The sequence below is a fragment of the Vicia villosa genome, linkage group LG7 (assembly GCF_029867415.1).
Source record: "Vicia villosa cultivar HV-30 ecotype Madison, WI linkage group LG7, Vvil1.0, whole genome shotgun sequence".
Taxonomy (NCBI): Eukaryota; Viridiplantae; Streptophyta; class Magnoliopsida; order Fabales; family Fabaceae; genus Vicia; species Vicia villosa.
The window spans coordinates 127,173,576-127,245,664 of record NC_081186.1 but is presented as its reverse complement, the minus strand read 5'-3'; the positions used below and the strand labels follow the sequence as shown (position 1 = coordinate 127,245,664).

Here is a 72,089-nt window from a genome sequence, read left to right as displayed (position 1 = left end):
TTCACAAAATCTACCAAACCCTAACATATGAAGTTGAAAAAAATGAATACATATCATGCTACTACACATTGCATACATATATATTCAAGATAATGAAGATTCTCTCCCTTACCTAAGATCAAAAGTCCCTCTTCTTCGAGAATCTCCCAATCCCTCTTCTTTCTCTACTTTCTCCTCTAGTCTCCTTTCTTCTTTCTTACTCGAATGATAGTGTCTTATGAAATAACCTAATTCCTTACTATCTCACTAAGTTAAATGGGTTTAGTCTAGTTCACACTCCCTTGTTATTTCTATTTTCAAATAATAGGTCCAATAGCTAATATAACTCATTATACTACTAATAGTATAATTAAATCAAACTAGCACAAAACATCAAATTAAATAATCATCACGCCAAATAATAATTAAATAATTATACTAATAATAAAATAACTATTAAATAAAATCAATAGAAAAATCGGGATGTTACACCTCTCCCTATAACTCTTACAAACCTTCATACATAACAATTATATCCAGAAGACTAGTCACCCTCCCATTAGGTTAATACCAAGTAAATTGCCTACCAATGAAGGGTAAATCAAAGATCTCCATTTGATAAAAATATAGAGAAGGCAACATGTTCCACATAATCGGCGAGCCTTTGGGACCCTTTTCTGTCCAATATCTCATCCGTAAAGAACACATAATCGGAATATCTCATCACACACCAGACACCGCCTTGTAGATTAACTTGGCATTTAGAGAGAACTCTCCAAAGAGCCATCTTATCGACAAAAAAATTGTAATAAACATTGACAACAAAACAAATTGAATTAAGAACTCCCCAACAAAAGCAATCACCCAGGAAACTGACACCAAAATAGGAAACCACCAAAGAACCTAAAGAAATACATCACATGGATAGAAAGCCTTCCTTATTAGCGTCATCCGATGTAAAAATCCGATCACATGACAAATTTCTCCAAAGATAATAAACTTAGAAAGTAGAAACCTATTTACCCAGAAAACTGGTAAACAAGCGCTAGTTTCCTTTTTAAAGGTTACTTTGCGGAGTCAACTAGAATACTCCAGGACTGATTGCTTTATTTTGTTATATTATGTGTATCTGATTTGTATTAAATGTAAATAGTGACTTTAACGTAAAAGTAAGCACTGAAATTAAAGGCTTTAAAGTAAATCAAAGCAATAAAAAGGCAGTAAATGTGCACTGAAAGATAAAATGTAATGTAAAATGATTGCATTTAATTAAACTGGTACGCATACGTACATTCCAAAGTTGCACTCGTTACTCATTGCGCAGAGATTTGAGTTTACTTGTGTTTATGTAGAAAATGCGGACTTCTAACTATTCCTATAAAACTTGCTTAAATAGAGAATAAAAATAACTACTACTAACGGTCGACTGATTATCAGTCAACACGTGTCTTCGACATGCAAGATCTTCAATTGTGAGACTTCCACGCGTCTTGTGAGAACTGCCAGAAAAACCGCCTCGAATTGCTCCTTAACTTCTACTGCCTCTCGACTTCCACTTCAGTTTCTGCAGCCAAATATCCTTAAGTCTTCGTATCCTTTTGGTCTGGTCGAACGCTAAAACCTCAGACGATCTTCCTAGTCGAACAGCTTCGACTACTAAACGTTATTTGGTCGAATCGCTTTGACCCACCTGGTAATGTAGATATTAACGTGAGGCCCAATTACCAATTTAGGGCCTTTTTTACCAAATTGAGGCCCAATTGCCAATTTTGGGCCTTAGTTGCCCATTTGTTTAGTAAGTCGAAATCCTAGGGTAACAAATTGCCCCTCCAAGCGACTTCTTTCGACTGACTTTAGGAAAGAGAAAGATGTCGTTTCAGTTCTTTCTTGGGTTTCGACTTTTGTTAATTCCCATTACGCCATGATTACGTTTCATTTTCCCAGGCACTAATTATTACCTAAACGCTAGGTAATGGGCTATTAACTGCTCCCAGCTTGCTTGTGTCAGTTTCCAAGATATTTAATACGATTTTTGGTCTTCTAACTTCCTTCCCCCACGTTTGTCTTGCTGAAGTAACTACACATTCTCTATATATAGCCTCATTCCTTCCATTTCTTTTTTACATCTCCTTACGTACAACACCTTAAACTCTTGCATCTTTTCAATCTTTTCAAACCATGGCGCAAACTTTAACAAATGCCAACATAAGATCCTGCATTAAGAAAGAATTTAAGCTTTCTGCAAAAGAGTTTGATTCGAATCATATCAATGCTCGTGCCCTCTATGCTAGCCAGGGGCTTGCATTTTATCCTCAAATTCTAGATGGAAACATCTATCCCTGCATGCTGATTGAGTTCTGGAGATTTGCATCTTTGCGCATAGATCCAGAAGGGAGGACTACTATAACCTCCACCATTCGAGGGGCTCATGTCATCATCACTCCCTCAACAATCTCTGATTTGTTGAAATGCAGCAATACCGGTGCAACGTTTGTTGACAACATCTTCGACATGAACACTTCGAATATGTTAAGGGATCTCATGGACAATGACCCCTTTTGTGCCAGAGTTATCAAAATTTGGCACCAACTTTTGGTAGGCAACTTTCGTCCGCGCAACCATAATAAAAATAACATCATGGTGGAAGACTTGGAGTTCATTTCTTGTGCTCTTCAGGGAAAGAAAAATAACTTTCCTCTTTTAATTTTTAAACAGCTCGTGGAAACTGTCTCTCTGACAGCCTCTCGTCAAGGACTGGTGACTTGTCTTCCTTATGGAAGATTCTTGTCTTACCTATTTCTCAAGCAAGGTGTAGTGAGGAAAATGCGCAAGGCCGGGCGTGTAGAGATGTTCGAAGCCGAAAGCCTACCCCTATTATCCTTGGAGGACATCGACCGAAGAGTTCACTAATATTGGAAATTTTAGTGGCTTTAGGGTTTACCATTTTTTTTTGTAATGACTGCGCCTTCTATGAAGGAACTTTTTGTAATGACTGGCCAAGTTTTCTAGCCATTTTAATATAATTCCTTAGTTTCATTCTCTTATGTGAATTTCTTGAAGTATAGGTTTATATTTTTTCAAATACTTACCGTTTACCCTCAAGATTCGACCATCTGAATTTAGTTCTTCGATTTCATACGCATTGTTTGAAAATACTTGCAAAATCTTAAACGGTCCTTCCCAACTTGGGGACCATTTACCCAGTAACTTATTCCTTTGATCCATAGGTAGAATCACCTTCCATACATAGTCACCTACCATGAATGTCTTCTCCTTGACTTTCTTGTTGTAGGCCTTCGCCACTTTTTCCTTTTGTCTTATTAATCTATCCAACGCTATTAGCCTCTCTTCGTCTAATTCGACTAACTCATCTAACATCATATTCCAGTATTCGTCAGACGACAGACTGTTTTGTGGTTGAATTCTTGTTGACTGTAGGTGAATTTCTGCAGGCAACACAGCATCATGCCCAAATGTCAAACGAAATGGAGTAGTTTTTACTGCTTCCTTTGGTGATGTTCGACAAGCCCAAAGGATTTGGTCGAGCGTTTGATGCCAATTTCTTGGCTTTTTTCCCACATGCTTCTTTATTAAATTTATGATAACTTTATTAGCAGCTTCGACCTGACCATTTTCCTGGGCATAATATGGAGTAGATGTTAGCAATTTAAACCCTGTTTCTGCTGCAAAAGCTTGCATTTTTTGACCAACAAAAATTGATCCTTGATCAGTAGTAATAGTTTCTGGGATCCCATATCTGTAGATAATGTGTTTTTGTATGAAACTAATCACTGCTTCTTGATCAGCATTAACTAGTGAGATTGCCTCTATCCATTTAGTAAAATAATCTATTCCTACTAAGATGAATCTTTGTTGCTTAAAAGACACAGGTTTGATTTCTCCTATCAAATCCAAAGCCCATCCTCTAAAAGGCCAAGGTTTAATGATCGCATGCAATTCACTGGCTGGAACATGTTGAATACCTGAAAATTTCTGGCACTCTTGGCATCCTCTTGCATATTCAATACAGTCTTTTAGCATTGTCGGCCAATATAAACCTTGTCTAAACAACAACCATTTCATCTTATGACCTGATTGATGAGCTCCACAAACACCACTATGAACCTCTGACACAGCCAAATATGCTTCAGCTTCACTTAAGCATTTCAACAACACACCCTCAGCTGTTTTCTTGTATAAATCATTTCCTAATATCACATAGTTTAGAGCTCTGTATTTAATCTTTCGATCAGTTCTTCCGACTGGATTATTTAGGTAATTGACCAATGGGTTTCTCCAATCAGCATCAGTCATATTGTTGATGGCAAAAATTTCCAAGGCATACAAATTTTTAATTTCAACATCATCATCTACCCCCTCGAATTTTGACGTCGACAATTGACCCAATTTATTTAATACTTCATGAGTTTCTTTGTTCTTGATCTCGACCATATCTTCCAACTTGTCTTTAGAAACTCTGTACCCAGAAGCAATTTGCGCCAATTCATTGGCAATGTAATTGTTGGATCTTGGTACATGCAAGATCTCAACATGTTCGAAATTTTCTAATAAGCGTATCACGATTGCATAATACATTATTAGATTTTCTTTAATGCACTTATACTCTTTCTTGATTTGTCGAATCACTAGTTCAGAATCACCTCGAATCTCAACCCGGGTTGCCCCCAAATCTATTAGGGCTTTCAAACCAGTAATCAAGGCTTCATATTCGACTTCATTATTAGAGCATACTTCTTTCATTTTGTAATGGAACTTAGTTGAAGTCCCTTAGGGGAAATAATTAGGACTCCAATGCCTGACCCATTTTTGTGACTAGAACCATCAAAAAACAATTTCCAGTTAGTTTGCTCGACTTGATTTACAGACGAGTCAACTAACCCATGGTCGACTATAAAATCAGCCACAACTTGTCCTTTCATAGCCTTTAAAGGAACATATGTTAAGGAGAATTCAGTTAGCGCTAATGCCCACTTACCAATTCGACTATGCAAAATTGGCTTAGACAACATATGTTTAATGATATCAAAATCAGAGGACACATACACATCAACAGGCTTTATATATTGCTTAAGTTTGTTACATGAAAAATATAAGCATAAGCATAATTTTTCAATATCATTATACCTAGTCTCAGCATCTATTAAGGTTCGACTTAGATAATATATAGCTCTTTCGACGCCATTATCATCTTCTTGGGCCAACATACTCCCAATTGTCGAGCCTGATGCAGCTATGTATAATTTCATACTCTTTGTCCTATTGGGGGGTAGTAAAATAGGAGGCTTAGTTAAATACGCTTTTATTTGGTCGAATGCCTGTTGATGCTCTATTTCCCATTTGAACTGATCTTGATTCTTGAGCTTTACAAGTGGTGAAAAGATCTTCGTCTTGCCACTTAGATTTGAGATAAATCTCCTCAAGAAATTAATCTTCCCCAACAATGACTGGAGTTGTTTCTTTGTTTCTGGCGCTTTTAGCTCCAAGATCGCTTTCGTCTTATTTTGATTTATTTCAATGCCTTTCTTGTGAACCACGAAACCCAGGAAATCCCCTGCATGTACACCAAAAGCACATTTTAAAGGATTCATTTTGAGTCCATATTTCCTCATTCGTTCAAAAGATTGTCGAAGATGGTCTAAGTGACCATTTTCGGAGTTAGATTTTATTACAATATCATCAATATAAACCTGCATAAATTTGTCAATAAAATCATGAAACATGGAATTCATGGCTCGTTGGTACGTAGCGCCAGCATTTTTTAAACCAAAAGGCATTACTACCCATTCATAAGTTCCCAAAGCACCTGGGCATCGAAACGCCGTCTTCGGTATATCTTCGTCAGCTATAAAAATTTGGTTATAACCTGAATATCCATCCAATAAGCTGAGGTATTCAAATCCGGCTGCAGAGTCGACTAACATTTCAGCGACTGGCATGGGATATTCATCTTTAGGAGTAGCCTTATTTAAATCTCTGAAATCTATGCATACACGGAGGCTACCATTTTTCTTTATGACAGGTACTATATTAGCTAACCATTCGACATACCTCGCAGTTCGAATAAACTTGCTTTTCAGCAATCTTTCAATTTCCACTTTGATTTTTTCCATAACTTCCGGCGCAAATCTCCTAGGAAGTTGCTTGATAGGTTTCTTCCCTGGATTTAATGGGAGTCGATGCTCCACCACCTGTCGACTTAAACCAGGCATTTCATTGTAATCCCATGCAAAACAATCTTTGTATTCTTTCAATAGTCGAATCAACTTGGCTTTTAGGTCATTTGTAAGCCTCGTACTTACATAAGTAGGCCTTTTAATGATCCCATCACCTGGATCAATTTCCTCAAGAGGGTCTTGAGCTTGCATCCTTTTTACTGATCCTGATGGATCCATTTCGAAACCCAAAGGTTCGTCATCGTATATCCCGTCGAGTCGTTCGACTTGGTGATTGGCTTCTTGATTGTTTTCATTCTTTACCATCATCATGGCCTCAGCAGCCATTTCTTTCTCGAATTCGGCTTCTAAAACCGCTCTTTCGTTGTTTTCGGCCAAATAAGCCGTTATTCGAGCCAGGTATTCTGACTCAGTGGTCATCGTCTTCGACCGTTGTCCTCTGTTCTGGAGGACTTTCCTGGTTCAATGGTTCATTAGGATCTTCTTTATTCCAAATGAAACCATAATTTGGATCTAAGTTCAGATACTTAGACACGCTTTCATCAGAAGGATATACATCTTCTGCTTTATAGCAAGGAGCTACATTTGCCAAATGCTGGTCGAAATGTCTGCGACCACTTTCAGTTTTGTAATAACTTTGGTCAGCTTCAATATTTTCCACTATACCATCTGACCTCCAAATAGCTACACGCTGATGTAAGGTGGAAGGAACTGCTCCAATCCCATGGATCCATTCCCGACCCAACAACAGTTTAAAATTTGCCTGAGATGCAATCACCATGAATACGGTCGACCTGACAGACGAACCAACAGCTAGTTTCACTTGAATTACTCCAAGTATTCCACTTGTCTTACCCTCATAATTAGACAGTACCATATTATGGGGTCTTAAGTCTTTGTCAGTCTTTCCCACTTTCTGTAGTGAGGAATAAGGCATTAAGTTTACTGCAGCCCCACCATCGACGAACACTTTATTTATAGGCACTTCGTCCACTTTTGCCCTTATGAATAGGGGCTTCAAATGATACATCATTCCTCGACCTGGCCTCTCAAACACAGCTTTTTGTTCTTCTACCACTCCTTTTCCCATCACATAGTAACAAACAGGTGTTTCTTCCACATTCTCGTCAGGAAGAAAATCATCTTCATTCTCAGATACCTCAGAGATTCTGTCGAACTCAGCCGGGAGTACAGAAACAATCCCACAGTCGATTAGCAATTCATCTGACTCTATGTCAAAGTTATCATCGACTTCTTCATCTGACAATGGAGAATACTCAGGCTCTTTTTCTGTATTGGGGATTGGAGCATCGTCGTCGACCAATTCTTTGATCAATTTCTTTCCTAGGATCATCCCAGCAGCTAATCTTTCATTTGCTATTTTAGCCTGCTCCTCAGTCAACTTCCTATGAAAGGGTTTTGACTGATAGTGAGAAAATCCTGCCTGCACCATTTTTGAACCCTCTTGTCCATTCTTGTGGCTTCTTTGGTAACGCCTCCATTGCGTTCGAGTCATGGGGTTCTTTCCTTTGTAGTTTGGAGATATGTAATCTTTTCTTTTTGATCCACTATCCGTCCAAGAACCTTCAGCATTGGTTCCATCGCCCTGTATCTGCCATTCTGGACGTTTACCTCTGACGTTAATGGGTCGCACCCATTTGTCTTCAGGGACATCCGTTTTGGGACAGAAAGTCCTTGGCTTTTCAAACATCTTCCTGTATTCTCCAGCCCTTCGACCACTGTTTTCTCCTGTATATATGAATTGACGATTCTTGCCTCGACGAGGGTCGAACCTCACTTTATTTGCAGCATTCACGTTGAAAACAGCATCACACCTTGGACATAATCCAACTTGAGAGTTGTTATTGTGGCATCTCTCCAGGAATTTCAAAAGACTTTCTTTTGGTTCAGGATAAACCATGTTTAAAACTTTGCCATCAGTAGCACCGTTTTGCTTTCTGACGAAACCATCAGTAGTTTCGACCATCATCACGTCAGCAAGCTCAGTATAGTGAGCCTCTTCGACTTGCAAAGGATCAGTATCAACTTGCATTGATGACTTTGGCTTTTCTCCAAACTGTAACCTTCCTTCTTTTAAGGCCTTTTGCACCAAATCCCTGAAAAGGACACATTGAGAAGTTTTATGACCCAAGAAATTATGAAATTTACAAAATCCTCTTTTTTTCTTTTGTTCGAGAGGAGGATTTTTTAGTCCCGGGGGTACTATGATTTGTCCGTCAGAAACCAACAAATCAAATATTTCATCACATTTCGTTATATCAAATGAATACGTTTTACTAGAGAATTTCTCATTTTTACTTTCAACCAGATTTTTATCTTTTGAAGGTTTAAGCAATTTACAAATATAAGGTGGTCCTGGCTTTAATTCAGCCACGTTAACCTCTCCCTCTTCGTATTCATCGTCGCTATTAGAGTCGAACTCACCTGTAGTAACAAAAGCTATTTTCTCTTTCTTATGATACTTATTAGCCCTAGCCTTTTCAGCCTTTAGCCTTTCGACCTGGCGTACTCTGTCCGCCAGTTGCGCCATATCTCTCAAATGTTGGGTATCTAACTTCTTCCTGATAGAATAATCTAACCCGCCTGCAGCCATTTCGACTAACTCATGTTCAGGAATTTGTGTAAAACATCTAGCTTTTAGTAACCTAAAACGGTTTAGATAATCATCAACTGGTTCTGTACCCTTTCGCCTAACTCCAGCTAATTCTTTCAAACTAATTTTCGACTGTCCCATATAAAATTGTTCATGGAACAATCGTTCTAATTGGTTCCATGAGAACAAAGATTGGGGGGCTAATGTTGTGAACCAAGTAAATGCATTTTTCGTTAAAGAACTTGGAAAATACTTCATCTTTAGATTTTCATTGTTTGCTATTTCTCCAGCCTCTGTCTGGAACCTAGCAATATGTTCGACTGTCGACTCGCCAGTCTCACCAGCAAATTTGGTGAATTTTGGAACTTTCCAACCCCTGGGCAATTCAGTTTGTCTTATATATTCCAACAACGGGGAAACGAAATTTGGTCTATGCAAACCTACATTTATCCCATTTTGGACTAAAATTTGTTCGACTACATTAGAGATATTATTGTGTCCAACATTGACATCTTGCTGGATGTTCCTAAGAACATGGTCAGCATCTTGATGCCTTTGTACTATTCTAGGTATCTCCTGCTCAATTTGATCTCCTTGTCCTAAAGGTTCGGCCCCCCTCGTGTTCGACCCTTGAGCGGTCGAAAGGTTTGGTTGTGGAGGCGCTCCAAAGAAATCTTCAATTCTGGCCATCTGTCCAGCCAATATTTCATAACTTTGATTCGTGTTATTTATCATGGGAGTGAAAACAGTTCCCATCTGTTGAGTAAGGGCATTCACCATTTCATGATTACTTTCGTCCATTTGTTGTCGAATTGACAACACTGACGTAGTACTCAAAGATGGTAAAGTTTGGTGATTATATCCCATACTTATGGGTCGACCCCCCAGACTTGATGTGCTTGTAGCCATCATGCTGTCAGAATATAATGAAGGATTTGTGTGCAAACCTTGCATCATAGACGTGGGCATTCCAAACTGAGGATTAAACCCTGGTGGAGGTAGCATTCCGTAAAACGGCGGTCGTAATGGATTAAACGGTGACCGTACATTCGTTGGTGATGATACCAATATTGCTGTCGTCGATCCACCATTATTTGTTGCTCCAACTGGGGACGAATCTGCGGCATTTTGTGGTGTTCCTCCGGTCAGAACACCTCCTTGATTTCCAGAAAGATCAGAATTATTTGTATTAACTTCAGCCATGTTAGTTAATTTCCGACCACTTCTTAATATCATTCATAACTAAAGAAAAATAAAGAACAATCTTCGGGTCCCACTGGGCGTGCCAATTTGTTTACCCAGAAAACTCGTAAACAAGCGCTAGTTTCCTTTTTAAAGGTTACTTTGCGGAGTCAACTAGAATACTCCAGGACTGATTGCTTTATTTTGTTATATTATGTGTATCTGATTTGTATTAAATGTAAATAGTGACTTTAACGTAAAAGTAAGCACTGAAATTAAAGGCTTTAAAGTAAATCAAAGCAATAAAAAGGCAGTAAATGTGCACTGAAAGATAAAATGTAATGTAAAATGATTGCATTTAATTAAACTGGTACGCATACGTACATTCCAAAGTTGCACTCGTTACTCATTGCGCAGAGATTTGAGTTTACTTGTGTTTATGTAGAAAATGCGGACTTCTAACTATTCCTATAAAACTTGCTTAAATAGAGAATAAAAATAACTACTACTAACGGTCGACTGATTATCAGTCAACACGTGTCTTCGACATGCAAGATCTTCAATTGTGAGACTTCCACGCGTCTTGTGAGAACTACCAGAAAAACCGCCTCGAATTGCTCCTTAACTTCTACTGCCTCTCGACTTCCACTTCAGTTTCTTCAGCCAAAAGTCCTTAAGTCTTCGTATCCTTTTGGTCTGGTCGAACGCTAAAACCTCAGACGATCTTCCTAGTCGAACAGCTTCGACTACTAAACGTTATTTGGTCTAATCACTTTGACCCACCTGGTAATGTAGATATTAACATGAGGCTCAATTACCAATTTAGGGCCTTTTTTACCAAATTGAGGCCCAATTGCCAATTTTTGGCCTTAGTTGCCCATTTATTTAGTAAGTTGAAATCCTATGGTAACAAAACCGCATACAACTTGGTCTCTTGGATCACCACACGACTAAGGTTGTAAGACAGAATGAATTGCTTCACCTTGGCCTTCTTAACAACCTTGATCGGGACTTTATAAGTCTATCGGGATACTAACTGCAAGTATACAGTCTAGTCGTTTTAGTTTTAAAAGATATCGAACCCACAGAGACTGAAGATTAATATAGTACGATCTTATGTTACTATGTTAGCTAAAGCTATTGATTTCTTAGTTTTAGGGAGAGACAGGAATTAGAAATGATTTTAATTAAATATTAAGATGTTAAGAATACCGGTATGTAATAGTCGGAAGTCCCAATTCAATAAGTCATTGGCATGAATTAAATATAGAAACACTCTTCAGAATACCTTATTTGAATTAAAAACCCTCGTCTCACACTCTCGTGTTTATTGATTTAGATTATAAAATCAGCCCTAAGGTTTGCTCTCGCTAAATCATTTAATAACTGAAAATACTTTTTAAAAATCAAATAAAATAGAATCAACTCTAAAGCGTTCTCGCTGTATTTAGAGTTGATGTTTGATAACTACTATCCGGTAAAAACCTCAAACTCTAGTTGTGTTGATTTTAAACCTTAGTTTGTAATTTACTCTCATAACAAAACAATTTAGTATTAGTTTTAGAAATCAAGACCAGAAAATGTTTAATTTATTTTTATGCCAAATCGTTACCGAACCTTTCGGTTCAGTGACCTAACATACCAGTGTTAGGAAATTAGCTAGACATATTTTTTATTTCATACATGCATAAACAATATAGAAAAAGAAGTTCAAACATGGCAATCAATAAAAAATTGAATAAGCATATAAATAGAAACCTGAAAGTAATATGAATAGATTGCAATATCTTCAAGTGGAAGATGCTTCAACAGTACAAAATAATCTTCACGTACAAACTGATTCTGGAAATATAAACTAAAACTAAAGTGCAATAATCCTTCAAAGCAAGGAATTATTGCTTTGGAAAGTGAAATAAAAGGCTAGAAAACAAAAGGGTGCAGTAAAGGAAAATAGCTGCAAAATATGAAGTTGCAGAGAAACTGAAAAATAATGAAAATTGACGGAAGGGAGAGAGCTTGAATTTGGTAACCGAATATTTCTTATAGTCCTTTTCCAAGACCCACTCTCCCTAGAATGTAGGAGCATAACGTCTTTAGGTTGAGACGTGGTCAAATGCTGAGCTGGGCTTGTTTCTGGTACGTTTGTGGGCTTACTGGTTTAGCAATAACTAACTGTGTGCCATTCGTGACAAGTTGTGTCGCGGGGCACAACTTACTCTTCTGTGCTGGTCGAGATAGCTCTTGTGCTGCTCGGCACAACTCTCTGCTAAATGGAATTTAGCAAACCATTATGCTAAATAGCATAAGTGTGTATCTTTGGTCAATTCTTTCCCTTTTCTTCATACAACTTCATGTAAACTTGGATAAATAGAAATACCTGAAAATACAATAAAAATACCAAAGTGCAGTAATAAAATCGATAAAAATGGGTAACTAATTCATGTTAATTAAGCTTTATATGCTATACGATTTCGTATCATCAAACCCCACCCAGACCACAAATATTGAAGGATCCTAGAATTGTTTAAAACCCATTCTAGACTCCAACGTAACTTCTTATAACATTCTCTAATTTCTAAAGAATCAAACATATCAATCTCTTACTTGTCATCATTTTTAAAATTGCACCTAACTTTTTAGGCATAACAAAAAGCGTTCGATCTTATCATTAATTTCTCTACGAAATCTCAATAGAGTCGCTAACAGAAGATACCATAGAAAAGGAACTAGAGGAGGAGAAATCTCATGGTGGATGGTCAAGATAAGATCAAGAGAATCTGAACGCTCCAAAGGTGTGGATGTTCGAATCACGTCCTGCACACAAAAAATCAATAAAACTTAAGGGGGAAATGCCTGCAAACGGATGGGTAAAATGGGAGGCCTCTGAAGATCATTCACATCTTCAGCTAACGGTAGACAAACAAAAGTCCATGGAACTCCAAAGAAACTAGACAAAGGCACCATCAACACTTCTGATTCGACTGAAATGAGTAGTGGCCTTGGAAGCACATCTAATGAACATTTCTCACTATGTTATATTACTTTAATTTTAGACAATTTCAAATGTTGTTCAATTATTCTGAACACTTAATTGTTGCATCATTAACTTATTTTTCTCAATAAACCTACATCAATTTAATTTTTTCTTACATATAATAAAAATAAAACAAAAAAATTTAATATGTTTTCTTTCCTTGAACATTTTTGTCGGAGTACTACTCTTTCTTTACTTTTTTTTCTTAAAAGTCTAATGGTTAAAATTTCACCATTAAAGATAAATACGTGAGTTCTAGCGGATTCAAACCCAAAACCCCGACAAAAGATGGTCTCATCATCAATTATTTCTCTATTATTATTAGTTTGAATGTTTGTTAATATATTGTTTTTAAATCAAAATATTATCACATATTCACATGCAATCACAATTGCACAAATTAATTCTATAAAATAATTGAGATGTATTCCCAAAAATATGTACTTTCCATAGACACTAATTCGAATTAAATCAAAATTAACCCCTTAATCAAATGCTTAATAGAATCAAGTATATGTTACACCATGTTAGAAGTGTGTTAGACGGTTAGTAGTAAGTACATTTGTGCATAGTGAACTAGTATTAATTGTCAATTCAAAATACTCAATTTCATTAATTTGTTCACTCAAATTGTTGTGAAAAAGAAAAGAAAAGTAGGATTCTGGTTACCTGTATAGATGCTCTCTCTTTAATAAGATGGTGTGAATGAAATAAATTAAAGTAGATCATATGCTTGAAATGCAAGTAAATTACCTTCCTTTTGTCAAAAAAACTGTTGAATACTTCCATAGCAATGTTTAATCATCTTATTTGATTCTTTCACTCCCTTTTTCCCATTCGCATTAACTAGTTTCTTCGTCTTCAAGCATTTTCTTTTTTATCGGTATCTTATTTGCTATAGCCTATAGGTTCTCTCTTGTGCTCTTTGGCCAATTAGTTACGTGTATAGACTCTATAGGGTCAGCCTTGAAAATGTTTTGAGTACTCACAATAAATTAATAAAAGAGGTTTTCTAAACATGCTTTTGTGACAGCCAAAACTACTCTAAATAGTTATATAATTAGTCAGCATCTTTAAATGTTGAAGGTACTTCACTATTCTTTAATATCCCTCCATAAGATGAATCTCCATGTGTCAATCAAGCCTAATTTTCCAGACAGACCCTGAAGAAATTTGCAAGCTGCTCAAAAGGAGTAACATGCATTAGTGTTAACGTTAACACAATAGGATTTATCCTGCTACCCTCATTTATACCCGACATCCCTACCCTGCATATTTGTGTGTTTTTATCGTTATACTATTGCTTAAAGTTACCGGTTTCATAAAGTATGCTAAATATCGGAAATTTTCGATAAAAAATCATAACTTGCATGAGTTTTTATCAGAAATTTCAAAATTTCTGATAAAAACTTTTGTACTTTTATCAGAATTTTGAAATGTATGAGTTTTTGTTGGTGATTTTAGTATCATCAATGTATTTTAGTAGTAATGTGATTTACTGTAGGGCGATGCAATTATGCGTTAAGCTTGAAACAAGTTAGGGTAGTGCGGAGTGCACGCTCGTAAAGCCAAATGTGCAATTGAATACGAATAATAGAAACGGGGTTCCAAGGGGCGGGGCGGCGCCCCGTCGGGGTGGCGGGGTGCGGGACAGCGCCCTGCCGGGGTCCAAGGGGCAGCGCTCAGCGGGCGGGGTACGGGGCAGCGCCCCGTTCGAAAAATTCGTTTGAATAGTTGCACCCTTTCCCAACCGACATAACCGTTTTACCGAACAGGTGTGTCGTTTCCCAACAGACATAATTGTTTTTACCGAACAGGTGTGTCATTTCGGTTTCTATTGTTGATCTCCTATATAAGGAGTCATTTGGCCTCGGTTTTGGATACGAAAAATATACTTCCTCTACATTCTGATCTGTTCTCTATTGTCAGAAACAGATTGTTCTTCGAGAATTATCCCCGCAAAGATTTTGTGAACCCAGACAAGAATAGGGTCGAAATACTTTATTCGGAAAGTGAACGAACACGATTCTTGAAGATATCCAGGATTATCATACCAATTTCTAACAGTTTTTAATGGAAATTTTGAAATTTTCGATTAAAATTCTTGTATTTTTTACCAAAAGTTTTGAAACATGAGTTTTTATCGGAAATTTTAAAAATTTTGATAAAATTTAATACTGAAAATTTAAAAATGTACTTACAGACAATTTAGTCTGTTACCAAAAATTTCACATGAGCTGCCAGAAATTTCATTGGCACTTTTGATTCAAATTTGTCCATGAATTTTTTGGGAAATAGTAAAAATATGGAGTGCCAGATATAACTGAGAGGTGATAGGTTAAATTCTCTTAGCACAAGTGCAAAGCTCAACACAATAGCTTTTGACAAGCACAAGAGAAATATCAGCAGGCCCAAGAAATTAGAAGATTACGTTTAAGCTGCTACCACTCAATAACTAAATCCAGCAAGCTGTCATGTTTACAATTTGTTAAGATTTCTTCTAGATACTATACTAGCTGTCATAGTCCTTGCATCCTGGATTTGTGGATCTACATTATTTGTAATCAAGCCATTAGATTTCTATGTAATGTGGCTATATATAGTATGCATTATCATAAATGAAAAGGCACCAAGAAATTTTTTATCTCCATTCTCTTCTATAATCTAAGGAGGATTTTCTTGTCCTACTAATTCAAGGAGTAGACTCTAACAATTTGGTGCTTTCACTACCCTTACTCACCTCCACCTACAATGATGCCACCAACCAATGTCTAACGATTTGATGACCTTTATCCAAAAGTAGACAACATCATCGAACAACTTGCCACCCTCATTACAACACCCCCACCACCTTCACCTGAAACACCACAATTACGACACCACCACTCACCACACCCCGTAAGAAACTCGATGTTCCCAAATTCGACGGAACTAATGCGCCTGAATGGATCTTCAAAATATAACAGTTTTTTGTCTATCACCAAACACCAGAAGCAAAAAGATTCATCGTCGCCTCTTTTTACATTGATGGACCAACTCTTGGTTGGTATCAATGGACGTTCCGCTATGGTTCAATCACTAATTGGGTCAGATTCTTACAAGCCTTGGAAGCCCGTTTTGCATAGTTATACTACAAAAACCCTTTTAGTTCCCTTTTCAAGCTTGTGCAACGTTCCACAACCTTTTCTCCTCATCTGCTTCATCTCTAGACTCTCACCGGAGATTCGTTAAGAAGTTCAAGCCCTTCTACCATTTCCATTAACCCAAACAACAACATTGGCCAAACTCCAAGAAGACAAAATCTAAGAACATTGTTGTTCCTTCAAACCTAGAACCCAATCTGCAAATGCTTCATCCTCCAACCCTACACCACTTCAAACCATACCACATTCACTTCCTCTACTACCCACGCCTACCAAAAATTGACCCAACTACATAATCTATCACCGAAAGAAAATGTTTCATGTAAAGAAAAAGGTTTATGTTACAACTGTGATGAAACCTTTACCCCTCAACACAAGTGTAAAGGATGTTTTTTCCTCCTAACAACAGAAGACCTACCCGATCCCAACTTAAAAATCCTAAACATCACCCCAACTCCTTTGATTTCGAACTGTTGTTTTTCGGTTTTAGAAAATAATGCCACATGGGAAATTATCGCCTGAGTTGCGGATCGGTACGCTTTCTTTAAGACGTTTCGTGGTACTTCCAAAATTATGCAAAACAGTTCTAAAATATCCACGACGCCTCCAGGATAAAACAACTCATTCAAGAAATACGATTCACACTTGCACTTGTGATGAATCGGTTAAAGTGATACACCTTTAGAGATGGTATAAGAACCATTCGCAGTATCTGGATTAAATCAAGTCGAAAATCAGAAAAGAAAATTATAGATGAAACAAAGCAGAGAGGAGAAAGAATTCGAATGTGAATTCTGGAGTGGGTTGCAAATGAACGGAAGAAACATATTTATAGGCAAAGGATCCAACTGAATGGAACAACAAACGTGGAAGAAAATCGTGGGAGAGTGGAACCGGCTCAGTCAAACTAGCCGTTTTTTCTCTTGGTCAGCAAGTCACGAATGACTCTTGGAGGACAAGCAATCCTAGTCAAAATTTAGGTTAAGACTTAGTCTTTGAGGACACGTCACCCTTTCCTAATTGATTAATACTAAATATTAATTAATTTCCTACTATTAGATAATAGTATTTAATATTTCAACGAATTAATTAATTAATTAATTAATTAATGATATATGGTGCCCTTGGGCCCAAGAACAATTGTCCAAGTTGGAATATATATACATTACTAATATTTGTGTTCCCTCCAATGTGGGACTCAAATGAATCTTTTCAAATTCATCTCCATATTAGTTCTTACTTGTGCTCATTTATTGCTCATTTAATGTCAATAAATCATTCCAACTCCTCCTCAAAATTATCATCATTCCAAGAATTCCAACAATCCACCACCATGCTGAGCGAAAATTCCATTGATGCCTAAATTAGCCTCCAAGCACTTTCCGGATACACCACTGCTTCCATATTCCGCCTTAGCAGACAAATTTCCAGTCACCCAGTCATAGTGTTGATTGATGGGGGTAGCACTTACAATTTCGTCCAATATCACATAGCACGATTCTTTAGAGCCCCTTCTGTCCTTACTACCAACCTCAAATTTATGGTTGGTAATGGTGCCAACCAAGAATGTAACTGATTATGCGTTGCTATCCCTCTATCACTACATTCATTGATTTTTTTGGTTGATTTCTATGTTCTCCCTCTCTGTGGAGCTGATGTTGTTTTTGGGACCCCATGGCTCAAGTCTATTGTGCCATTTCTAATCGGCTGCACAAATCTAAGCCTTTCTTTTACACATCACAACAAAAACGACATCCTCACAGCTAAAACTCCAGCCCAACTTTTTCAACTTCGCCCACCAAGTAAAAAGACTGATCCAAACCCACTCCACAACAAATCTATTTTGAATCCAAGTTATCACACCCAAACCCATAACCTGAACCAACAACACAACACCCTATCCCTGAGATTCAGTCACTCCTTCTCCATTTTTCAACCTTATTCAATTTACCTTCTCAACTTCCACCCCTAGACAATGACCAGCACATTAACCTCCTTCGCAACTCAATTCTAATAAACCCTTGTCCCTATATATATATATATATATATACTTATTTCTAGAAAAACAAGATCGAACTCCAAATCCAAAACATGCTTGACAACAAACTCATCCAACACATTCAAAGCCCTTTATCTATTCCTAACACCCTTGTATCTTTCTCTTATTTAAAGAACAACTTCTTGAGTGTTATTCATGTCAAATTACATCTTTTTGTCACACTTTGTTTGTGTAATTTTGTTGAGAGAAACTAGAGAAAGAGAGTTGATCAATCTTATAATGACTCAATTTTCATCAAGCTCATAATAAACATCAAGAATCAAGATCTATTTAACCTAGAAACTTGATAGAACCTCTGTGTGTATTCTTCATTCACCGACATCTAATTCCTTATTGATATATTGTGAATTAGAGTATGTATGTGTGTAACGGAGAGAGAGAATCATTTGGCACTACTCATCATCTTCAACCTTAGTCCTAATCCAATATTATGGACCCTCATCTCTAAAGAATTAGTGTTTGAGGGAGACTAGTGGTATAGTAGGGTATCTAATGTTTTTGTGTGAAGTTTGATGTTTGCAATAGGTGAAAGAATAGTTTCTTGAATGCGGTTTGGACATTGTGGTATCTATCAAGAGAAGAGTTTCACTATACTCAATGGAAGACTTTGGTGAAGTCTGGTAAAGACTGTTTGTAAGACAAAGTTGGGAGGTCCAATTGAATGCTTAGCTAATGACAATTGCTCAGACAAGAAACCAGTGGGATCAAGGTGGATTGCCATATACAAAGAGTTGGAGCAGGTTATTATGGATAACAAGGTTATTGGATGGAGATCATTGAGGATCTTATTTTCGTTAGCAGTTTGAGCATCTGCATCAACAGAAGAAATTACCATGCCATATTTCGTTGTAATCAAAATGCTTATATCAAACCTATGAAATAGTATAAGATCGTGATTATTTTTCGATGGTTTTAACACCATTAAAAATTGGAATAGGAAAAGCGAGGACGAACGTCGAACCACTATATATCTTTGTGTACCTTTTTGTCTTCCCTTGTCTCCTTTAATTTTCTGTATTCATTACTATAGCTATTGCATCATTGCATCGTTTGTATGTCATTTATATTAGATCTTGCGTATAGATATTTCATGTGTAAGCATAGGTCTGCGATGCATCAAACCTATTGGATCATCATAAATCCAATTATGTTTTGAATGAATTTCTATGTAAAGGTTTTTAAATCGCTTTGTTTAAAGCAACTTTGATTATCTAGTAATTGATTTGCATTATAAAGAATCATGTCTTTAGTGATATCTTGTAGTATTCTTATTTAATTAATTCATTGAGATGCTTTCAAACTCTCTTTGCATTGTGTTTTGCTTCTGCCTATTTTAAAATCTCTTGATTTCGTTTTATGGGACCTAAAATATTTTTGAAATTGTGTTTTTGAAAATTGGTCTATTCAACCACCCCTTCTAGACCTTTTTGTGTCGATATTTCCACCCACCAACCACGACTGTAGAGTAAATGCAGTGGTGTAGTCCATTTAAGGCCCGATTGATTTCCTTTTTAAAAGCTTGTTGTTTTCATGTCAGATTTTGTTGATCAACATTCATGTAATTTGATGCTTATGTTGGAATAAACCTAAAGCACTCATTGACACAAGCACATAAATGATGCACACGGGTTTGCTTTAGCTTTGTTCTTTCACACACACTTTGCACCTTTGATTAGAATGAATGAATGGAAGAGATGAAGATTGAGAAGAGAGAATGAAACACACTTGCACTACTTTTCAATGATCAAAATTCAAGAGTATATATGGTTGGTACTTGCATTACAAGGCACCAATAAAACTCTAACTAACTACACTTCTCTAACTAACTACACTTCTCTAACAGTCATAACTAACTAAACCAATTATTACTTGTATTCCAAGTCACTACAATTGAGACACTAACAAATTACACTCAACAACACACTAATCATAAAAGATCATATAACATGTTTTCTTGCTTTCTGCATGGAGATAAGCAGTCATAACAGAATAAATACCCGCATAAATTTTCCAAGAGTTGCTGGAAATTTTACAGCAGAATACTAGACTTGTCACTTGAGACCTAGTAGGGAGTTTAAATATCTGTGTGCACCTAATCATCTCTGTTTGAACAAGTTTCAGGAATTCCTCATTTTTGCATCTGAAATAAGGAGTACTTCTCATCCTTTCTAATTTGTGAACCCTTCAGCCCTTAGCCATTAGCCAGTAATTCCTTGTTATGGACTCTAGAATTGACAACTGTTAGCAAGGTGATAGCTTACTGATAGGATCAATGTAATATCTAAATAGGGAAAATAACAGAAACAGAATAATATAAGAAAGACTGACTTTTATTTGAAGTTCTCTAGAGTTCAAATGGGATCTAGGGTTACAAATAAAAGTAGAAAGCTGTAGAAAAATGCAGAAAAGATAGAAAGAAAATGGAGGCTCTTAGAGAGGCCTAGTCTCTCCCATGTGGTATATCCACTACTAATTTCTGCGTACCCTAATGATTGCTGCAGCCAATCATTAAATACTAAAACCTAGGAATTATTCTCCATTCATCTACTGCCAGCTGGCAGGCCCATGTGCAGCACCCACTATAAAAGATTCTGCTCTCTCTCCTTGCCCTTTTGTCTTTTTCTCACATAAACCTTACCATACCTATCAACTCTCCCCCCTTCAAAACTATCCTTGACCTCAAGGATGAAATCTGGAAATTCAGCCTGCATTCTATCAACTAATTCCCAAGAATTCTCAAATTCAGGAAGTTTCTCCCATTTCACCAGAACTTCCAACTCTCCCTGTTCATTCCTTCTTTCACTGATCACCTTTTCAAGCTTAGGTTCCAGCTGCCACTCTTCATTCATGCATTCAGGCAAGGGTTGTGGAGTTACAGAAGGGATCACTGCCTTCTTAAGCAAGGAAGCATGAAACACAGGATGCACTTTAGTGTCCTCAGGTAGTTTCAGCTTATAGGCAACAGCTCCAATCCTCTGAATCACTTCATAAGGCCTATAATATCTGGGGCTCAGCTTCTGATTCAGTCTCTTGGCCAGCTTCTTCATCTTGTAAGGCTGAATTTTCAGGAATACCATATCTCCCACCTCATACTCCACTTCTCTTCTGTGTTTGTTAGCTTGGCCTCTCATCAAATTTGGGCTCTGCACAGTTGATCCTTCAATTCCTTGATCATCAAATTCCTCTCCACAGTAAGTTTGTTAACCTCATCCACCATAGATGAGGGAGTATCTCCTCTAATTAAAACTGGAGGGACCCTTCCATATAGAGCTTCAAAGGGAGTGGTTTTAAGAGAGGCATGGTAATTGGTATTGTACCAATATTCTGCCCAAGCTAGCCATCTAAGCCAGTGCTTAGGTTTCAGCCCAGTGACACACCTGAGATAGGTCTCTAAACACCTGTTCACCACTTCAGTTTGGCCATCTGACTGAGGGTGGTAAGCACTACTATACTTCAGTTTAGTACCAGCCTGTTTGAACAACTCAGCCCAAAAATTGCTCAAGAAAACCTTGTCTCTATCAGACACAATAGAACTAGGGAACCCGTGGAGCCTCACAACTTCTTTGATGAAAATTTCAACAATGCTTTTGGCTGTATAAGGGTGGCTAACAGGAATGAAATGGGCATACTTTGTTAGCCTGTCTACTACTACCATCACAGTGTCAATGCCTTGGGATCTAGGCAATCCACCAATGAAATCCATGGAGATATCACTCCATGTTTGTGAAGGAATTGGCAAGGGCTGCAACAGTCCTCCTGGAGATAAAGTTTGGTATTTGTTTCTTTGACACACTTCACAAGATTGGACATAGTCTTGTATTTTCTTCCTCATTCCTTCCCAATATGCTACTCCAGCAATTCTTTTATAAGTTCTAAGGTATCCAGAGTGTCCTCCCATAGCTGAATCATGAAATTCATTAAGTAACCAAGCAATTCTTGGAGAATCCTTTGGAACTACTAGTCTGCCTTCATGATAAAGCCTGCCTCCCTTCAATTGGAACCCCTTCTGCCCATGTGGATCAGTCAGCAGTCCTTGTATGATGGCCTTGAGCTTGGCATCCTTCTGCACCTCTTCCTCCAATCCTTCCCAAAAATCACTCTGGACAGTGGAAATATTTCCATACTGCATCTGTCTTGACAGAGAATCAGCTGCACTATTTTCCCTTCCTGGTTTGTATTTAACTTCAAAATCATACCCCATCAGTTTAGACAACCATTTTTGTTGTTCCTCACCCATGATTCTCTGTTCTGTAATGTGCTTCAAACTTTTGTGGTCAGTATGGACTTTAAAATGCCTCCCAAGGAGATAAGGTCTCCATTTTTGTATGGCCAAAACAATTGCCATCAACTCTCTTTCATAAACCGACTTGTTCTGAGCCTTGTCAGATAAAGTCTGACTCATATAAGAGATGGGTCTGCCCCCTTGCATCAACACAGCCCCAATCCCCTTTCCAGATGCATCAGCCTCTACTATAAACTCTTCCTCAAAGTTAGGCATAGCTAACACTGGCACAGTGATCATTGCTTCCTTTAACTCCTCAAAAGCTGTTTGTGCTTCCATACCCCAATTAAAGTTGTCCTTCTTTAACAATTGAGTCAAAGGCCAAGCAATTTTGCTATAATTCTTAACAAACTTCCTGTAATAGCCAGTCAACCCCAAGAATCCCCTCAACCCTTTTAAATTCTTAGGAATTGGCCATTTCACCATGTCCTCCACCTTTTTAGGGTCTGCAGCCACTCCTCTACTAGAGATTAGATGTCCTAGATATTCCACCTGATCCTGCCCAAAGGAACACTTTTTTCTATTGGCAAACAGCTGGTGGTTCCTTAACACTCCCAAAACTATTGATAAATGCTCCCTATGTTCCTCCCTGCCCCTGCTGTAAATCAATATGTCATCAAAGAAAACTAAACAGAATTTCCTCAAATAAGGCCTGAGTACTTCATTCATGAGGGATTGGAAAGTAGATGGTGCATTAGATAATCCAAAGGGCATCACCAAGTACTCATAATGCCCTTCATGAGTCCTGAATGCTGTTTTGGGAATGTCTTCATCTCTCATTCTTATTTGGTGATAGCCTGATTTCAAATCCAGCTTTGAAAAAATGGTGGCTCCTCCCAACTCATCTAAAAGCTCTTCAATAATGGGTATGGGAAATTTGTTAGGTATAGTGATCTTGTTTAGAGCTCTATAATCAGTGCAAAACCTCCATCCTCCATCCTTTTTTTTCACTAGCAAAACAGGGCTTGAGAAAGGACTAGTGCTATGCCTAATCACCCCTGCTTGTAACATTTCTCCCACAATTTTCTCAATCACATTCTTTTGATAAAAAGGATATCTATAGGGCCTGAGATTTTGTATGGCAGCTCCAGGTTTGAGGGTGATGGCATGATCATGCTCTCTCATTGGTGGCAGCCTAGGGGGAAGATGGAACACTTCTTCAAATTCTGCCAACAGTCCCTTCCATTCCTCATTCTCTACTGTTATCTCTCCTTTTCCCTCTTGGATTACTTCCAATAACAGTCCTCTTCCTTCATTGTTCAAAGCCTTCATCATCTCCTTCATTGTAGCTTGTTTGGTACTCAACACAGGGTCACCAAATATCCAATGCTCATTGCCCTCCTGCTTCCACTTTAACATGAGCACACTAAAATTTGCTTCAATGTTGCCCAAACTAGCCAACCAATCTAACCCCAATACCAGTTCAGCTCCTCCCAATTCCATTAAGAAAAAATGCTGGTTGTAATTAACCCCTTGCACATTAAATTCTAACCCTTCACAAATGCCTTGATGCTTAACTCTTTCCCCATTTCCCATCTCTACCACATATGGGGCAGTCTCCTTTAAAGGTAAGCCCATTTGTGCTACTAACCTTGCACCAATGAAGTTGCTGGATGCACCAGAATCAATTAGAGTGATCAGTTTCTGTCCCTTAATAGTTGCCCATACCTTGAAAGCTCTGTTTGAAGTATAGCCCTGTCTACTTTGCAATGACAGTTGCAAGGTTTTAAATTCAGCCACTTCTTCTACTATCCCCTCAGTTTGAGTGCTAACTCCAAAATGCTCTTCTTCTTCATCACTACTGATTTCACATAATTTAAAACTCATATGCTTAAACTTGCATATGTGTTCTCTACTCCACTTGTCACCACACTTAAAACATAATCCTTTCTTGCTCCTTTCCTCCAACTCAGCAGGATTTAATCTCCTCCCTTTGTATCTATCATTTGCTCCTCCACTACCCTTCTCACCTTCCTTCTTAGAACCACCTGTTTCTGCAGTGTCTTTGCCTTTGAGCAACCCTCCTCTATCCCTCCACAAGCTACCCTTCTTTTGGCAAACTTCATTCTTCTCCTCAATTAATAGGGCTCTATCCATGAGGTCAGATAGGTTTGAACTCTCATAAAGCTTTAATTCAGCCTGAATCTCTTCTTTCAACCCATTCATGAAAATGGAGTCCAACATGATTCTTTCTTCTCTCCTTAGAGGAGCTACTAGCATCTCAAACTTCTCCATATACTCCACTACAGTCCCCTTTTGTTTCAAACTCAGCAATGGACCCATCGGGTTTTGCAGCATACCTGGTTGAAATCTTCTCATCACCGCCATCTTAAATTCTTCCCAAGTCCTTAATGGTGCTTGTTCTTCCCACCATTGATACCAGTTCAAAGCCCTTTCTTCCATGGCTAGTACCACTGCATCTAGCTTGTCGCGTACTCGCACTCCATTCAAATGGAAATACCTCTCTACGCGAACCAGCCACCCAAACGCGTCATCTCCCTTAAAGATTGGGATCTCCAACCTTCGTCTGCTTCCTAGAAACCGAGACCCATTTCCGCCGCCGTGACGATGGTTCCTGTGTCGAGAATCACGTGACACAGTGCTTCTCCCACTTCCCTCCTCATCGTCATATCCATCATCGTTCCCATGTCTCGTCTGGTGCCTCTGTGGCCGTTCCTGAAGCAGCTGACGTATTTACTCCATCGTGACTTGAGGTTTTTCCTGTTGTTCCAGAACCAACTGTCTGATTTGGTCTAAGGTTCCTTAGAAATGGTTCATTCTCTGCTCTATCATGTCTACTCTGTTTTCCATGGTGCTCCTTGTACTGACCATTCACCAACAGATGAAACCAAGGCTCTAGATACCAAATTGATAGGATCAATTTAATATCTAAATAGGGAAAATAACAAAAACAGAATAATATAAGAAAGACTGACTTTTATTTGAAGTTCTCTAGAGTTCAAATGGGATCTAGGGTTACAAATAAAAGTAGAAAGCTGTAGAAAAATGCAGAAAAGATAGAAAGAAAATGGAGGCTCTTAGAGAGGCCTGGTCTCTCCCATGTGGTATATCCACTACTAATTTCTGCGTACCCTAATGATTTCTGCAGCCAATCATTAAATACTAAAACCTAGGAATTATTCTCCATTCATCTACTGCCAGCTGGCAGGCCCATGTGCAGCACCCACTATAAAAGATTCTGCTCTCTCTCCTTGCCCTTTTGTCTTTTTCTCACATAAACCTTACCATACCTATCACTTACCAAGAAACACACTGCAAAGCCAAATATTTTCTTTATTACATTAATTTCCTGGTCGTTCTTGATAGAATGGTTTGAAAAAAACATTGCATCCTACACATCATAGTCAAAAAAAGGTCTTTTTAATCTCATTAAACTGGCTGGTTAGACCAATAGACCAGATGGACTTGAGCCTATCCTGCTCCACTTCAGCGGCTTCACCCTCATGCTTTACCCAACAGCTCGTAGCCAGTAGATCATCAGCTTCTTTTAGGAGTGCTCGAGCTTGCTCGTTGAGAGAAGCATAATTTGTTGAAAATGTTGAGAGTGATTCCTCTTGATTCTCGAGATTCAGCACAAGTTGTTCTAGGTCCCTTTCTTTCTTAGCTAGTTGCATTCTTAACGTTGAAATTTCTTCATCTGACTCCTTATTCCTTCTATTTTCGGCCTTGATGCCCAAAGAAACCTTTTTTATTGAGCTTTTGAGCTCCTTCCTTTGACCCTTGCCTGCCATACTCTCCTGCTGAATTCTATCTAGATGCTTCTCAAAATCCTTCAGCTTGTTGACAGACTCAACAGTGGATTGGAATTCTTGGAATGATAAAAAGGACTTTCTCTTGAACTCTGCAATAGCCTCCTTCACCTCTAAACTCACCTTGGGGTGTCTACTTGTACTCAGTAGATCTAACAGATGATGAAGTCCATACTGTGTATCAAGATCACAAGAGAATTCAGATAAGTCCTTAGCCATTAACAGCTCCAATGAGTTAATAGCCGCTCTAATTGATCCAAGTGAAGCAACTCCAGAACTTGATGCAGCAGATATGGTTTCCTCGGCACTAATACCGAGTCTTCTATCAACATGATCAAAGGGATCGTCTGAGTCAGAAGAGGATACTCCTTCCAGTTCAATATCATCACCCTCACAACAACTTTGAATGACAGGATGATCATTTGAAATTGAAGTAGGATGAACTTCCTCCTCTGGAATCCTTTCTGAAGTTTCTCCGACTACATCCTCCAAAGACCTCTTAGCCGGAACTAATGGTTTAGAGGCCATATCTTTTTTTGCCGCAGCGGCAATTGGAGGTCGAAGTTGGGCCTGAACCTTTGTCTGGTCTCTCCGAGGTCTCTCCTCAGTGACCTGAAAAAATAAATAAACAAAAACAAAAGAAATGTAACAAATAGCTGAAATATAAAAGAACTAGAGTGACATGGGAATAGGGTAAAAGAGAAAAAAACTGGGAAGAAATTTTAACCTTAACTCCTTGTTGTGTCCCCTCCATTGAATTTGGATTCGAATTTGCATTTATCACTGTTTGTGGAGGTTTGGTGAAACAGAAATTTCCTGGATCGGTTGTTTCTCCAAATACATGTATTCCACTATATCTCACAACCTGTCTGATTGGCACCTCATCGTAGGTAATATGATCAACATATGAAACCTCTGCATGATTCCACTCATTATCTGAAAACACTATGTCCTCACTATCTTCAAAGTTTAGCAGAAGTACATGATCAGTAGCTATGATGAAGTTGTAAACCTTCTGACCGCCAATACACTGCTTATGGCCATTGATGAATACTCGGGGGCTAAAATTGACCGCGATAGGTTGCTCATTCCCCAGTCCAATTACAAGACAGAGAGAAATTGCAGGAAATTTGTTGCGAAACCAGAAAGAAAATGACCCTGCAATTTCTTGTTTTCTAACCACTCTTGAGGCATGAGCCTTTTTCACACTTAAACAATGCCTGAACCACTCTGGAATTTTTTTTCCGGGGAAAACAAATATCTTGTTTCCAGCCTGCACTCCTCTCTGTCAGTCATAAGTTTCAAACTGTTACATGTTAACCAAACATTTTGCGACATAAATAGGAACTGATGCCAATTTGATGGGAACTGGTTTTACTGATCAAAATAGTGAAGACTTTCGATAGTGAAAAAAGTTAATATAAGATAAGGAGAGGACCTCGGCACATTCCGAACATCAGCACAAAGTCAATATAAATATTAAATTAAACTAAATAGGATAAGAAGAGGACCTGATTCATTAACATGTTTATACTCTGGGATGTTAATGCGGTGCAGTTTTTTGCAGAGAGCACGTCCAAGTTTTGTGGAAGCCGTGCAATTTCTTGAAGATACACACAGTCATCCAAAATCAGTTCTTTCAAAGAACAAGATTCTGCGGTGCATGCAGGAAGAACAGTGAGGTCCAAGCATTTCAAGGATGTGCATCCTTTCACAGAAAATGTTTCTAATTTCTTTGGAATCCCACTAATTTCTTGTAGATTACTGCAATTATCCAGCTTAAGGTTCCTCAGAAAGTGACATTCTTTGATCCATGAATGAACAGTTGTGAAATTGTTGCCTGATAGGTTTAAATCTTTGACATTGGAAAAAATGTTAAGACCTATTGGAAGGAAGTCATTGGATATATTGCAGTCAGTGAGAATAAGACGGTCCACATTTGAAGACTTGAGCGCCATTTCTTTACCTCTGTCCTGTCCCGATAACCACAACCCTTCACATTTTGAAACATGCATCAAACTTAGTTCTGACAACATGAAAATGCAGCTAGGTAACTGAACCATTCCACAGATTTGTAGTTCCAACTTTCGTAGCCGGGTGAGGTTTTGAAATGAAAAAGGTAGTTCTTTAATCGGACTCCCCATTATATGAAGTTCTGTTATATTTTCCATTTTCCCCAATATTTCTGGGAAACTCTCAAGATTTGAGCAATGTGAAAGATTGAGTTGTTCGAGAGAGGTCAATATGATGGGTGGAAAAGTATTAAGATTCATGCAACTAGAACCATCCAATATCTTAAGACTTCCCAAATATCCAACTGACTCGTGAATTTTAGTTAAATTCTCACAATGTTTAAATGACAATTTTTCTAAATCCGGGAGACCAGATACATCAGGTATCTCAGTTATATATTCACTGTAGCTAAAATCCAAAATTCTCAAATATGCAAATGCCTGCAAAAACATAGTATAAATGAGCTATATAAATAATCATAGGAATTTGATGTGAATTCATAAACATACAACAATACACATGAACACACTTGCCTGGATTGGTTCACAAGGCTTTAAGCAGCTGTCAGGTAACTCGAGTATGCACAGTTTTCTTGGATGAAAATCATGTGGTAACGATGATGAAGCATATCCATGCCATTTCAAAACTCTTAAACTATTTGGAAGACGCGTGGGGCCTTTGTTAAAATGGCCATTTCTAATAATAAGAGTTTTGAGGTTTTTCATTTCCTTTAAGGCCTCTCCATCCCAATTTACTACTTCTCCTTTGGATCCTTTCACGTGTCCTTCATCTTTGGGAAAATCCAGAATTAACATGTGAGTTTTGCTAGTTCCCTTTCAAGGCAATCACAGTACATGAAGATATTAGCAATGAACATATCAGACAAATTGTGTATTAACTGACTGCATATTGTGAAAATAATAATTCAATTACGAACCAATATTGTCAACAAAAATGTTGAGACAAATGAAAAATCAATCTTACCATGTTTTCTTCTAGAACCTGGACTACATCTCCAAAGTTCCATAACCTACTGCGTTCATTGGGCTCTTTGGATTCTTGTCGCACAATTTCTCTACCCATGTCTTGTATCAGTTCATGTAATGTCACAAGACCATCATCAAGCTTTATGAGAGATCTTTCAATCAAGAGCTCAATACCACGTCTCATTGATGAACCATGGTGAGCATGTAGTATATTTTCAACATCAGACAATTTATATCCTCCAAAGCAACAAGCAATGTCAAGAAAAACATCCCTGTCATCTTCATCCAAGGAATCAACGCTTACTCGTAGTATGTCCTGGATCTTTTTATCTGGAATTCTGTCATACCGATCTAATATGAGTTTGCATTCTTCTTCTCCTTTTCCAAACAGGTTGGAACCTACTACCTCCAAAGCCAGTGGGAGCCGAGAAGCGTAACACAATGCACGGTTTAAAATGTCGGTGTACTTTGGATCAGCTTTGTCAGTTTTGAAAGCATTCCAACTAAGCAATTCACAAGCTTCTTTGTCATTCAGTTCCTCCACCTCATATAGTTTACTTTTAACCTCATAATGTGTTAGTAAATCTTTGTCCCGAGTTGTAATGATTATGATGCTACCAGAACCAAACCAATTAGGTGATCCAACAATAGCCTGTAACTGCTCTTTTTGGTCAACATCATCAAGAACCAAAAGAACCTTTTTATTGGAGAGCTTTTGTTGTATTATTGACATTCCATTCCGCACATTGCCCAACCTGATTTTCTTGTCTCCAAGTATCTCAGAAAGAACCGTCTCTTGGAGATTTAATAAGCCATATTTATGCGAACTCACTCTCACATCTTCAAGAAAACAACAAAAACCTTCAAACTTGTCACTAATCGAATTATATACTGATCGAGCAACAGTACTTTTACCAATTCCACCAATACCATGGATGCCTACCATGTGGAAATCTACATCATTCGACGGAATGTTGAGAAGTGAGTTTACTTTATCCACTCTAGACTCCAATCCAACAGGGTAATTGGCAACATGTAAAAGTGTACGATTAATCTTGAGGGAGACTTCCTTAAATATACTGGCAATTAATTGATATTCATATCCCTCCCTGCCTAACAAGAAAAAAGTTGTATGAAGTCAAGTTATTACTATTAGCTCCTAACAAACTCTCGACTAATCCCTAACTACTAACAAACTACTATAGGTTTTGATAAAAAGAGAAGTTAAAAAAATATACCCATGTTTGAAATGAAAGCCTTTGAGATTAGCAGCTTTGTGTAATGAAGTCCTCCATTTGTTAACCATCTCCAGGTCATCCTTAAACGCCTCCTCGTGCTTAGCCAGTGCTTCTCCGTAACTTCCTCTACCGTATCGAACATCAGAAGGATTCACTTTATAAAAAACTGGCAAAACCATTCGACCGTTCTTCTTCTTCTCCTCATAGCAGTCTAGTATCTCGGTGAGTTCCTTCAAGCAAAACTTGGAAAAAGCATAGTTCTTAGAAAACACAACGATGGCGATCTTGGAATCTTTAATAGCCTTAACAAGTGATGAAGTTAATTCTTCACCTTTTGGAATATCGTGATCGTCAAAGAAAGTTTGGATTCCTCTTTGATGAAGAGCAGTGTGGAGATTTCCGGTAAAACCATATCGCGTATCATCACCTCTGAAGCTCAGGAACACATCGTAGAAAAACGAAGCTTGCCCAGCCATTAGATACCGCTCTCCGAGTTTCAGTATCCTGGAAGTCAACGCAGCATGAAGAAGATTGATTGAAGCTCACGAGATACTGTCAAGACTATTAGTAGTATCTTTTTTAGAACACAAATAACAATTATAATTTCAAAAAACAATTTTTTTTAAAAATAAAATACTACCTTGTCCCTAATTATAAGATCATCTTGAATCTTTTCTTGTCAATTTTTATAAGACAATCTTCAAGTTTTAAAGTGCATTAATTTTTTTCTTCAAACACATCTATAATTTGAGTAAGGATCCACTTCATTTCTTACACTCCATTTCTTTTTCATTACTATAGTTTTTTTTGTGTATATTACAAATACTTCTAAGACATATGACACATATTTATTTTTTATTTAACTTTATGCACACAAAACTATAGTAATGGAAAATAAATAGAGGGTAAGAAATTGAGTGGATCCCTACTCCTATAATTTTATCACCTTTTTTCTGCCATTAATAAATATGAATGTATGAAAATCAATTATTTTCTAAGGATAAATTAAATTTGTAAAGTTGTACAAATAATCAATAAATTTAGGGATAAATATACGTTATTCTCTTGCCATATAGGCGAGATTCGGGTTACCCCTTTTAATTTTATTATTTTGATTATCCGCCTGAAAATTTAGAATATCTCTAAAGCGTGTAAAAATCAGGGGGTCAATCAAAAAAACCATTTTAGAGGAGAGTAATAGGGGACAAAAATATAGAATTTTTATATCTCAAGGGGGTAATTCAAACAGAAAAAATTAAAAGGGGGTAAACTGAATCTCGCCTATATGGCGAGGGTAACGTATATTTATCCCATAAATTTAATACTCTAACCAACTTTCTTAATTAACGTAACAGAGTCTTATATTTAGGGACGGAGGCAGTATATAATTATCGAGAAATTCTTATTCCACCCCATGCTTTTTCAGCGCACCACGCAAAATTCCAAAAATGCCCCTCAAAACTGGAATTGCATTTCAGGTACGCACAAAAATAGACATTAATGTTGGAACTAACATGAAATATAACTACGGTTTAGGACCGTAAGTATACTTATGATTCATTGTATGATATACTCTTTTCTCTATCTGACTATTTCTCGTCCAAATATCCTATTCAGTGTATGTCTATGTGCTCGCTTTTAGTCAGCTCCAAGGGAAACACACTTTACACCTGTTAAGAAAATCTTAAGGTATCTGAAGGGAATATCTAACCTTGGCTTTATGTGTAAGAAAACATCATAATACAAATTATCATGTTTCTGTGACGCAGACTATGCAGGAGATAGAAGAGAACGTAAAAGCACTTTTGGAAACTGTTAGTTTCTGGGTAACAATCTCATATCTTGGTTAAGCAAAAGGAAATCAACCATTGCACTATCAACTGCTGAACCAGAATATATATCACTATCATTTTGCAGCACTCAGATGCTCTGAATGAAAAGTCAACGTGAAGATTTTCATATATATGAAGTAACATTCATATCTTTTGTGATAACACAACTGCTATATTCCTAAGTAAGAATCCTATTTTGCATTCTAGAGCCAAACACATAGAAATCAAACATCATTTCATTAGAGACTATGTTTAGAAAGGGATTCTCAGTTTAAAATTTATTAATACAGACCATCATGGGCTGATATCTTCACAAAACCCTTAGTTGAAGATAGATTTATGCTCATTCTAAAACATTTGAAAATGAGACTCTGTCCAAAATAAATATCTTAATATGCGTTAGACTCTTTCTGTGAAAATTTTGATTTTGATATGTGCAAATAATTTCTTTCTTAATACTTCTACAAGTTAGAAGATGTCTTGATCAGAAATATCTTAATTAGTCAGAAACCTTTTGGTATTTTTGACTCTAAGAACATTAACTTGTGTCTTTTCAAACACATGGATATGATTTAGACTTTTGTCAATTTAAATTATAATACATCGTTTGAATAACACCTCGAGCAGTGGGAAATTCTTTTTGAGAATAGATAAAATCTTCAAGTTTTATTCCTATCAGTGGTATTTAAGAAAATGTTAAGACATTCTTTAGTTGAAATTAAATATTGTTAGCACGACATATCTACTTTTGTTTTTATTTTTGTCTTCTGGTCTTAAGTTTCCCTGACAATTGTCTTGTAAATGATGGTTATACTTCATTCTCCCTTGTCCCAAGCTTAGACTTTAACTACGTTGAGTTTTTCAAGGTTGATTGGTTTCTTAACAAAATCAATTCTCTTCTCAGTCACTTCTCCTCCTCTCTTCTATATATCTCTTATTTGTTTCTTTTCACTCTTCATCTTTCTTTGCGTCTTCAGGAAATATTCTTTCCATAAATTTGTTCCTTCATGTCTTCAAAAATCTTCGCTGGAAGAGGGGATATTTTAGAAGTCATTCATGAAGTCCATCCAAATTTCTCCAGCCTAAAGGATATTAGTTTCAACATGTCTTTGAGCATTCTTGCTCAAGGATGGTATGGATATTCTGCAATGTTTCATGGACCAATTTATCCAAATATGGTCAAAACCTTTTGGAAATATGTTTCTGTGAGCAATCATGGTTTATCAATTTGCTCAAATGTCTTTAGTTTTCCCATTGTCATTACTCTTACCTCAATTGATGAAGCCATAGGTTATGTTGATATTAGTGGTATCATTGTGGAGCAACTCTGTCTCAAATATACCTTCGTGGAGAAACTCATCTCTATCCATGACATGTTTTCGTCTAGATAAGAGCCCACAAATCCAGCAAAGCTTCTTCCCTTTGTTAAAATTTGGTTTCGACTTCTTCTAACCAACTTTCGTCCTCGAGGAGATAGTCTGAACGTTCTGTCACACGATGACAGACTCTTCATCTACTTTCTACTTTCTGATGTTAAGGTCAACTTGCCACAAACCATCTTCAACTATTTGAAGGAATCTGTTGAAGTCTCCAGAAGCAGATATAAGTCCTTCATACCTTTTGGAAGAGTTCGATATGAACTTTTCCATGAGGCATATATGCTCAGTTTTGTTCGGTTGGTTGGATCATAAAACACTCTTGAAGAAGTCAGATGTGAAGTCTTTGAATCATAAGTTATTTCGTTGTTTGCCGTCTTTTTGTTTTTCTATTTTCTGAATCTTGTCTGTACTCTCCTTTATTATTATCAATTAAAGTTTATTTGTTATCCTTTATTTCTATCTTGATGATTTTTAGAAAAGCGTGCTTAATAATTAAAATTCATTGAATTTTAACTTTTTTATTATGTCAAAAAGGGGGAGAAAAATAGTGATGATTTTGATTCCTATCTAATTCTCTAAATCTCATTGCTTACATGTTTTTCTAAGGATAAAGATCAGATAAAAAATTTCTAATGTTCAGAAATATCTGACAAATCAAGATCTGAGAAACAACACGCTCTGATAGTTCTGATAAGCAGACTATATGTTAAAATCAGGCTCTAACAAGTTAACAATGCTCTGATATCCCTTATCTGGCTCAGGGGAGGGTTTGTTCATCTCACGGGGAGTTTTCTCTATCTAACTCTAATACTTTTTATGATATAACCTTGTAAAATTGCTTCCTCAAAATATATGGTTTTGTCATCAAAAAGGGGGAGATTGTTAGAACAAGGTTTGGTTCTGCATTTATGTTGCACCCTAAAATTTGCCCTCTTTATTTGAGCTATAAGTTAATAATGACGTTTATTTCGTCATTCAAAAATTGAAGAAAAATAATAAAGAGTTTTCATGGGTTTAAGAAGATACGGTGTGAAAAATGGTTTAAACAGTGGAAATACGAGAAAATTCACAAGTCCTATTTGGAAGGTGATATGAGCTGAGTTCCCGCGCTACCCCGACAGTTTCGACGATATCTACAACTTTCGTGTTCGGCTCGGAAGCCAATGCTTTGAGGAAGGTTGTCAGATTTGCCAATTACTTGAGGTTTCGCAGTGAAAAACGGTGCTGAATGTAGGGTTTTCGGACAATAAAAAATTCATATCTCACAATCCGCTCGTCGGATTCTCTTGAAAATTTAACTGGAGCTCCGTACTATCATTACCAAGATTTCATATGTTCGGACCGAGGGCCAATTATGCACGGAAAACTCCCAGAATTTTAAGGATCGTCACGTTCTTTCGGTAAAAAGTGTGTTTTCGAGTATGTCGCGCCAAGTTCAAAAATTCATAACTTCTTCGATTTTTATCGTATGAAGTCCATTCTGGCGGCATTTTCTCGGAAATTTCGTTATCTTCGATTCTTCGTCACACATGCTAAGTCAGATTTCGAGCCGAAGTTTGAGTTTTATCACGTTCTTTGAGCGGTACTCGCAAAATTCTGCATAGTCGCACCAGATAAACCAATTTTTCTCGTCATTCAAACGCGCATAATTTCCTCACCGTTTGTCGGATTGAGACGATTCTCGCGGCTACGAGTCACAAATTTGGTCATCTTCGCAGTGACGTTCGTTTTATTTCCAAATTTCGCACCGAGTCATATTTCCCCGAAAACGAGCAGAAAAGAGATACGTCGGAGGCATTTTTGACATTTCATCACTTAAACTATATAAACAATTTTCCCTCCTTTTCTTTCATAACTTCCATTCTCTAAAAATTTCATAAACTTTTCTCTCAAATCCCTCTCAAATTCTTGGAATCAAAAACTCACAGAAACCAAAAAAAACTCTATCACTTTTTTTTTCCCCAAAACCAAATTCACTCTCTCGTAAAGCCTTCAACCACAAAAATCTCAAGAAATTGTGAGAAATCTAAGAATCAAGAACAGCCAAGACCTCTCCTCCGATCCTCTCTCGTCGCAACACTATTCTCCACCGTGAATCACCGCCGGATCACTCTTCTCCGCCACAAATCTCTTCTGTTCGATTCGCACCGCAACTTCACACAAGTGCTGCATCCTGCGTTCGTTGCAGCTCCGGCAATCACTCGTCCTTTCTCCGTTTCTCTAATTCAAACTTCTCTCCGGTAATTTCATTGATCCTTTACTCACGAACATGATTCTTGATTGCTTGTGATCATATTTGTTGATTATCGTTGATTATGATTATGGATAATAGATGAAGGATGAATGCTGTTAATTGATGAATGATTGTTGAGGTTATTATTGAATCATATATTTGATGATGAAGATTGTTGTTTGTGTTTGTTGATCATGAATGGATTGAATTGTGGTGATAATTGGTTCCATGACTCATGAGTTAAATAGAAGCATGCTAGGTGTTTGTTGTTTTGCTTGTGAGATGTGTTTTTGATCATAATTGTGAAAAGTTTGAGTAGTACTATTGTTGTGGCTAATTGATGGTGCCTATTTGTGGTTTTCGTTGATCGTGTGACTTTATGAGGCCATTCCAATATAGAGAACAATGCTGGAAATTCATAAATGTTTGATTGGTGGTTTTGGAGCATTAAAGTACATGAGAAGGCATGGTAATACAAGTGGATTAATGCTGATTTTTTGTGTTGACTTGGTGATGTTTGGATGTGAATCTCATAAGTTCTAAGAGCTACTTTAGCACACAAATCATGCTGGAAATTTACTCGCGTCTGAATGATATTTTAGTTGCTTAAAAATGTAAACAAAATGTGGTTGATTTTTAGTTGCTGACTATAGAATGTAGGTGAATTTTTTATGATCATTGGGACTGTTTTGAAACACTAAGAGTGCAGAATTTTTGATGGTTAATATTGTAGTTTGACTTTGCTTGCTAACTCATAAAAATGCTTTGAAACTATGTGAGCAAAGTGTGCTTGAGTTCTAGTTTTTGTGTAATGTTTAATGTGATTTCAAGGTGTTTTGGGGACTGTTTTATTATCACTATTATGCAGAATTTTCCATGGCTTCATTGCACTATGTTTCCATCCTTTTAATTCATGAAAATTGGTCCTTTTGTTGCGCTTTTGACATGAAACTAGTTGGTTTTGGTTGCTTGTTGTTTCTAAGTGATAAATAGTGTTTTTATGTGCTAATAATTGACATTTGAGCTGCTGCAACTTTCTGCTTCACATAATATACTCAGTTTGCTCGGTTTGTGTTTTGTGTGTGCGTCGTGTCGGCTTCATTCCATTTTGCCATATCTTTTGAACCACTTATCGTTTTTTATCATGTGAATAATGTTTTTCATACGTAATAATATTTTCGGAGCTGTTTGTGCAGTTTATTTTCGGTTTTAGCCGACTTTTTTTACCGTTTTCGCTTCTGCCCCGTCTTGAAAGTCGCGCTTCCGGGACGATTTTGTAAATTCTAATTGCATATTTGACTTCTTTAGCACGTTTTAACCTTGTAATAAAATTTTAGATTAATTCTGACGAGTTTAGTTTTCACTGTTTTTACCCGGTTTTGCCGTTTCGGTGTACCGTTGTGCATGTAAATACTTGTGCTGGCTTCCGTAGTTTTAGTGTACATATTTGATTTGCTTTTGAATACTATCTCATGTTTCTTCTTATTCGCTTTTGTTATGTTTTCACTTTCTATTCCGTTATCCATTTCCGGTTCAGCTTATAATTCAATAACGCAATTCCGATTGCGGTGTCTTGTTATCTCTAACGTGTGTGTTAGTATGCAAGGCAACATGGAGGCTCTGGTCGATGCCCGCTCTCGTGTTCCGCTTTATTTGTGGGACACGACATTTATCCTCTCTCTGATTCGCGTTTCTACACGCATCCTTTATCATTATACTTGCTTGTCCGGATTTCTGTTTCCCTTGCAGGTGTATGGTATTCGTTGTGCCCGATGCACACGTTGGCGTGTGATTTACTTTCATCGCGCCGAATCTTGATTGCTTATGCGGATTCTAATCGGAGTGCTGACATGTTTGCTGTTGCTTTTGCTAGCTCGCTCGCGGGATCCTAGTTTACTCGCTCTCTTCGCTTTAGTTTACGGATCATCATCCGTTTGGTATTGATTCCGTTTCATTTTACTTTTCTCGCACTTTATCGCTTTCTCGCATCATCCTTTAACATGAGAAGTAGGACCTAGACATGCATCTGGCCAAGCCCTCGAAAGAGACTCTGTTTTTGTTGGTGTGTTTACATTTGTGCTTTGCGGCAGGGAGTCACGGTGTAATAAGTCCTATATGGCACTCCGTTAAGTCCTCATGGAAGGCATGCGGTCAAGGGTTCGTAATCAACCCCCGCCTAGTCTCATCGAGTCTGTTCAGTATGCGCACGCTACGCGTTGCTCGCTTCTGAACCTGCACAAGATCTTGTTATCGAGTATGTCAGGAAAAGGGTTCATGCAGCCGGACCCCCGCCTTTCCTATAGCTCGCGTTGCTCGACGTTGATGCTCGGTGTACGCACGCACCGTTTTCCTTTACGATCCGTGACGGCTTGGTTGCTGAGAGGGGTCCGCCCTCTTGTCTATGGCCCGATCATTTTCGCGAGGTCTAATGCTTGGTTGACTTGGGTTGAGCTGCTCCCCTTGGCTATGGCGGGACCGCTTTTCTACCACTCGGTCAGTACCGTTGGTTTGTTTGCTTTACGAGTGGATGCTCGTTTGTGTGATTATTGTGTGCTTCCCCGTTTCTCATAGGTTGTTAGTTTAGTTTAGATTTGCACCCTTTGTATGATAACATTAGGTAGCAAGCTTTCCCCCTTAGCTTAGGACTTCCTCATGCATCTTTTAAAACACAAACCACACTCTTTGATTTTCTTTTTCTAAGAACTTGTTATTTCCGCTCCATTCCCAAGCATAAGTCTCCAAAGGTCGAGCAGCGGAGTGTGAATGTAACTCGTTCACCTAAAAAATACAAAACAAACAGAAATTAGTTAGCCGAGCTACGGTAGCTCTGATTCTGCAAAACAGATACGTAGGCAGCGGGGTAGGGCCCGTGCGAGCACAATCCTTTCTTTTCCCTACATTCTGCATTCATTTTAGTCCAGATTAGCGTAGATTTGTTACACACCCATAGATTTAGATACAGGCGTGGATACCATCGAGTACGATGGGCGCGTGGGGTGCTAATACCTTCCCCTCGCGTAACCGACTCCCTTACCCTTTTTCTCTGGTCGTGAGACCGTTGTTTTGTTTTGTGGTTTGTTGGCATTCCCTTCCTTTTCAGGATAAATATGTTAGTGGCGACTCTGTTAATTTTCGCGGGTAGCGACAATTTAATCTCTAGTTTTGATGATAATAATACATACATATATTTTATATGTAACAATTTTGAACTCTAATAGTTTCTTAAGGGTGCAGATATAAGATTTTGTTCGATTATGGATAGTTATCTAGATAGTTATCTAGAAAGATCACCAGAATCAGCGTTGTCACGCCTCAGAAGAACTATTCATCCATTTCTAAATAAACATCGGTAGTTCTGAAGAATGTTGAATGTTCGCTAGAAAAGGATCTACATGTATTTCTCAGATAAGCTACTACTTCCAGATCAGTAGTCAAGGTTTCCAGCTCATAAATCAAGATTTGTTGTTCAAATAAGCTTTTGTGTTCAACTCTAAAGACAAGGTTCTGACTCTGAAGACTCTGATATTCTTGGAATACTCATGTAACATGATATCTTCTATACTCCCACTACTTCATATCAGAAGTATATTATTAAGAAGGAAAGATCATAAACTTGCACAAGAAGATAAATGGTACAACAATACAGTACCCACTCCACTATTGAGAGAACGTATGTACGACCAAGTAATTTGTGTGCTCTTTGTCTCCAACGATCTCATAGGAGTCGTTATGTTAGCTGGCATGGTAACCGGTGTTTTTGTCCTTCTCAACGGTCTACTTTGTTCTTAAACTTTGTTTCATTTGCTTATCTAATATTTTCTATTGTAAATCTTTTGAGATTTGTTATTCCTCAAGTGACTAGGTTGTTAGTCTGTATACTTGAGAGGGCTAAGATGTCTTTCTAGACTCTTAGACGTTTGATTGTAATCTTTAAAGATTAGTGGATTAAGTTCTTTTTGAAGGCGAAACCACCTTGGCGGGTGGACAAGATTAGCCTTGTTTAAGAAATATACCCACCATATTGTTTCTATTTTTAATCTTATTGAACAGATTAGCGAGGTCAAAAGACCAGGTAGACTTGAGCATACTCTGCTTCACTTCAGCAGCTTTACCCTCATGCTTTACCCCACTATTCGCAGCAAGTAAGTCATCAGCTTTCTTTAATAGTGCTATAGCTTGATGGTTGATAGAAGCATAACTTGTTGAATAGGTTGAGAGTGTTTCCTCCTGATTCTTGAGATTCAGCACAAGTTGTTCATGGTCTCTTTCTTTGGTAGATAGATGTATTCTTAAAGTTGCAATTTCTGTCTCTAACTCCTTCTTCCTCCTATTTTCAGACTTGATTCCCAAAGAAACCTTTTTTATCGAGCTTTTGAGGTCCTTCCTTTGACCCTTGCCTGCAAGAGTCTCCTGCTGAATTCTATCCAGATGCCTCTCAAAATTCTTCAGTTTGTTGACAGACTCGGCAGCAGATTGGAATTCTTGAAATGATAAAAAGGCCTTTCTCTTGAACTCCACAATAGCTTCCTTCACCTCGAAAGTAACCTTGGGGTGGCTACTTGTACTCAGTACATCCAACAATTGACCAAGTCCAGACTGTGCATCAGGATCAGAAGAGACTTCAGATAAGTCCTTAACCATTAATCCATCCAAGGATCTAATAGCCTCTTTAATTGATCCAAATGAAGCATCCCGAGAACGTGATGTGGACGATATGGTTTCCTTGGCACTAATACCGAGTCTTCTATCAACACGGTCAAAGGGATCATCTGAGTCAGAACCTTCAGATGAAGAGGATTCTTCAGATTCAAGTTCACACGAAGATACTGCTTCCGCTTCAATATCATCACCCACGCGACAATTTTGAATGATGGGAGGGATATATGAAATAGTCGTAGGATGAGTATCCTCCTCTGGAAGTCTCCCTGAAGCTCTTACGACACCTTCCAAAGACCTCTTAGCTGGAAGTGTTGGTTTAGGGCCTGGACCATTTTTCGCATCAGTAATTGCAGGTTCAAGTTGGGTCGATGAGAGAATGAGTGAAGACAAATTCTCTGTCTGGTCTTTCTGGTGTCTACCTGCTGCGATCTGAAAAGTAAATACAACAAAAGCAAAACAAGGGGAAAAAATAAATATAACAAATACAGATTGAGGGAGATAAGAATGGAGTAAATGAGAAAAGAAAAGAGAAGAATTTTTTTCACCTGGCCTCTTTGGTGTGCTTCCATTGAATTTGTATTCGAATTCACACTTAGTAACGACTGTGGGGGATTGTTGAATCGGATATTTGCCATAGAACTGTATTGTTCATATACATGTATTCCACTATATTTGGCAACCCCTTTGATTGGGACCCCGTTGTTGTTAATATGATCTGCATACGAAACCAACACATGATTCCAGCTATTGTATGAATAGACTACATCCTCTTTATCTTCAAATTTTAGCAGCCGTATGTCAAACAAAAGTATGTGATCTGTTGCTATTCTGAACTCGTGGACTTTCCGATTTCCAAGGGACTTTTTATTGCCATTGATGAACACTTTGGGGCTAAACTTTATGGTGATAGCTTGCTCACCCATCGATTCGATAACAAGACAGAGAGAAATTACTGGAAATTTGTTGCGAAACCAAAAAGATATTGATCCTCCATTTACACGGTGTGTAAACCAATCTGGAATTTTTGTTCCTGGTAACGAAAACATCTTGTTTCCGGCTTCTACTGATTCCTGTAAGTAAAAAGTTCAGAAACTGTTAAAAGTTTATCAAATAGTTGAGACATCAGCAAGAACTAAAACTCATTTGATAGGAACTGATTTTACTGATCACAAAAGTGAAGACTTCAAGCCTAAAATGGAAATTTATAAGCAATTGTTGCGGCTGTGATAAAAGCCAATACATAGGCACCGTGCACTTCAAAGTTATGTAAGTATTTGCAAGTATACAAAATCACTCCATCAAATCGCCAATCTTCATGATACTCCTCTACAACATCAACTAATTTCCACAGCAAATACAGTAAACACTCTCAAACACCAAAAAGAAATTATGTAGTATTGGAGTCAACATAATTATTGCAAAAGAAAAAAAAGATAATAAAGATATGCTTCTTTTTCAATTTTCCTTCCTCCATTTGTCTTAATCAACTTTTGAATTTTTCTATGTAATTCAAGAAATCGTTGCAAAATTATTTTTGACGAGTGTTTTGCGCCAAAAGATTTTAAACCATGACTCGGAATCCGTCTAGCCTATCATATAAATATTTTCTGCTAGAGAAAGAAAGAGGGTTCAACAACCTAATAGCTACAAGAAACTAAAAATAACACTCAGCATTACATGTACCAGTAACTGAGCTTTTAAATTCAATCCATTACTGCATAAAAAACAATTTGAAGACGCTCGTTAAGTCACATATATAATGATGAACAACTTATTCAAAAAGATATCAGTTAGTGTTGGTACTATTACTCAATGAATAAGAATAGGCTTGCATGCTGGAAGTTCTTGCCAAGTAATAACTAATGAATAAAAATAAATTAAATCGATATGAAGTATAGTGGCATAACAACTAAAATTGATTAAAATTTATGTAGGAACTAAACTTAAAAAAATTTAATTTTATAAGGACAAAACATATTTAACACTTATTTAAATAAATTAAATAGGAATAAAAAAAGGAACCTGATTCACAAACATGCTTGTAGACAATGATGTGCAGTTTTTTGCAGAGAAGCTTTCCAACTTTGGCAGAACCCCTATAACTTGTTTTAAAAATGAGCAACCATCCAAAATGAGCTCTCGTATCGAAGAGGGACATTCTCCTGTGAAGTCCAAGTATTTCAAGGATGTGCATCCTTGTGCAGAAAATGATTCTAGTTTCCATGGTAGCCCTTTAATTTCTTGTATATTCTTGCAATCATCCAGCTTAAGGTTCCTAAGAAAGAGACACTCTTTGATGCTCGCATGAAGAATTTCAAAATTATTCCCCGAGAGATCCAAATCTTTCACATTGGAAAACCAAGTAAGACCTATTGGAAGTAAGTCATCTGATATGTTGCAATATGACAGAATAAGATGCTCTGTCTTTGATGACTTGGACTCCAATTTTTCACCAGTGTCCGGTTTGGATAAACACAACCTTTGGCACTTTGAAACACGCATCAAACTAAGTTCTGCCAACATGGCAATGCTACTTGGTAGCTGAATCGTTCCACAGATGTGTAGTTCTAATTTTCGAAGCCGTATAAGGTTTTGAATTGAAAATGGTAATTCTTTTACGGGACTTGCCATTATATGAAGCTCTGTTAGGTTTTCCATCTTCCCCAATATTTCTGGGAAACTCTCAAGAGCCGAGCAATGTGAAAGATTGAGTTGTTCAAGAGAGGTCAATCTGATGGGCGGTAAAGCACTGAGCTTCTTGCAATGAACAACATCCAATATTCTAAGTTTTTCCAGAAGTCCGACTGATTCGTGAATCTGTGTTAAACTTTCACAATGTTTTAAAGATATTTTTTCTAAATTTGGGATGCCAGATACATCAGATATATGAGTTATCCATTCACAGTAGCTGAAATCCAAAACTGTCAGACTTTTGAAACCCTAAAATGGAAAAAAAAAATACAATATGCCAAATGAAAATCATAAGAATATAAACTGCATTTATTAGTATATAAGGCAAGCACATACACTCAAACAAATACTTGCCTGAATTGGTTCACTTATCCTTAGGTGACTCTCGGACAACTTGAGTATCACCAGTTTCTTTGGATGAAAACCATCTGGTAATGACGATGAAGGATACCCCGACCATTCCAACACTCTTAAACTATTGGGAAGATGCGTGGGGCCTTTGTTAAGACGAACATTTCTAATAATGAGTGTTTTGAGGTTTTGCATCTTTTTTAAGGCCTCTCCATCCCAATTTACTTCTTCACCACTTGAGTTTATTCCATCTTTGGGGAAATCCAGTAATAAGCTTTCAACTGTATTAGAACCCTTTTTAAGATAAATAAAAGTACAGGTCAATTGCAGACAAACTCGTGTATAATATATAAAGTGTTTAAAACAATTGTGTATTGGTACTGTCAACAAAAGATTAGAAATCATGGTTACAAATGAAAAATCAAACCACCGTATATCAGTCAACTACTCACAGATTTATCTTGTAAAACTTGAACAACATCTTGTGGAAGCCATAACCTACTTCGTTTCCCAGGCACATCTGGTGATTCCTGTCGGACAATTTCTCTACCCATGTCTTGTATCAAGTCGTGTAATGTGACAAGACCATCATCAATCTTTATGAGAGATCTTTTAATCAACACTGTTATACTATTTTTCACAGATAAAGCATAATGAGCCCCGAGTATGTCTTCCACTTCTACCAACTTATGTCCATTGAAGAAACAAGCAATATCACAAAAAATTCTCCGCTCTTCTTCCTCCAAGGAATCAAAGCTTATTTTGAGTACCCTTAGGATATTTTTATCAGGAATTTTTTCATACTCATCCAATGCATCATTCCATTCGTCTATACGTTTTCCAATCAAGTAGGAGCCCAATACTTGCAAAGCCAGTGGAAGCCTAGAAGCATAGGTTAATGCACGATTTAAAACGTGTGCATAGCTTCGATCAACTGCTTTGTCGGTCTTGAAAGCATTCCAACTAAGAAGAGCAAGAGCTTCTTTTTCACTTAATTCCTCTACCTCATAGGTTCTTCCAAATCCAAATCCACCGTCATGTTTTGCTAGCAAATTATTGTCCCGGGTTGTAATGATGACTCTGCTGCCAGGACCAAACCAATCGGATGTTCCTGCAATAGCTTGAAGCTGCTCCATTTTGTCAACATCGTCCAGAACCAATAGAACCTTTTTTCGGCATAGCCTTTTCCTCATCGTTGAAATTCCTTGTTTCACATTTTGTATGTCAATATCCCCATCACCACATATCTTAGAAAGAACAATCTCTTGAAGATGTACTAACCCAAATTTCATTGAATTCTCTCGCACATCCTCGAGAAAACACAGACCTTCAAACTGGCCACCAATTGAATTATATACTCCTAGAGCAATTGTAGTTTTACCAATTCCACCGATCCCATGGATGCCTACCATCTGGACTAGATCATCAGACTCAAGATTCAGAAGTGATTTTACTTTATCCACTCGAGACTCCAATCCAACAGGGTAATCCGCAACACGTAAAGAAACACGTGAAGAAACACGAGAAACCATGCTACAGATTTCCTTAACGATACTCTCAATAAATTTATATTCGTATCCACCCTTCCTGCTCATTCAGAGAAACTTGTGTGAACATAATTTGGATAATCAGTTTAATTAAAAGCTTTTATAGTATACAAGTTTATCATATAAATGTTTATGTATAGTTTATTTATATGAATTCACTCGGAATCAATTCTCGTCATACCCGAAATGGAAGCCACTGAGGTTAGCTGCATTGTGTAAAGCCATCCTCCATTTTTGGACTTTCTCCTTGACGAACCTCTCCTCGTGCTTAGCCAATGCTTCTCCGTAACTTGCTCTCCCGTGTCGAACATCAGAAGGATCGATTTCATAAAAAACAGGTAAAACCACACTACCATTATTCTTCTTCTCCTCATAGTAATCTAGGATCGCGGTGAGTTCTTCCAAGCACCAGCTAGAAAAAGCATAGTTGTTAGAGAAAATAACTATGGAAATTCTGGATTCTTGTATTGCCTTCAAAAGCGATCGACTGGGTCCATCTCCTTTGAGAAGCACGCCGTCGTCAGCGAAGGTGCGGATCCCTCTTTGATTGAGAGCAGCGGTGAGATGGGAAGTGAAACTGAATCGTGTATCTTCGCCTCTGAAGCTGAGATACACGTCGTGTTTGTAGGTAGAGGAATCTCGTAAAGCCATTAGATGGAATGAAGAAGATGAGTTTCAGATTGATCCAAGTCAACGCAGCATGCAGATTCAAAATGTGACAAACCTCCATTAAATAGTCTTCTTTTCATTTTTTTTAAATATCCAGTTATTCCACCTAAGAGGTACCAAGAAGGGTTGAAAGTAGGGGTGGCAAAACAGGTCGGGGCCCGCTGGGCCGTCCGCGCATCCGTCAAAAATTGGCGGGTTGGGTTGGGATTTTAGACTCGCCGCTCGCTAAAACCCGTCCTGCCAAAACCCGTCGCCCGCCATACCCGTCCCGCCAAAGTCCGCCGCTCGCCCAAACCCGCTCCTCCTCCAAAACTCACTCTTTTTTTAGTTAATTCTAGTAATTGCAATTCTTCATGGTTTATTTTATACATTTATTTATAAATATATGTAATATTTTTTAGAGTAAATTTGTTAAAAAGTTACTTTTATAAAAAATTGTTTTAAAAAATAAGTGAAAAGTTTAATTAAAAAGTAAAAAAAGCATATTAATCTATTAAAAAAATATAAATAAAAATAGGCGGGTAAACCCGCCGCCCGCCAACCCGCCATCTTGGCGAGGCGGACATGATTTTGATGCCCATTTTACTTGACGGACATGCCCGCCCTGCTCGTTTTTTGGCGGATATAAGGCGGGACGGGCGGCCCGTTTTACCACCCCTAGTTGAAAGTTGAAACCTCCATTATTCAACAAACCCATAACCTTTGCAATAAAAAAACTCTATCCACTAGGTCTCCATTGAATTTGTTAGCAAGGCAATACAAATATATATCTATATATCTATAATATAAAAAAATCGGATGCTCTGGAAAACACAAATTTAATCTATTGTCTTTGTCCTCCACCTCACCAAATGAGCGGTATTTTTAGTCCAAATTTTACTTTTTCTAACCAACTTGCACTTTTAGTTTGAAGTCAATGATAATAACTTTGATTTGTGTACAAATTTTAAAAATATCTGGCTTCATGGTTGATGTAGACCGAAATGTAACTAAAAAAATGCATTTTTTTTAAATTGAAAACACTATTTCGTGTACGGTGTTTCTCTCCCCCCAATAACCAATTTGTCTGTCTTACAAACCATACCATAACACGCACGCAATGTGTATTCTCTCTCATCAGTACCAACTCTTTCTATTCCTCTCTCTGCATTCTTGACTCCTGAAATCATCCCTCAACTTTCTTCTTCTTCAACTTCTGTTAATCTCACAAAACTTCTTCAAATATTCAAGCAGATCTATAATTTTTGGCAATATTTGAAGTTTTTTTATTTTGTTTGATTTATTTATTGATTTTTAGGTTCCTTTTTCATTATTTTTATGCACAACTTTTCTGATTTTATTGTTTTAGGATTCTCATCATGCTGCACATTAATTTTAGATGTACAGAAATGATATCGTTTTCAAATCTGCATTTTAAATTTTGCAATTATACATATTTGGTTTAACATTTTTAACTTTTGCAAATTTTGGTCAAAGAACATAGTTTAAAAAAGCGATGAATCAAAGCACCTTGAATGAATAATACATTTTTGTTTGTTGAGAAAAATGTCTCTATAAATTTTATTTTTATGCTTCATATATTGAAGTTTTTGTTTTTTTGTCTTTCATTTTATTATTCAGATCTAGAAAAGATGATGGAAGGGCATGAAAATCCAAGAACTACAAAATGGATAAGGAATAAGAATACTTTTATAATTTGAGTAAAGAGATTTATATGATTTACATCAAACTCGGGTAAATTTCTTTCAACCATACTCTGAGTGTTACTGTTTTTTATCGTTACATTGTCCCTTTCAAAAGCTTCCTTTATGAATGGCAAGGAGAGAAGTGGCATCCAATTAGTCAATAATAAAATGGTAATGTACCACAATATTTTTGGAAGAAAATAATCTATTTTTTAGTGAGTACTTCTTATTTCGAAAATTTTTTAATTTGTTAATATTGGCCGAATTTAGTCTTGCTAAAAAAATTGACTGGTTTGATTTTAATCTTGCTGAATTTAATTTGTGAATATCGAACGTTTTTATTTTCTGGTTTTTTTTCCTGGGAAACCATTAAGTTATGAAAAATAAAAGTCACATTTGTCAAAATTATTTGTCCCAAAATAAGTGTTACTTTTAGTTTCAAATATAATTTTAATTTTTAGCTTCAAATTGTACCCTCTAATTAATACTTTTTGTTTACTATTTCTCTCACATTACATTAATGATGATAATAATACACCAATAACAAATAAGGATAATTTGGTAAAATTATCATTCTCTCTTTCATTTATTACGGTTTCTTAATCTGTGTGAAAGTATCAACTATGACACTTATTTTGGGACGGATGAGGTAAATTTTATTGCCCTTTATGTTACTATGTTATGATGCAACATTTTCAGATTGTATTAAATATTGTTAATGATAATCTTTATGTTAGTTTCTGAATATAGATTACATGAATTTAATTTGTTTTTTTATTCTTTTTACAATTCAATAATAGTTATTTAGTTTTTTTAAAAATTTATAATATTTATATGAAATTTCATTTTCTATTTTAAAAATATACAATATTATATAAAATTAAAAATAAATTATAAAACATAATATTGAAAATAATTTAGTATCATTTATCAATTATTTAAAATAAATATGTAGAATGGAGTATGACATTCTTACTTATCCAAGCAACTTTAAATGAGTGTAAGAACTTATGATTTTCAGAATTTTTTTTTAGAAATGGTGAAATTAACTTTTCCCTTTATATCTTCTTCTTTTATTTTATATATATATATATATATATATATATATATATATATATATATATATATATATATATATATATATATATATATATATATATATATATATATATATATATATATATACTTAAATCTGTCAAAAAATGTGTATATTTATAATAAAACAAATATAAGCATCTTGAAAAAAAAAACAAATATATGTATATTTATTTTTATAATTAATAATAATAAAAATAATAAATATTATTACTTATTAATATCATTTTTTATATTTTATACGATTTTATTTAATTTAAATTATATACTGATATATATTAGTGAAATATGGAATCTTTGACTTTTATGAAAATAAAACTAATTAAACATATAATATTTTTTCTATGAGGCATGTGATTTAAAATATGTCAAAATTTTAGTTGTTACTATTTGTTTGTCTTCTTATAATATTTTAAACAACTCTTCAATAAATCATTCAAAATTATATATTTATTTCGTGTTTTGATTTAATAATAGTGATTAAAATATGTAAAGGACCAGTGGATCACCAAGCAAGCCGTAATTGAGAGTTGCATCTAAATTATTTAAAAAATTACCTGTAAAATAATTTCACTTAAATTTAAATTGTGTGCACTTTTTTATACCAATTATATCTTTCTTTCACAATTTTTTGAGATTTTTTTTTGATGAAAGGTGGGCAAAGCCCCCACAAAATATATTAAACCAAAAAGGAGATACAGGCAACAGAGAAACTGGGGACCGAACCAAAACCCCTTAATGAGTAAATCTATAATTGGGAAGACCACATAGGCGCCAAACCATTTGGCTAACCTAATGTGGGTGACACATTGGCGCCAAACCATCTAGCGCATACACCTGATTTTTGTACCAATGCGCCAATTTATTTGGCGCATACTTCAGGGGGTCCTACAAAACCTAAACACTTAGGTAAATTTTCTGAAAAATTTGTTTTTTTGGTCATTTTTTTAAACCTTGTTATTTAAATTTTTTTCGTCTAATAGAATTAAATACGTCAATAATATAATAGGAAGAAATGAATATATTATACACCAATCAAAGATAAACATTAAACAAAATTAATTATGATAATTTTACGTCTTAAAAAAATGAATTTTTTAACTATCACAATTTTATTTTTAATGTCTCTTAAAATATTCTTAATAAAACACACGGAAAAACTGTGTTTATTTTATAAATTGATAAAAATGTACATCTCTTATAAATAATGCGTCATTTATCTATTTTATAAATGGATATAAGAAATCTTATGTTATAAAAATACACTAATAAAAATTTAATTTACAATATAAGAAAATCATATATTTTTCAACATTGAATCTACATCCGCCACGTGACTTGCTGCAAGAAGAGAATTTCCTCCTTCAACTTTGAGCCTGGTGCCTCCACGTCACTACTGATTGCTCCTCTTCCAAATTTCCATATGTTATACATTTCCTCCCTCCACCTTCCAGTATACAGCGGTTATACAACCTTTTGTTTTCAGCTGCTCCGCTCTCAGTGATCACTCTCCAAAACTGTTTTACCTTTCTCCCACGAACTGCTTCCTCTTTCTTCTTTCTCTCAACTTTCTTCAGATCTTCCTTTGCAAGATAATTTATCCACCATATCGTAAAATCATTATATCGTTTCACTATCAATTTCTATTTCTCTTCTCTCAGAAGAATATGGTTTCAATGAGAGGTAACAGTGGTGGTGGATCTTTCCCTGCCTCTAACAACAACAACACCGCGAAAAGACCTTCTTCATCTTCCGATGATAAACCTCCTTCTCTTTCCCCTAAGCGCCAGAAGGTTTTTTTCCATCTTTCTCAATCTTTAACATTTTCTTCTCCCACTCTTTCTCTCTCACTTTTCCTCGATTCGATTTTCTGATTAGTTATATTTTTCTCAGCCTGACAATGGTGTTGCTGCTTCATCAGAGAAATCCATATCGATATCTCTGACGGAGAATTCCAAGGATTTGCGTACTCCTGAACCTCCCACCGATCCAGCAGAATGTGCTCCCATCGATGCTCAGATCGATGAACCGGTCACCGCTGATGATGATAAAATCGATGCAACACCGCCGATCGCTGGCGGTGCGTCTTCACCACTCACACTTTTTGGAAAGGTTATTTTCCCTGAAATGCAGGTTATTATATTTTGTTTACCATTAATTTTTTGTTTATGTCACCTATTTGTTTGTGGGATAACTAACCGAATGAGTATTTCTCAGTTGGGATCTAGAAAAAAACCTGTTGGTACCACAACTTATTTGGCTCGAGTGGAACAATTGTTGCAATATCAATCTGATGTTACAAGAGGTATAATGAAATTGCAATCTTTTGATATCTTAGTAAAAATGGTTTCTTTTAATATCAGTAAGCACACATGTGTCCTTTGATTTGTGATTTATACTGATGTTTTATTCCTTTCAGTTGAGGATTGGTTGAAGCCTAATGTAGTGATTGAAGCATTTCAAGCTAAGGCTGCCAGGATGAATGTTGTTGTTGCTCAAAATCTCAGCAAGTTCACTAATCCTGAAGAGGGTAAATGATTCAATATATCATATATTATTTGAATCACAAGCTATATTTACCAGTCATGTTTTGCAACTTTTTATATTTTTCGTTAGTATAGGCATGTGCTGATTTATCAATATAATTTGTGCGACATGTCCGATATTATTGTTATTTGCTAATGGTTTTTCTCACTGTAGGTTTTCAAGAACTTCCGGCTGACTTAGTTGAGACAACATCTGCTCACTACCAGTTAATTGTTATTTCCAAGTAAGTTTCTACTGAATTTACATGTCATTGCTTATAGTTAATGTGTTGTTGATTTTTACTCTCGCGAGCTTCATGTTCTCTATATTTAGTCCACTGGGAGACAACCATAGTAAAATTAGTCCAAAAATAGGTAGCCACATTTGAGAGATATCTGAATGTTATACATTTAAGTTGATCAAAACCTTGTGCTCTTTAGATTTATAGAGAAGTTGCAGCAAGGTATACCTGAAAAAGGAGTAAAATAGCAATTACAAGTCCTTTGCAACATATATGCTTTATTTCTTCTTCATAAGTCCTTTTTCCATGTTTCCGTTTTATAGAAAATTGACTCATAATATAATTCATATTTAATTTATCTCAAGTAAAAAAAATTATTTTTTGTGAGAGAAATCTTTATAATATGATAAACTTTATTGCAAAAAATCATGGAAAAAATGACGTTTAGGCCATTAGAATTACGTGTTTGAATTAGTTAGGAATTAGCTGCATATTTGCTACGGTTTCTAGGTTTTTGTATGATGCTCATGTTAGCGACGGATTTTGCAACGGAATATCTGTCGCTATAAATAAAATATAATATGGGGACAAAATTCCACGTAGCATCCATGTTAGCATCTTTGCCACGCTGGTATTGCAAATTGTAAAATATATCTGATATATAAATAACATAAACAAGGGTCAAGTGGCCAACTGGTATGTCAAGTTGTCAAGGAAGCAAAGTAACCAGGATTTAAAGCCTGACTGAAGTAAAAATTTTAGAATAGGTAAGATAGGAAACCAAAAAGGGTATTTAGCCTAGTGGTCATATTAGTTTGCAAATCTTTATAATAATGGGATTTTATATAAAAGACCTAATCGTTTTTCTCAATTCCATTCTCTTATTTTTCTTGTTTTTGTTTTGGAATCAGATAAAATAAAATAAAACCCTCCTCTTTATTATTATTAATTATTATTATTATTATTATTATTATTATTATTATTATTGTTGTTGTTGTTGTTGTTATTATTATTATTACTATTATTATTATTACTATTATTACTATTATTATTATTAGTATTATTATTATTATTATTTAAATCCGCACATAAGAACTTTGTTAAATTACAATCCTCGTGGAGATGATCTTTTTAATTATTACTTCAATATTATCGGTACACTTACCAAAAGGTCATCAATAGCAAAGTTGTTTAGTTATAAGTTAGCCTAAAATTTTCATTTTCTTGTATTAGGAGGTTCGTGGGCACGTCCTTCTAAAAGCTCTCAAGTTTAGTGAATACTATCAACAATAATTATTGGAGATATGAGTAGGTCATTTTTAGGACAAACATGTATAATTCTATGGTGTTCTTCTCTTTTCCTTACCTCTTTATTTTCACTAATTTTCTTTCCTTTTGGTTTCCCACTACTTATCTATTTATATATTACAAAATATTTTAAAAATTTTGATTTTACAAATAATTTTATTTTGAACCAAAGTTTTTCAAACCTCCAAAATTCACCCCCCTTTTGTGTATAAAGTCACATGTCCAAAAGCTTTCAGATCACCCTTATCTTTAATTAGTTACCTCAATATCTCCTGCCCTTTGGTGAGATTTTCCTAAGAAATAATGAGTTTGGACTTTGAAGTGAGAAAGACACGAGAAGGGGAGTGAATTATGTTGAATTTTTCTTCTCTCTCTTCTGAAGATCCGTTATCAGATTCTGGTTCAAAATCTGATACTGAGTCTGATTGATAGCAGCGGAATAAGATTGAACAAAAGTAAAGAATGGAGCAAGACAACACACAAAAAATTTATCATGGTTCCTCCTACAAATCAGGAGTAGTCCAGCCCCCTTGCACTTCCAAGAGATTTCTATTATAACTGAATCTGATTACAAGTTGCTCAAGCACACAAGAAAGAGACTTACAATGCCCAAACACACAAATAAATGACTTAAATGCTCAAGCACACAGGCAAGAGACTTCTGATTGCTCAAGCACACAAGCAAGAAACTTTACAAATGTTCAAACATACAGGCAAGAGACTTCATAAATGCTAAAGCACACAAGTAAGAAATCTCTAACAATCTATCTAACAAATAACTAATAGTGATAGAGTGATAGTTACACTTAATGAGAGGTGTAAGTAGATTGCAACACATAAAAATCAAAGACTTAAGAACATCTAAGAATAAACAATCATAAGAAGTGCTAAGTTAGTTTGTACTATTTGTTTTGACAGAGTAACTTATCTTTTTCTTGTCAAGCCGCAGTGTTGTGTGTTTCTCTAAATCTTCATCTCCTTTTATATAGTTCCATGAAAGAGTCATTGGAGAGATCTTCAATCATAAGAGAGACGTTGTAGAGAAGCATCAACAGATTCGTTGCAAATTTTTCTCAAATGGATAATTCTGTTGCAAACTCATTTGAACTTCCTTTGCCACAAAAGGAATTATCAATTGCAAACATTCAGGCTTCTGTAACTTCCTACTGAGTTATCAAGTGGACAAAACATGACAAATTAACCTCACAGTCTGATAGCGATGTGTTAGGACTTCCTTGGTTCTTGAGCTTTGACTAGGTTTAGGTTTTGGTCCTTCAGGGTCTAAGTATTGGCTTCTGATACTTCCGACTTTGAATCTTTAGAGACTGGCTTATTCGAAGTCTGGAGACATCAGATTCTGATCATCTTGATCATAAGTTGATTCTTCAGAATCTGATTTTCAAAATTTGCCTGTTAAAAAGCTTCTCTTTCAATGTTTATTGTAGTTTTCAGAACTGACTTTCAATTAGTACATTGATCTTTATACCTACACACTTGAACAAATATTAGTTTACCCCCTTTTTCTGATGACAAACACAAATATTTAAGAACAAGGTTTATTGATTTAATTAACATTCTGACTTCAAGGTCTGAGGTTTGTAAGCTCCCCCTGAGTCTGATAGTCCTAAGGGCGTGGATTGTAAGCTTCCCCTAAGTCTTAGCCAGGTTAATTAAATTTTTCAATGAAGCACAGTAAAGCAAATATTCATAATAAGCATAAAAAAAATTTAAATCAATCACGTTCAAATGCTTAAATATTTATCCTTCTTCTCCCTTTTTTCTCATCAACAAAAAGATTAAAAAGAACAGAAAAGAGTATGAAAAACAAAACTATGTATGGGATTTAAGTAATTATGCATAAAACCAAAATCTTATATTTTTCAATCCCTTAAACTTTGACTAGATATGTTGAGATAACTTCTACACTTCTAGAGACGATCAAACAATGTCCTTTCAACTTTCGTGTATTAGAAATAACATAAATTAAGGTAGGAGCTACAAGCTAGGAATCCTCACTACTACAAAAAACACCTTCGATGATACTATATTAACATAGCCATATATCCACCGTAGTCATATCACATTATCTATGCAATTTTTTTATCAAGAAACTTTTAATCACTGATCATATAAAGAACCGTTGTCATATAAGTTGGGTGACAAGCTTCGAATCCCATAATCAACATTTTTCCATTTTTACAGTAAAAATAAGCGCGCGTCCCTCAAATTTTTTTATTCAATTGTGGTTATAAGTTTCCTATATCACTAAGTTGAAGCTCGCAATCATTGTGAAATTTCCCCCCACAAAATTAAAACATACCAGGTGCTTTATTCCGTTCATAAAACAAAGGGGTGCCCTAGCGAATGAGATGACATCGATGGTGAAATCTTCACCATCCTCTTCGAAAATCTTATATGGAAGCGGAATCTTCACCATCCTATTCGAATATCATTTTTGGCGTGTCACCTCTCTCTCTCTCTCTCTCTCTCTCTCTCTCTCTCTCTCTGACGCCGCTTATGAATGTTTAGGGTTACCGCATCTGTTTATATTCTTATGAATGTATATTGTTCATGTTTTAGATTTTATAACATTCACATTTCCTTTATTTTAGTTTTGTTGCAACTGTGTTTTAGTTTTATTATGATTTTGTAGCATATAACCATATGATGAAAGCTGATAGATTATTGTGTATGAGAAAGGAGTTCTTGGATTCCTAGTTGAAAACATAGGATGAAAGTAGCATATAACCATATGATAAAAACCCTAGATTTGTGTGTACGTCAAAATAAGTTGATAGAATATTAGTTGTAAGTTTAAGCTGATAGATAAGAAACGTTTATAGAATTCCTTCAATACAAATTTAATTAAATAAACCTTAAGATGAAAACTTACAAAAAGGTCAATCATTTTTTTATTAATCATATCTAAATGCTCTGGCTGAGAGAAAATTTGACCAAGTATAGTCTACTTCATCATCATCATAAGAATCAATAATGACTGGCATTTTCACCATTCTTCTTCTTGATCTCCTCTTCTTGATAGCTCTCACGGGTCTCAAAGGTTATTGGACCTCTTATTCATTCTAAGTAGGGTTTTGCACAAGAGCTCTGGCCTCTACAGCCACATCAACTTCTGTTCTCTCAGAATTGTTGGAAGTTTTTTAATTTTTATTAGTATTATAAAATGATGACGCGACATTTAATGAATTCAAATTCTAAACAATTATAACAAAACTTTTTTATAAACTTTATACTTAACGTCCATAATAAAAATAATTTACCTAAAATCTTGTCTATCAAAATCTGTCACTCTTCATTTAATTTACACATAAATTTCTTATTTTTTATTCTTAAGATTCCCAAGTTTTTTCCAGTTCTACAAAGTTAAAATTTCCATGTTTTTTTACAGAAAAACTTACAAGTTATTTTCTTTGTTTGAAGAAATTACAAGCAGGGCTGACAAAAACATTGTTTAGATAAGGCATTTAAATATTTATAGATAATTTATTTATTTATTTTATTCTAATTTTTAATGTTAATTATAACTAAAATAAAATTTGACTTTTTTAAATTCTTTTTATTTTTTAATTAAAGACCAACCTTTAAAATTAGAATTTAGAACACTACCTACAAATTATTTTAGAGGGACTGCTATCAAATATTAATTAGAATATATATATTTTTTATGTTAATTACATAGATAAATAACTAATTTTGATATTGTTGATATTATTTATAATTTAAATAGATGATATTTTTTTAATTATTTTTATTAAAAGTCTACTTTTACTATTTATCCGATGCTTTTAAAATGTCACGACTGACCCTGCTTACAAGTTAAATATACACAAAATAATGGCTTTTGTAAACCTTGAATTTTATTTACGTACATACATGTGAAAGAAGAAAAGAGATTCTTAGGGTGGTGGTGATACTCAAATAAATCAAATAAACAGCGTGTGAAGTTGAAGCTGCTCATACACATTCACACCCAGTGCAGCCTAACCCATACTGGTTGAATGAAACAAGTACACACAAAAACTCATGTGCATTTCCAATTTGCATGTGCTTCCCATCCCCTCACTGGACCCTACACCACTAGTACTATTTTCTTAAGGTTCATGCTAACTTGCAGGCACACAAATAAAAAGTTTGTGTTAACAAAACTAAAAAATTAGACTTAATTGTAATTTTGGTGTCCCTATTTTATTTTTTAAATTTATTTTGGTCTTTACATTTTTAAAATTACGATTTTGGTCTCCTCTTTTGAGTTTTTTTGTTGAAAAATAAACAAAAACAGAGACTAATTTTGCAAAAATAAAATAAAATAGGAAGACGAAAATTGTACAAAAAATTTAAAAAGAGAACTAAAATAGTAATTTTTAAAATAGAGGATCAAGATCATGAAAAATACAAAATGGAAGGACTAAAGTTGCCAAAAAATTATATATAATTTTTTAAATAAAATTAATGTTCAATTTCAAGCACAAAATTTTAGTTTAACTTGATGATATGGCATGAAATCAATGTTTTAAAAATTGAACCGGAAAATGAACCGACAAAACGTGTGGGTCAATGCTCCATCGGTTAGACCGTGGATGAACCGCATATTGAATTTAAACTTAAAAATCAAATAAATATATTATTAAACATCCTAATAAATTATTTTATATCATAATTTATAAAATAAAATTCTCAAACAAATATAATTAACAATCTTACAAAAGAAAAAGAAGAAGAATGCAATGTAAGGCCCAATGAGAAATCAGAAAACAAATTAAGCCCTAATTGTTATATATTTTTCTTAACTTCTTAACCCAGACAATGTGATTCATCACTAGTACAATAACCTCATTTCTCCAAATTTGGGTTCTTCGTAAGCATAATTTTTCTTATCTCTTTCAAGATCAACATTACTTATCCTATGTCTACAAACACTACATTATTTTTTCTCCTTCTATTTGCATTTACAGTGTCTCATGTTTTCCAATTTTATTTTTTATCTTCCATCTATAATCAATTTTTTAGATCTTAACTAAACATAAAAATTAACTTTGATTTTTCAGAACCATCTAATTTAGTAAAATCGATCTCAATTCTGCGATTATTTATTTTTTTGCGGTTGAAATAGTTTTATTCCAGTTTAATAGATCTAACAATTTGTTGGTCTAAAACGAACCGAATTAGACTATAATTCAAGATTTAACAAGTTCAATCCGATTTTTAAAACATTACATGAAATAGAATAAATAAAGTGATAACTAATAAAATTTTATTATTCATATTTGTAAATAATAGATGAAATAAAATGAATATGATAAAATCCATTCCACTTTATGCCATCTAATTTTATGTTTTTTTCATCCAATTTAATTTATATGTAATAAAATAAAATATTTAAATAATTTTATTTCACTCATTTCACTTTAATCAATTCATTATCTAAAAAGTCCGTTATATTCCATCAATCCAAATACATTCTTAATTCTTAACTTATATATTAAAGTTAACTAGTTAGCAACTTAGTATTACTTTATTTTAAATATAAATTATTGATTTTTAAATTTTGAATTAATAAAATTCGAATAATTTGAAAAAGCAATTGCATATTAAAAATATTCAATTAAAAACAGAGCAGAGCTTGGTAAGAGTTCTGTACAAACTAATCTAATTTATAAATTATTGATTCATGAACTTGGAACTTAAAACCTAGAGAGAAATACAATCCAAATATGTTTTTCTAGTAACTTAAATCAAACATTCAAATGTGTTTTTTAAAAATTAATTTAAAATCATAAACATATAAAATCATAAATAAATTTGATACTTAATGATATATTTGCAAGTTTTATATATTCCAAGATTATAATAATACTTCCTAGTACATTAGAATTCAAAAATACTCATATTAAATTATCAATACTAGTGCTACTCATTTATTATATTATTGTTTGTACTTTACTTCTTAATGTAGTTCTGTCCAAAAACATTAAAACACCACACACCAACTTCCTTGATCTGCTTATCAAAAAAAAAAAAAAAATTCTCTTGATCCCATTTCTAACCCTAACCCTAACACCGTCACTTCAAACTTAGACCTTATTCTTCGGTGACAATTTTGCCCCCATTTTCCTAAAACACCGTAATTAAATTAAAATGCAAAATTCTCTCCGACTCTTTCTCAAAAGCGCACTTCAATAGCCAAAAATTAAGGAAAAAAAAGTACAACTAACATAGATTATATTATATTCCTTTTTCAGTTATTAACCTATTCAAATTGCATTCACCAACGTGTCCGTTTTTTTCGTTAATTAAAAAAACCAAGTCATCACCAATAACAATAATTTAAAAATTGATTCGGTCAAAGAAATTGATTTTAAATGAAGTAGTAATAAAATCTTAATAAAAAATCCACACATTAATATCATGTGTTTTATTAAAGAGTACACAAAAACATTGATTGAAACATAAAAAAGAAGTGCATGTGTTAGTAGTACTATACTCACATTCTATTTTCACGCGCCTACTTCTTCTCTTCACTTCCTCTCTTTTCGCTTTTTCCCTTTCTTTTTTATTTTCTTTTTTCTTTTCTCTCTTCACACAACAAATGCAAAACCCTCTCTCTCTTTTTCTCTTTTCTGTAGAGATGAAAGTGCTGTGAATTTTCTTCCATGTTTCGTTCTCTCTTCTCTCTCATTCTCTACGGTTCGTAGCTTCATTCAATTTCACTTTTTCTTCTTCGAATTTAGCTTCAATTCTGAGAGTTCACACTTTCTAAATTAGGGTTATCACTGATTTTGATTTTCAATTTTTAACCTAGTTTTACTATACTGGTTTATATCATTTTTCAATTTTTTTTACTTTTAATTTTCGGAACAAGATTTTCACTGTTTCTTTCAGTTTCTTAGCTCAATTCAGCTTTGGATTACAATTCTCCTAAACGAGGTCGTTTTGGGAGGTATGGTTTGTAGTGTTGTTCGTTGTTTCTCATTCTTGTTTTCATGGAATTTTGGATTTATTGACATTAATTTAGTTAATTAATTACTATTTACTGATTACTAATCATTATGATCATAGCTTTTATCTTTATTGTTGTTTCTCAAAATTAAGACACTGGGAAATCCTCTTTGTTTATGTTAAATGTTACTATTGATATTGTAATGTGATAAATGTGTATTGTATTTCGTTGACCGGGTTTAGGGTTTTTTGGTGTGATGAAAAAGAGTTGAAATATGTGTTATGTGTTTTAGGGTATGGATATTGTGTTTTTCTTTTTCATGTGAAATAATCATGTGTGTTATGTATTTTATAGGGTATGGATATTGTGTTTTTCTTTTTCATGTGAAATAATCATGTGTTAACAATGTGTATTTATTTGAGTCTCTATTGGGTAAGCATAATTAGTTTGATTGTACTTTACTCCAATATAATGCTTTGTTCTATTTTGGGTTAGGGAAATCTTGCTTTCATGGTCCTGATCAGGCATCACAAATTTCCCAAGATTAAAGTTTTGCCTAATTAGAAAATTTTCCAATGAAATTTATGCTTTTTGTTTTGTTTATTGGTTAATTTGGTGCTTTTGGTGATTTTTGTTTCCACTTAAGTCATCATTTATTATTGTTCTATTTCTCTAAGAAAATGAAATATCCAAAAGTGAAAGAGTAAACTTTGTGGCTGTGAATGGATATTTAGAACTTTTTCTGGTTTTATTTTATGTGTTTTCTTTTTATACTTAGGATTTTGTATGTGGTTGTGATATGCTTTGGATAGGAACCGTATAATATATGATGAAACGGATGAAAAAGGAGATTCCGGATGACATGCTCCATGATGATCAGATTGGTTTGCAGTTGAATGATGAGGATAATGGCAGAAGTGCCTGTGGAGTTGTTCTGAAGAAAGGGCCATGGACAAGTGTTGAAGATGATATATTGGTCAAGTATGTCAACAAGAACGGAGAGGGGAATTGGAATGCCGTTCAGAAGCAGACAGGCCTGTTGCGTTGTGGAAAAAGTTGTCGATTGCGATGGGCCAATCACCTAAGGCCACATTTAAAGAAAGGGGCATTTACTGAGGAAGAGGAGCGGTTGATTTGTGAGCTTCATTCAAAAATGGGAAACAGATGGGCACGCATGGCAGTGCATGTAAGCATATTGTGTATTGTTTTTCTTTTCTTACATATTTAGCTCTAGTTTTTTCCCCTTCATTTTCCAATAGCGATGTCATTGTTATGTCTTCCTTGCACATTTTTACATCTAATAACTTCTTTTTTAACTTCTCTGAAATTATGGAACACTCTTGTTAGATTTGTGCATAAAATAAAGAACATTAACTAAATAGTGTATGGCATGGGATATACTTGCAGGCGTTAAGATTACGTAGAGATCCACACTAACAAATGTGGTAGAATACAGTTCACTTGTCTTTTGTTAGATTCCTAATGCATAATGTCACCCATTATATATAAGTATTTAATTCTACAATATTTTTTCTGTCACATTTACGGAATGAAGACCTTTACAGCATTCAATTTTCTGTGTTTGCTAATGATTTGTTTTGGCATGTAGAACTCTTGTCGCAGTTAAGGTTAGTTGTAAATTTATACAGTAGTTAGTAGAAAACGTCATGCCACTTGTTTGTTTAATTTATAAAGCTGTGTGCATAACATTCTGTTTAACATTATGATATTGTGCTTCTAATTATTTGCTTGCCTTAATAGAAAAAAACCTATTGTATTGATTATAAAGCATATTCAGTGGCTAATGGATTGGTGTAATGTCAGAATATATAGTGGTATCAGTTATATATGATGTATGTATATAGAATTTTGAATTAGAACATCATGTATGTATGTATGTATGTATGTATGTACTTTAGATTAAAACTTTTCAGGAATGATGATCATGCATTCCACAGGATTTTATAAATTGTGCCAGTCAGTATTTTCTTCATTTTTATTTTCAATATTTTGTGCTCAATATCTTTATTCATTATAGTGATTTATTTTCTTGGCTTGTAGTTACCTGGTCGTACAGACAATGAGATAAAAAACTATTGGAACACTCGGATCAAGAGGCGTACCCGAGCTGGCTTGCCACTTTATCCTCCTGGTGTATATCAAGCGGCTCTTAATAACCAAAGCACCAGTAGAATTAACGGTGGTAATAAAGTGCATTCTGATTTCTTGCATAAAAGGAGTTTTAGTATGCATGATGCAATGTTTGACTGCCTGAAGGATACCCAGGGAATCTCACCTTATTCGCCTGATATTTCTGATTATGGCAATATGCAAAATGGTTTTGATTCTTCTCAGTACTGCAGTTTTGTGTCATCGACATCATCTAACCCTAAACGTTTTCGAGAGTCACCAATACCGTTTCTTGATTTTGGTTGTATTGACAGAAGCGATGTTTATCCATTTGAACATATTCAGGATGATGCTTTTGATAAGTTGACACAATCATTTGGAGTGCAATCACCTCTTGATCCTGGTTTCTTCTCAAACAGCTTAATGTGTTACAGCCATTCACTTAAAAATGGCAATTTCTCTACTTCTATGCCTTTTGAGGCTGTGAAGTCGGAGCTCCCTTCACTCCAATATCCGAAAATTGATTTAGGTAGCCGGGGTACATCTCCCTCACACCCACTACTTGACTCAATTGATGATTTTATCAAGTCTCCTACACCAATTAGTACACTGGAGTCAGATTGTTCTTCTCCACAAAATAGTGGCCTGCTGCAATCTGTACTTCATCAGCGGAAGACTCCGAGCAGTTCAAAAAACCAATATTATGACAGAAGTTCATATTCATCTGCTGCAACTCCCTGTGAAAGAGATGACCTGTCAGCATGGAGCATGTATGAGCAAGAATGGAAAGACTATGCTGACCCTGTATCTCCATCTGGTGTATCTTCAATATTGAATGATTGCCCTGCTGTTGTTGCCAACATAAATTCAATGGATGAACAGCCACCTGTTCAGACCGACAATGGTAAGTGCCTTTCAGTGTATGATATGATGGATGGTCATTCATTGCAAATATTCACATACTCATACCTTGTTTGTATATGTCTTTGTCACAATCTGAAAATTGTTCATTATCTTGGAAATTTCCTGTTCCATTGCGTAGTTTGTTGTTTAATAAAGTGCCAAATTTTAAAATAATTGTAGAAAGTTGAAACGCTCTATAGAAAAAGGCTTAATGAACCCTTTTTTAATTCACAAAGCATAGAAGTCTTCATGCAGTGTAAACATGTTTACTCGACTCATGGCTGATAATAGTTTAAGAAAGCAGTCTTGTCAAAATAAGTTAATTTAAGAAGTCACTAAATTTTATTTTTTATGATGATCAGAATATTCCGAACAAACTACACAATGGAACAGGAACATTGTGAAATCAATATTATGAAAATCTATCCATATGGTTTTCCTATTAATTCCTTAAAATTCATGTGCAGGCAACATTGTGAAATCAGAGTATGTTGATCATGTGTGGTCCCCTGACAGTTCTTATATCAAGTCTCTGTTGAACAATAGTCAGCCAGATTTTGTGCTTGATTCAGGTTGGTATGAGCCGTGTTCTGGGCATGGCAATAACCAAGCCGTTGCCACTGATGCTACATTGATGTTTCAGGAAGATCAATTAGCCACCGACTATAAACATATGACCGCTGCTGGAACTTCTAACCCAAGTCAGGTATGGGAGTTAAGTTCTTTTGGATGGAACAACATGCCTGCTGTCTGTCAAGTATCTGATCTTGGTTAAGAAAACATCCAAGATGTGTGATTTGAAACTGCTGTACTAATTGCATTTGTGTTGGTTTTCTTAACTTGGTCGTCAGGTGTTAATATCTTTACGTGTGTTGATTTGAACCGAGAAATATTTTACGTGTGATTTTTTAGTACTGAACAATTGTTAAGTGACTTTTGCTGTGATGTGGCTTTGTAATTTTTGTGTTTCATGACTGTACCTCTATGAATCTATTGCTGACTTGCGATTAATTTGTGTACCTCTATTAATCTTTTGCAGACTTGCGATTAATTTGTGTATAACAACATTGCATTAATTTATGTAGAACAACATTGCATTTGAAATAGTATGTAGCTGGATGGATTGAGAATGGCTTGCAATATTTTGCTTGTTTTCGTTTGATATGATTTTGTAGTTTGATATGATTTATGTAGTTTGTATGATTAGGGCTAAGAAATTCTTGACATGTCTAACCTTTTTCAAGTTTCATTAATTTTTATTGATGGGTTATGATGACATGTGACCTTGAAACGCTTGTTGAAAAAGACAATTTTTAAACTGTAAAGATATTGAATTTTCAATACAATATTTTAGTATCTGATATTTTAACAAATGTTAAAATGACACATGTTAGTATAAGAATTGAAAAGAGAGAAATTACTTTAATTAAATTGATATAGTAATTTTGCACAACTGACTTGAAGGAAATTTGAATTCCGTTTCTTAAGATTATAAATCAAACTTTTCCTACTGAGTAGATACCTGATGGACAATTTTATTTCTATTGGATTATGTCTAACTAGCTAAATTTCAGATTGTAACCTGCAGTGCCTTCAATTATTTATCGATTTAATCATACATTGATACATATAGTTGACACCACCTAGTAATTTGAATAAAATCGGTAGTTCCCAAATCAGTATCCTGACTATGCTAATGACGGCATTAGAAACAGTAGTACATATCTTACCTATTGTCCTGTAGAATGCCTGAAAATTTTAGCTGGAGTGGAGACTGTTTTGGAAGCTAATGTTGCTCATTTATCCTTCTTCAAGTCCAATCAAAGGCCGCTTATGTTTATTTATTTGATCATGTCTGACCATTCTTCAAATAAGTTTGCAACTCCCATGGGTGGACGTACCTTAAGGCATAATGTTTTAAAAATTGCACATATTATCAAATTGATGAAATTGCATGATTAAATCAGATTAAATCGGATAATTTAGTTGAATAACTTATATAACTCAATTGAATAAATAAGTTTTTATAAAAATCTATAAAGTTATTAAACCGGTCTATTTAAATAATCCGATCTTTAAAAAATTCACGATATCTTACCAAATTTAAATTCAGTTTTTTTTGGACCAAATTAAATTCAAATTCTATAAATTTTTTTTTTTATAAATGATCAAAATGTCATTTTGTTTGAAAAAAAAAGCATTTAATCCATCGGTTTTTTAAATCATTGGTTTTACCAGCATTGGTCGATTTTGGCCAGCTTTCATTGGTTTAATAATTTATTCTATTTAGCAATCAATTCAGACGAATGATCCTTCTGATTCTTAGTTCGACTAAATCTAGTCTACTTTTTAAAATACTGTCACCACCTCTCAAGTTTCTCTGTCCCTTTATATTTATTAATCCCTAGTAGACGATTTTCATTATAAATATATTCTTTAAACAATATTATTTCTTATTTTCAATATAATTTAATTCATATTTAGCCACCTCAATATATAATATAATGTATGGGTCCTCCCCTGGTAACTCCATATTCAGGCTACTTCAACTTTTATATGATTAAGTGATAATTTGTAGTAAAATAATTATTGTGTAAAAAACTCAACCGAATTAGGTATTTTTACGGATGCATGCCAACTATAGAATCATTTTTTTTTACATATTTTCAAATCTTATGATTTTATTCAAGGCCGACACAATCAAACAGGATGCCCCATTCTAATTTAAAAAATATATCCAAATTTAAAAAAATTATAATTATAATAATTAAAAATCATACCTCAAAAATATAATTATATGTTAATAAAAAAAGTTAATTATATTTATTTTGACTTTGATCTATTTTTTTTTATGTATTGTGTTTTTACTATAGAAATTTTTAATTTATTGGATTTTTTTAATAATATATTTTTTTTGACAAAATTTTTAATAATATTTTTAATATTTATTAACATTAATGTAATTTTTTTTGGATATTTTAAGATATAGGGGGCCTCTAAATTTTAGGACCCCGTGTTGTAGAGTCTGCTGCTCCTGCACAGGATCAAACCTGATTTTATTGAGCCGTACTGACAATTGAGTGATTTACTGTATTTATTGTGAATTTACATCAAACTTCATGTATTGTCCAGGCTAATCGTCTTAAAGTAGGGGCTAGAACTAGAAGTAGATCAAACAATGATTTATGTTATTGAGAAGCTTCCCCACCAACAAATGTGAGAATTAGAAATTTTCTTGGTCATGTTAGTAGAAACATGTTCTCTCCTATTTGTGAGCAGCTGTTGTCATCTATCAGAAAAGTAATATTTAACAACAATAATTACGCCAGTTGTTCCAGAGTCAACAAGTTTGACCATCTAAAAAGGTCAGAAGAAAGGGATCAAGAATATCTATGCCCCATTGTGAGAAGGGCCATGGTGACATTAATATGCATTACTAAGACGAGAGAGCATTGTGAGCATCTTCGTGCTTTTGACATAATCCACATGAGAAGCACAATGGATCAAGCAAGCCACGACGCTTAAAAAAGTTATCTCGTAAGGATCATATCTTAGAGGAGTAGCCAAGAAAGAACCACCACTTTAGTGACGACTTAACTACACCATATAACGAGTAGAGTCTGATCCAAGGGCAATATATATCGATGCAACAAAAAAATATCATCTTTCCCATGCCACCGACACTAGGAATGGCAACGAGGCGAGACAAAGATGAGTTTAAGCATTACCAGCCCCGTCCGCATCCCTGTACCTACCCTGCCCCCGCCTTTAGTCGGGGGTAACAAATGACCACCTGCTTCTAATGGGGAACAGGTTTCCGCGCCCCCGCCTGCAGAAAGTGTAATTTTGTTTTAAAATGTATATATTTTTTCATAGAAACAAAAATCAATAATTAAACTAAATATTTGATTATTTTAATAACAATAATAATATTTGGTCATTTTTATTTAATCTATACTTTTAAGAAAATGATTAATAATTCTAACAAATTTGTTATCTTAATATTAAGAAAAATAAATGGATAGTAAAATTATTAAAAATAAAGATATTAAAATAATTTTAATAGACGGGAACGAGGGTGGGTGTAGGGAGGTACTAACATCCCACACTTTCGCCCCCGTAATTAAAAATTGGATTTTCTCCGCATCCTTCCATGCCCTCAATTAAATTGGTTTTTCTATGTTAGATTTGGGACAAAGGCGGGTGGGAGCGGATTTTTTTGCTATGTGTAACCAACACCAATAACTTCTCTCTAGAGAGAAAATTGTCACTTGAATTAACAAAAGAATGTTTCTAAAAGGGATCTCCTCCACTAAAAATACCAAACTATGTACTCTCCTCCCAACTATCAATCTCACTCACCTTTCATGTATTGATTAAAGATAGGATGAAATCTAAGGAAGCCAACTCTCGGAGGGATTTGCCCCATCCACGGGTCTTCCCCAACAGAGATGAAGTTTTGAAGATTTGAACTTTAAGATCTAGCAAAAGATCTTCAAGCTGTGAATTGAAGCCGTGAATTTGAAGTTATGATGTTGTGACGTCAATTAAAAATTTAAAAATTCCTTGGATTGTTGTCTTTTTAGCCAATTTTTTTATATAAAAGAGAGTTCTCCTTATTTCAAAATATACCAATTTTATAAATAAATCACTCTGTTTTGTCACTCCTTCTATTTCTTTTATAAGTCGTTTTCATTACAATTAGCATTAATAGTGTTGAGAGAGTGAACAATTTCATCTGAGAGTTGTGTTAATGTTGTGCTACAAGTTAAAATTACCCACAATATCGTAGTCATCAATAACCTTTTAAATATTGACAGTAAAGCAGTCGTTAAATTGTGAGCAAATGTGAAAATCATAAAAAAGTTGTTTAAATTGGTGATTATTTGCTTCATTTTGAGTAAATTTTTGTAATCATAGTTGCCGTTTTTGTAGAAAAGCAATAACAAAGTTGAGATCACATTGCCGAGTCTGGTTAGTGGCACTATCAAGTCCTAGAAAACAAGAGCGACGCTAACCCGGCGCAACAACATGATCTCAACTCTCTGACTTTTTTTTATATGAAAACAACAACTCAAGCAATAAAATTTCACTCAAAATGAACCAAACTATTGAGTTGACCAATTTATTAGTATTATTTTCTTCCTCATTATTTTATTTTAGTAACAACCAGTTCCTTCATTCTTTCTCTAAAATTTAAGAAATTGAGAAGTTATATTGGATTAGTCTTCAACAAAGCTATTATGTTATTATGTTGATTTACACTACCAAATTAGCAAATCTAAAACAAATATGAATAACTTTCCACACTCTCAAAATATCTACATTGGGAATAAGGAATTAAAAAGTTACATTAAGAAAAAAGTATTGAGAGAGTTATTATATATCAATATTTGATATTGAACTATAAAATTAGTAAAAATAGGAAGCAACATTATTTAAATAATACTAAAGAGAAGATGAAGACTATGGTCACTGTTTTCTTTTTAGGAGTACTCAAAATAAGAAAATATTAGTATAAATAACATTTAACCCTTATTCTCCTTATTTCATTAAATCATCACAATGAGACTCATTCAGCCATGTGAACACATGTGCTTGATGTACTACTCCATGAAGTGCTTCCTAATGGAGGAGATGGTGGAGGTCGTAAGTTAACTGTGCTGCACCCTACACAGACAATTCCATCTTCTTCATCTTCTGATTCTGGTGAGACATCTGACATAGGAGATTCTGACATGTCATAAGATGAATCAGACCGTGCTGGAGAACAGTCTCTTAGTACCATGCTACATGTGCTGCCTTCTACTATATGAGTTAATGCACTAACAACCTGCGCTCATATATTTTTTTCAAATTATTACAGGTGTCAACATGTCTCTGTGTATAATGTATGTGTCTCTGTGTCCGTGATTTTATAGGTTATTATGGTTTAAAAATGAAGTAATTTTGTTGTTTACATAGAAAATCATTGATATTATAGTCTAATGTATGTGTCTCTGTGTCCGTGTTTTTATAGGAGTATATACTTACTGTATCCATTGGTAATCGCTTATGAGGATCCCTGGTGAGACATTTTTCTGCTAATCGAATCATCCAAAAGAGCTGATGGCAATCATAGGTATCCATCATCCTTTCATCAATTAGATCCGGATAGTTCCTTTCCTTTAGCAATGGCCTAGCCTGAAAAAAATTAATCAAAATATGACACTTATTTGCTACGTAATACAGACACTTCAGATCGAAGACATGTCTGAGTTCTGATAGACTCCTCCGACACATATGATGTGATTACATGAAAAATGTTGTTTGACAAAGATTGTTACCCATCCCACAAGACTTTTGTGTCCAATCTTTTTGTCTGTGGTCCTCATTCCTGTTATAAGCTGAAGAAGCACCACCCCGAAAGAATACACATCTGATTTGGTTGATACTTTACCAGATTCCGCATATTCTGGTGCCATATATCCTAAAGTTCCAACAACGTCTGTAGAGTATACCGAGTCCATTTGTTCCGTTCGAGCCAGACCAAAATCTCCCAGCTGATAAATAAATAGAATAAGCAATCAAATGATTATTAAGTCTCTAGTATTTCAAAGTTCGATAAATAGTATCATAATCTGCATAATGCATTACCATTGCTTCGTAATCATGCGTGACAAGAATGTTACTTGGTCTCACATCTCTATGTATTATATTATTCTCATGCAAATACAATAAGCCTTTCGCTGCTCCAATCGCTACTTTGATCCTGTCGGGCCAAGTAAGAGGCTTTCTCGAGTGTTCTGCATGAATTTGAAATGTAGAGAGAGTTAGAGTTAGTCATAGAATTTAATTGCTATATACTATCAATGTCTAATCGTTTTACACATGCACGGAGTCAAATGTGTTTGAACGCATCTGTAAAACTTATTTCACACTGACAATGCGTACCAGTTAAACTTTTAGTCATATTAAGAGATTCATGACACAAATTTTCATTCATTTAAAGTATCTATTTTCGAAGATGATTTTTCTCTTACCCGATAAATGTTGATCAAGCGAGCCATTGCAAACAAATTCATATACTAGAAATCTGTTATTTCCCTCGGAACAAGATCCTAGCAGCATGACCACATTTTCATGTATTGCTTTGCTTAATGCATTAACTTCTGATTTGAATTCCTTCTCTCCTTGAAGACTTGCAAACTTATGCTTCTTAACAGCAATCTTGAGTCCTTGCATCTTCCCCCAATAAACAGAACCAAATCCACCTTCTGATAAATAATTCTTCGGCGAAAAACCATGTGTTGCTTCATGCAGCTCCACATATGTGAATTCTTTCATCAACTCAAATTTCGGCCTTTTGTTCTCACACACTTTGCAGACAGAATTCTTGAACTTTTCGACTATTTGATACGTTTTATGGTTTCTGATATGTTCAAATTCTGTCTCCTTAGGATACATTTCAAGAACATTATCTGGAATCGGTAATAGGCAATAGCCTCTCGCCATATCTAGATCTTTATCTTCGGGCGTTTGTTTTGTTTGACAATGAAGTTGATGACAGCCGGTTTTCGTCAGATCAGAGCTTGATCTGGAACGGAAAACCGCGTTTGTCATGCTCCACAAATTCGGTGAGAATTCAGGAACTGAATTGTCATAACCTGTATAAGAAAACTTTGTTTTCCTTGGCCCTCTCAAGTGCTTAATGGAGTTACCACTTTTCATTATCAGCAAAGCACAAGAGAGACTCTCCATGAAATCCTTCTTATACTTCTTCATGTCTCTGCAAATATGTTGATAACTTTTCTCATTTTGATTGATCGTTAAATTAATTTTGAAATTATATAAAATAAATGTTTGAAAGAGATGGACTAACCTATCAAGTATAACCGATGTTGCTTTCAAACGGACGGCAGCGTTTATAGCGTGCTCCGGTAACTTTCCCGGAAGCACTTCTATCGAGAATTGAATCTGATTAATTTCGTTCACGAAAAAGATTCCATTAGTCTATAAAAGATATAACAACAACAACCAAGTTTTATCTTTCCAGATGAGGTCGGTTACATGAATCAGATTAGATAATATTCTATCATATATGTCAAATTTCTTGTAAAAGTTTTGAACAAATTGAATAAGATGATCTAGTTGCAAGTTACTATCAAATTCAAACCTTGTGTTTTTCACACTGCTCAGAAATTTTCCTGATGGATGGATGATTATGCAGTTTTTCTTTCTTCTTAGCAACCTCTTCCTCAACAATATTTTGATCAGTACCGAATATTGCACCTGAAGAAATTTCAAAAAAAGGGTAATTCTCTATATGATTGTTAAGTTTTTTTTCTTCTGATATCATGGAATGATAACAGAAACCACAAAAATGAAGTATAAAGAAGGAAAATAACTAGGCTTAAGAACGTACGAAATCGGGCACTAGTTGGACTATTTACATGGCGAAGAATTGCAACAAGTGTAAGAGTGTCTCCATGATCAAGTGAAAAGCCATTAATAGCCCATTTAAGTGCTTTTGTACTTAAGTCACTAGATGCATGGTGGATCACCACAACTCTCTGTGATTCATCAGACATCATCAATAATATGTTGCTTTAATGTTCAACAGTTCATTTTTTTTTTTCACTAGTAAAAATAGATTTGTTTCTTCCTTTCTCTCTATTGTGTAAGTTGATGTTTTTGATTGGTTTATATTCATGTAAATTGGGTGAAGTGAGGGTATCCAAAAGGGACAGCTATATAGCTATATGAAGATTCACAAGAATATGGATAATAAATTCCAGAATAAGAAATGTATAGGACAAGTTTGAAACAAGAGACAAAAATAAGGATTAAGAAAATATGAAAAAACTTTCAGAATCTTTTATTAACTGTCGGTTTTAAATTGCACTTATATTGCATGGCGGATGTTGCGATTATGGTCAATACATATGCTGCAATGTATATTGCGATTATTGCAGCGCAAATATTTATCGATAGATATTTGAAATACATATTTGAAAATACTTAAAGTTAAGACTTTTTGTTATATTTAAAGAAGATTGGAATTTGTGATTTTAAAATTTTAGTTTTTTTTATGTTTTATTCTACTTTTAAATATGCACCAAACAAAAAATGCAATTCATATATAACTCTTCTATTTTTTTATTTATTTTGAAATTGGCTGTTGTATTACTTTGTAGTTGGTTTATGTGAGTCCTGTTAAGAATACTGAATACAGAGAGATAGAAGAGACTGGTAGTATATAATTTTTCGTAAAACGATTGATGTGTTTTACATATACCACAAAGTGGTATTTATAGTATTGAGGTTTCATCATTTGCTGTGCATATATGTTAATGTGCCAAGTTGAAGACTGTTCATTGGTATTTCAAAATAGTTGTCATAATGATTA

General features: G+C 35.2%; 4 protein-coding genes and 1 pseudogene across 8 annotated transcripts; 2 read left to right on the top strand and 3 right to left on the bottom strand.

The window, feature by feature from the left end:
• Positions 1–25,492: 25,492 nt before the first annotated feature.
• Positions 25,493–31,088, bottom strand: LOC131616780 (TMV resistance protein N-like). Its single transcript, XM_058888223.1, has 6 exons — positions 30,495–31,088; positions 29,255–30,365; positions 28,804–29,103; positions 27,769–28,710; positions 26,985–27,542; positions 25,493–26,869 (listed from the first exon to the last, which is right to left on the bottom strand). The coding sequence occupies exons 1-6, from the start codon at positions 30,968–30,970 to the stop codon at positions 25,853–25,855; spliced, it is 4,404 nt and encodes a 1,467-aa protein (XP_058744206.1). The 5' UTR covers positions 30,971–31,088; the 3' UTR covers positions 25,493–25,852.
• A 7,424-nt stretch (positions 31,089–38,512) lies between these two features.
• LOC131616779 (TMV resistance protein N-like) lies at positions 38,513–45,966 on the bottom strand. The gene is made up of 6 exons (XM_058888222.1): positions 45,368–45,966; positions 44,092–45,226; positions 43,643–43,933; positions 42,620–43,537; positions 41,143–41,667; positions 38,513–41,026 (listed from the first exon to the last, which is right to left on the bottom strand). The coding sequence occupies exons 1-6, from the start codon at positions 45,835–45,837 to the stop codon at positions 39,929–39,931; spliced, it is 4,437 nt and encodes a 1,478-aa protein (XP_058744205.1). The 5' UTR covers positions 45,838–45,966; the 3' UTR covers positions 38,513–39,928.
• A 4,598-nt stretch (positions 45,967–50,564) lies between these two features.
• On the top strand, positions 50,565–51,725 carry LOC131620165 (peroxisomal acyl-coenzyme A oxidase 1-like; annotated as a pseudogene).
• A 7,534-nt stretch (positions 51,726–59,259) lies between these two features.
• Positions 59,260–63,752, top strand: LOC131616777 (transcription factor MYB33-like). 5 transcript variants are annotated; one of them, XM_058888219.1, is made up of 5 exons: positions 59,261–59,415; positions 59,611–59,668; positions 60,481–60,854; positions 61,730–62,702; positions 63,169–63,752. In XM_058888219.1, exons 3-5 carry the CDS (start codon positions 60,495–60,497, stop codon positions 63,474–63,476), a joined length of 1,641 nt encoding a protein of 546 aa, XP_058744202.1. In that variant the 5' UTR covers positions 59,261–59,415; positions 59,611–59,668; positions 60,481–60,494; the 3' UTR covers positions 63,477–63,752. The 5 variants fall into 5 exon arrangements, with proteins under 5 accessions (XP_058744204.1, XP_058744202.1, XP_058744203.1 ...); XM_058888221.1 differs by having other exon boundaries at positions 59,260–60,854; positions 63,169–63,407; positions 63,553–63,752; XM_058888220.1 differs by lacking the exon at positions 59,611–59,668.
• Positions 63,753–68,078: 4,326 nt separating this feature from the next.
• Positions 68,079–71,340, bottom strand: LOC131618526 (PTI1-like tyrosine-protein kinase 1). The gene is made up of 8 exons (XM_058889731.1): positions 71,106–71,340; positions 70,857–70,972; positions 70,563–70,657; positions 69,724–70,469; positions 69,338–69,486; positions 69,028–69,243; positions 68,735–68,884; positions 68,079–68,534 (listed from the first exon to the last, which is right to left on the bottom strand). Exons 1-8 carry the CDS (start codon positions 71,272–71,274, stop codon positions 68,274–68,276), a joined length of 1,902 nt encoding a protein of 633 aa, XP_058745714.1. The 5' UTR covers positions 71,275–71,340; the 3' UTR covers positions 68,079–68,273.
• Positions 71,341–72,089: the final 749 nt, after the last annotated feature.

Bases quoted from the DNA above. Each gene is read 5' to 3' on its own strand.
- LOC131618526 (XM_058889731.1), bottom strand. From the start codon at position 71,274: ATGATGTCTGATGAATCACAGAGAGTTGTGGTGATCCACCATGCATCT. The intron at 69,244-69,337 runs GTAATGCATTAT...TTTATTTATCAG, and splicing joins CGCATGATTACGAAGCAATG to CTGGGAGATTTTGGTCTGGC. The intron at 68,535-68,734 runs GTAAGTATATAC...ATATGAGCGCAG, and splicing joins AGCGATTACCAATGGATACA to GTTGTTAGTGCATTAACTCA.
- LOC131616777 (XM_058888220.1), top strand. From the start codon at position 60,495: ATGATGAAACGGATGAAAAAGGAGATTCCGGATGACATGCTCCATGAT. The intron at 60,855-61,729 runs GTAAGCATATTG...CTTGGCTTGTAG, and splicing joins GGGCACGCATGGCAGTGCAT to TTACCTGGTCGTACAGACAA. The intron at 62,703-63,168 runs GTAAGTGCCTTT...ATTCATGTGCAG, and splicing joins ACCTGTTCAGACCGACAATG to GCAACATTGTGAAATCAGAG.
- LOC131616780 (XM_058888223.1), bottom strand. From the start codon at position 30,970: ATGGCTGGGCAAGCTTCGTTTTTCTACGATGTGTTCCTGAGCTTCAGA. The intron at 30,366-30,494 runs GTATATTTTTTT...CTTGTTAGGCAG, and splicing joins GGCTTTCATTTCAAACATGG to GGAGGGATATGAATATCAAT. The intron at 26,870-26,984 runs GTTAAAATTTCT...TTATTTTTTCAG, and splicing joins GGACACAACAAGGAGTTAAG to GTCACTGAGGAGAGACCTCG.
- LOC131616779 (XM_058888222.1), bottom strand. From the start codon at position 45,837: ATGGCTTTACGAGATTCCTCTACCTACAAACACGACGTGTATCTCAGC. The intron at 43,934-44,091 runs GTGAGTAGTTGA...TATCTTAAAAAG, and splicing joins AAGTTTTACAAGATAAATCT to GGTTCTAATACAGTTGAAAG. The intron at 41,668-42,619 runs GTTCCTTTTTTT...TTTTACTTACAG, and splicing joins CAAGCATGTTTGTGAATCAG to GAATCAGTAGAAGCCGGAAA.